Source organism: Falco punctatus (genome assembly GCF_963210335.1).
Source record: "Falco punctatus genome assembly, chromosome: Z".
In the NCBI taxonomy this organism is placed as follows: domain Eukaryota; kingdom Metazoa; phylum Chordata; class Aves; order Falconiformes; family Falconidae; genus Falco; species Falco punctatus.
The window spans coordinates 65253422-65307405 of NC_137586.1; the positions used below are offsets into that span (position 1 = coordinate 65253422).

The 53984-nt window shown below is 40.6% G+C and overlaps 1 protein-coding gene across 1 annotated transcript; it reads right to left on the reverse strand.

Moving 5' to 3' along the window:
- Positions 1-267: 267 nt before the first annotated feature.
- On the reverse strand, positions 268-33742 carry LOC308056151 (zinc finger protein 474-like; the record flags this gene model as incomplete). The annotated part of the gene is given in 10 exon segments (XM_080371069.1): positions 268-3813; positions 3815-3832; positions 3834-3892; positions 16078-16099; positions 16103-16164; positions 16167-16260; positions 23464-23592; positions 23596-23928; positions 23931-24191; positions 33623-33742. Coding segments are annotated over 10 exon segments (1152 nt in total). The 3' UTR covers positions 268-3759.
- Between the last annotated feature and the right edge of the window lie 20242 nt (positions 33743-53984).

A 53984-nucleotide genomic window follows, 5' to 3' on the forward strand; every position in this document is an offset into this window, starting at 1 on the left:
ATTGGACTGCATGAGTTTAATGATTTCCAATTACGAGAAGTGCTTATATTGCCACCTGCTGGGCTTTGTCGATTCACGAGCAAAAAAGGCAGATCAGCAAGGTCTTCAACAAATGTGCGTTGTTTTTCGAATGCCTCTTGCAGGCACAGAGTGGGCAATCATTTAAAGTTGAATGAACAGAGTCACAGAAACCCCAAACCATCAGTGTTAATGGCTCCAACAGACTACTTCTCTTTTATACTATTTATACTCTTTTACTCTTTTTATACTTGGGCTAATCCCCAAGCATCAAATCCTCTTCACAAAATATATTAAATTTTCAATTTGTTTTATGTTAAAATGTAAGTAAATACATTTTTAAGGTCCATGTTTAGCAACTCTTGCCCCATGTGAAAGTATCTGTTTACAAGAAGGGACACAATATATTTAACATACTGAATAGTAAGGTGTTCTTGCTACAGTGCAGTATCTAATACTGCAAAGATAAGGTAACAACAAGTACTAGAATATTTTCTCTAGGATAATTGACACCTCCTCTATGCTGAATATTTCAGTCACTTCTGTGATTGTACAAATATTGCAGAGTGCTGTGTGTGCTACACTAAAATTCTATCGGTTTCAACATAGGTGACACTATTGTGGGGGTTTACTACAGATCATCTGATCAGGAAGAAGTCAAACAAAGAAGGAGTAGTTGCAGATATGAAGGCTGGGGGCAGCCTTGGCTGTGGTGACCATGAGATGGTGGAGTTCAGGATCCTGCATGGAGGAGGCAGGGCAATAAGCAGCATTGTAACCCTGGGCTTCAGGGGAGATAATTTTATCTCTTCAAGGACCTGCTTGGAGGAATCCCATGGGTTAGGGCTCTGGAAGGCAGGGGGTCCAAGAGAGCTGGCTAAAATTCCAGCGTCACTTCCTCCAAGCTCAAGATCAGTGCATGCCTATAAGAAATCAAGCAAAAGTGGCAGGAGGAGACCTGCATGGATGAGCAAGGAGCTGCTGGCAAAGCTCAAACAGAAGAATGAACTTTGCCAGATGTGGAAAGAGGGACAGGCGACTTGGGAGGAACACAGGAACGTTGTCAGAGTATGCAGGGATGTGACAAGGAAGGCTAAGGTCCACATGGAATTAAATGTGGCATGGGATGTCAAGGAAAACAGGAAGAGCTTCTTCAAGTACATCAGCAGGAAAAGGATGACAAGGGAAAATGTGGGCCTGGTGCTAAATGAGGTGGGTGCCCCAGTGATGAAGGACACAGAGAAGGTAGAGTTACTGAATGGCCTCTTTGCTTCAGTGTTTACAGCCAAGGCCAGCCCTGAGGTTTCCCAGACCCTAGAGGCAAGAAAGGAAGTCTAGAGAAAGGTGGACTTTCTCTTGGTCAAGAAGGATCATGTTGGAGATCACTTAAGCAAACTTGACACCCACATGGACCCTGCTGGGATGCACCCCTGAATGCTGAGGCAGCTGGCAGGTATTGCTGAGCCACCATCCATCACCTTTGAAAGGTCATGGAGGACAGGAGTGGTGCCTGAGGACTGGAGGAAAGCCAGTGCAACTCCAGCCTTCAAAAAGGGCAGGAAGGAGTTCCCAGGAAACTGCAGGCTGGTCTGCCTCACCTCCATCCCTGGAAAGGTGATGGAACAGCTCATCCTGGGGGTCATATCAAAGCATGGGGAGGAAAAGAAGGTTATCAGGAGTAGTCAACATGGACTCACCAAGGGGAAATCATGCCTGACCAACCTGACAGCCTTCTGTGATAGAATGGCTGGCTGGGTAGATGAGGGGAGAGCAGTGGATGTTGTCTGCCTTGACCTCAGCAAGGCTTTGACACTGTCTCCCATAACATCCCCATAGGTGAGCTCCGGCAGTGTGGGTTGGGTGAGTGGACAGGGCGGCGGATTGAGAACTGGCTGAATGGCAGAGCTCAGGGGGCTGTGACCAGCAGCACAGAGCCTGGCTGGGGGCCTGTAGCTCGTGGTGTTCCCCAGGGGTCAGTGCTGGGTCCAGCCCTGTTCAACTCATTCACCAGTGACCTGGATGAGGGGACAGAGCACACCCTCAGCAAGCTGCTGATGATACAGAACCCGGAGGAGCGGCTGATGCACCAGAGGCTGCGCTGCCATTCAGCGAGACCTGGACAGGCTGGAGAGCTGGGGCAGAGGGACCTCATGGAGTTCAGCAAAGGCAAGTGCAGGGTCCTGCCCCTGGGGAGGGACAGCCCCAGGCACCAGCACAGGCTGGGGGTGACCTGCTGGAAGGCAGCTCTGTGGAGAAGGACCTGGGAGTGCTGGTGGGCAACAAGGTGTCCATGGGCCAGCAGTGTGCCCTGGTGGCCAAGAAGGCCAATGCCCTAGTGAGGCCCCATCTGGAGTGCTGTGCCCAGTTCTGGGCTCCCCACTTCAAGGGAGACAGGGAACTGCTGGAGAGGGCCCAGCAGAGGGTTACAAAGATGATGAGGGGACTGGAGCATCTCCCTTGTGAGGAAAGGCTGAGAGAGCCGGGCCTGTTTCGCCTGCAGAAGAGAAGACTGAGAGAGGACCTTATCAATATCTACAAATATTTTAAGGGTGAATGTCAAGAGGATATGGGTCCAGTCTCTTTTCAGTGGTGCCCAGTGACAGAACAAGGGGGAACAGGCACAAATTGCAGCACAGGAAGTTCCACCTGAACATGAGGAAGAATATTTTTACTTTGAGGGTGACAGACCACTGGAACAAGCTGCCCAGAGAGGCTGTGGAGTCTCCTTCTCTGGAGATATTCAAAAGCTGCCTGGTCGTGGTCCTGTGCAACCTGCTCCAGGTGCACTTGCTTTAGCAGGGGGTTGGGCTAGTTGACCTCCAGAGGTCCCTTCCCACCCTGACCATTCTGTGTCAATGCAGTTATTGTGTAGTATTGTTTTATGCAGTGCAGCTCATGTACAAGATGATGCAGCAAACTTGGTGTAGATATAAGTGATGGCCAAAATTGCTTACAAATTTGCAGCAAACAAAGTGCTTGCAGAACATATTTACTTTCTTTAAATTTAGAAAAATCATGAGAGTGAGGACTAGTAGAAAACCACTGCATATGGGACTTTGCCATTAAAGTGTCATATGTTTTGTAATAATAGTATTATTTCTTACACAAAAAATAGCATTTAGGAAACAAATTAAATCTAAGGAGGCAATATATTTGGGGGATTTTTGAATCTGAGAATTCTTTGGATGAAACTAAAAATAATGTGGGAAAAGATATCTTTGAAACTTAAAACCAAACTTGTAGAAATGGTCCAGTTCTCCTTTTTATCCTAAACTGATTTTGCTCCCTTCACCATTATGCCATTGAATAGGGACAAACAAACAACTGCCTAAAACTGGCAAAAAATCCAACCCTAAAGATAGATGTTCTACTTTCATTTGTGTAACTGCTTTGTTTTTCCTTGCTTCCCCTCAGGTCAGAGAATTTATAAATGTTTAACTATGTTTTTTCTGGTTAAACATATAGTTGAAAGAAATGTTTCACATATATGTTTGCCATTCTTCAGAGAGTTCTAGCTTGCTATTGCTCCTAGACTTAAGGTGATGTATACTGAGAAATGCAATATGAGTGGACATACCTGGGATATTTTTAAGGGAGCTCAGGCAGGCGCAGCTCAGAACTTGAACTTAACAGCAAGGAATATCACACATGCTGCAAAATCTGCCTACAAACAAAATATATGAGCCTATTTGGAACATCAAGATTAGACCATTTTCAAGGTCAGATCTTGCTAAGCTGAAATTAGCTAAGATGGACATTTGAATGCAATGCCGCAGACTGTAGCATAGCCATGTTGGTCAGCTTCAGTTACAGCTCTTCCTCTCAGAAATTCCCAAATGTCCCCACTGGCCCAAGTGGAACTGATCAGAAACATCTGCATAACCACAATGTGGAAAAGCAGTAGGTATGTACTGGAACTCTGTTCTCACCAAGTGCCATCCTTTTCCTCCTCCACTCTATTCATGACAAACATCTTGCCTGCATTGAAAAGCACCACTCCCAATACCAGCTAAGATGGGTTTTCATGATAGTTTTCATTAATGAGGGGAGTGAAGCTTTGACATACCTTCATGCTGATTTTGTTGATAAAAAAGATCTCTAAATGGTTCTGCAAGGGCTGGTTAATCTTACTGGTATAGTGCTGCAGCTTTTGGATGCCAAGTTATAGCTATTTCAAGTAGTTGTTTTAAACTCTTTAGTGGTATTGGTGTAATTTTACTGTGCATAATTTTGCATGGAATTTTATTTAAATGAATGAAAATGCATGATTAAAAGTAAATTTGAAAATAAGAAGATGTACCCCATAAGTGAGTCAACCAAGTCACCAGCAAAACAACCATCTGTGAAGAGGTGTTGTAATCAGGTTTTGGGAATGAAAACAATGGCCAGACTCAAATGTGTATGATACAGACAGACGGAGGCTGTAATCTGAACTAAGGAAACTCCCAAGAAGCAGAGAAAACAGAATAAGGGCTGTGTTGTGTTAAACTTTGGCTTCAGGTAACTATGAGTTGATCTTTCCCTGTACCTCAGGCTGGATTACTGGAACTGTGTTACAAAGAAGTGCTAGCTATAAGGATGAAAGTCCCTGTCCTTCAGCTTTTTGGAGTGCTGTGGAAGCCTTAGGCTTGCCTGGAATGTGCTGATGTTTAGTGTGCACCCCAGCCATGGAAGTTAGCACTAGCATTCCTGATCTGGAGTCACTGACCTCAGGACATACGCTACTACCTCCCCTTCTTTGCACACAGAGAATAGCAGAGTGTCAAGATTTGAGAGGGTCACAGTCAGGAAGAAATCAGACTATAACTCATAAGACTCCAGAAACCTTGTCTTAGTTCCAGTAAAAAAATCTCAAGACATCCATAACCTATATATCCTTGCTGTAAACTCTACTGGATAGGAGCTCCCTTCATTCTTCACTCTTAAAAATACTGACATTATACTTGTCACTTACTTATCATCAAGCCCACAGACCATCTTCAGCTCCTTCCTAAAATGTGACAAGTCTTTCCAGAAACCAACAGCTCACTCCATCAGACAGCTTACACTTCTCTACTTAAACACAGCTGGATCTCTTGAGGTATATAAGCACCTGTCTCCTTTGACCACAGACTCACAGGTAAAGGACAAAGGCCTCTTACCTCCCCTGAAAATGAATTGCCTGCCCAGACCACCTCATACCACAGTCGCATTTTTACCAGCTGGGCTGGGGCTAGTCTCTCTGGCATTCAGGTTAGCTTCACAGACCATAACGTATGGAAAACACTAGAGGACCTGCAGATACTTTCCACTGACTGTCTCAGAAGAGTCAAGCAGGTCTGGCTGTCCACCCTTGTCTTTTCAGAAGTGTAACTTTGCTAAATCAGATGTTCCAGAAATTGTACCTAACTAGTATCTAGTCAGCTATGTTACTGAAACAAGTTTCTAAAACATGCCCAGGATCCTGTGCATGTCAAGGTTAACTGTGTAGAACTGGAATTCTGTGGCTGTAAGTGTTCATTTCTACCCTTGAACTTGGTTTGTTTTTCAAAAATTCAGAGCTGAAATATGGGCATGCATGACAGATCAATCAGCCTTCAATAAGCTGAACAGACTGAACTTTTATTCTCACAGCCATGACTGTGTTTTTCAAGCTCTTTGTTCTTTTTAAATCTTATCTTCCCAGTGATATAATGTAAATATTACATACTAATGTAGTAAAACCCCTCCATGCGATTCTACTGTATTATTTGAGTTCATCCAGTTTACCACTTTGTAACATGGAGTGTGCAGTTTGATCCATGTTTCTGACTTCTGGTTCTTCCACGCTGCACATATTTTGCAACCTCATGGCAATATACTGACAAACAACTTCTCCAAGAGGAACTGGGAGAAAATACCTCTGTCCAAATGCATGAAATAAGGCTAAATGGGGGAGGAGGGGATGCAGGGAGGAAGCCAACTACAGGAAAGACTATAGTGGCTTTTTTACCCACTTTTTTGTACCCACTTGAGTTTGGGCTGCATGGGGCCAGTGGCATTCTCTTTCATAACTACCCATTGCCCAATGGACTGCATCACCACTAAGGCCTTGGCACCACAATCTGTGCTCCAATCCTGCTCCTGAAATATCCTGCCTGACTCCTAGATGCTAACAAACCTACCCTTGTGCAAAGAGGGAGTAGCCTGGAAAAGGACATCCTGGGAATCTGCTTTTATCACAAGCTGCATCTGGCAGTGCCCTTTTTTTACATCTTTCCAGCCTTTAAACCTGATATAAATAGACAGTAGTAAGTATAACTTTTTTTGAATTGGATGGGTTACAAAAAAAATGTGTGAAAGTAACCTGAAAGAGCCAGTTTCCTAACCATTTAAATTTACAAGTCCCACGAGCCAACCTAGGTAAATCTCTCTCCCCTTGAGATGCCAGAGAAAGTAAGTAATAGAAAGCACTTACTTGTTTTGAAATTAGCCTCCTCTTTCTGACCAGACTGGTAGTTTATGTTTCATTTGAGACTGTATCTCAAGATTTTGTGTCCAGAGATCTCTCTCATGGCTGCTTTGAAGACCTTCTTATCCCAACCTGATTTTGCAGTCTGATTCAGCTTCCACATCCAGGTACAAATCCTACCCAGGTTAACTGCTTTTGCCTTCAGAAGCAGTTTTCTCTTGTTATTTCCATGTTTGATGGGGTGTACGTTCTTGGAGAGATGGAGCTAGTAAAGATGCAAAGACTTTTTAAAGAAATGCAACTTTCAGATTCTACTTTTTAATTGCTGCCCTTGAAGTCTTAACTACCTAATTCAGAGATACCATTGGCTACTTGTAGTATATTTCTTAGACTTTTGCAAACTGGGTTTTGTCCTGAAAATTATATGTCAGTTATTATATTTCATTATAACCTGGAATAGTCTTCTAGTCCAGTGTTCCACAGGCTATACTGTAACACAAGGCTGGCCTGAATTTATTCATATTAGACCTATGCATAATTTTTTTCTAAAAAAATAATGAGCAATTCATAAAAATCCTGCCATAGACAATCCACTGCAAATCTCAGTAAACTGCCACTGTGCGAAAGTTCCAGGTTTCTATTTCTGCATTTGTTTGGCATTGAATTCTTACCCTGGAGACTGTTAAATCTTTTCTTCTGGAAATAAGGCTCTGTAATCTGGATATGTACAGGCCATTAGTGAGGCATTTCTTAATCTTTTTTTTTTTTTTTTTTTTTTTTAAACTGAAATAGTCTATGTTCCTGAAGTCTCACTTGTCAGGTAGATTTTTCCAGTTCTATAATAATGGCTTTCTTCTCAAGCATATGTATATTGTAACAATTTTTTTTGACCTGAAAATATCAGAAGTTTTCTAAGAAATATAGATTCAGGATGAGTCCCTAACCTTTGTGTGCCCTAGAGTCAATAATATTTTGAGTATGTCCATTATTATGTTGATTAAGGACCAAGCAAGTAACAGCATGCAAGAATGTAGAGTCCCCCAGGCAACTTCTTTGAGGGTTTTCCAGCCTTGTAGGTTTTGTTTCCTAGTGGACCTCATGCCCATGTTGAATTCTGCTTTTGCATGATCCTACTGTCCTGCTGAGTATGGCATCTCTACAGATAGAACAGACTCATTTAAACCCACTTTGGCTTACATGGTTCAGAAATACAGAATTCAGGAAATCTGTCCCACTGATGGTGAAGCTAAACAAACTACCTGGGCAGACAGGAGCCCTGAAGAAAATACTGATTCAGATAAAAGTCTCTCTAGAAATCCTTCTGCATGGACAGGCTCCCAGAAATGGGTAATAAAACCAAACTTAATTCTCAGTTATGAAATTCAGTTGTTAAATATACATAGCCCAAGCAAGCTTGTGTGCCATCATAAAAACTCCCAGGAACTTATTTGATCAAGGCATATACATGTCAACATCTGATTGATTCCTTAGCTTTTCTGGCTCCATCCTGTACCCATATGCTACCGTGGGACCTGGCTTCAGTGGGAACAGAATCAAATTTTGTGTTTACAGATCCTGAGCTAAAGCTTAAGCATAAAAATTGTCAGTGGTCAAAAAGCAGTGCTGAAAACACAATGCCTATATAGTGCTACATATTTTCCAAGTCTATGCCATGCAGAGAGAATTCACAGATCTGTGTAGGTTCTAACCATCTAACTAGGTAGAAACTGACATTGCATTTACATATTTTTTGTTCCTCAAGCTGTGGTCTCTTAGTGCTGGTAGTCTTTAAGAAAAAGTGTCCATTAAACTGTTTTGTTACGGCCTGCTAGGCATTTTTTGCTACTGCTCTTGAAGTTGTGGGACCTTTTGAAGCTTGTATGGTAACTGAAGGACTGTGGCATTCTCAACTCACTAAACTAAACCACTTTACGTATAATATTTATCTACAGTTATGGATTCTTCTATTAATGTCCAGTTTTTGAAGTCTACAGTTAAACTCATCTAGCTTGACCGTGGTCTCCAGGATAGCTTTCTTAAAATGTCTGATTTTTTAAAGTAGAACTGGTAGGCTTAACTGGCTGAACTAAGACATCACTCAGACAGTTTATTTATGGTCTGAAAGTGGATGCTCATTTGTTTAATGTAACTGAACTCTGCTTGTTAATCCATGTTCTGACTTTCTGTGTATTTTGTCCAGGAATATTTTAGGTGCTATCAGCCTATTTGTGGCAAACTAGATAGAATATCATTGTTTTTGAAGTACAGGAAAACATTTTTCAGCTCTTTAAATGTGTTGTGCCAGTAGGAAATATGGGACTGAGCTGGAAATCACCGTGAGCCAGCAGTGGATGAGATAAGGTTAAATGACAAATCACTAAAGCACAGAAACAAAGGAATCAAATTAGCTCAATTTCTCATTTCCTTTTCCTCTTCTGCAAAAGAGTCAGAATGATAAATGCCAAGCAAAGACAAAAAATGCTCATAAGATTTCATTTAAACTCTGCTGAGAGCAAATCATGAAGCCACTATCAGTGTTTCTCCCAGTGAACAAATCTGCCCACAGAACTCACCATCATCACTGGCACAAGCTAACACCAGGGCTGGTGAGCTCAGCAGAAAAGCTTGTGACAGAGTAACCTGGAGATGTGAGTGACTGATATCCAGTCAGTGTTTGAAATGGGACAATATGCACTCTTATGTTGGTGCTTTTTATATTTCTGCATATTTTGAAAATCATTTTACCCACAATGTTATGGAGAGGAGGGGATGTTACAGCTGCTGAGATCCTTCTGAGGGCTGTTGCCTCCTGCTGAGCTCCTGCATGCTCTGGCCATACTATCAGCCTTCACAGCCCAGTGCTGACTGGCCTTTGTGAGGGACAAGGCTCACCATTGCACAGACCCCATGGTAAGTTCAGACTCAGCAGCAATCACTTATAAGCAGAGGCAGCTCTTCATTTGCCAGATCCTCATTTGACTCCCCCAAAGGCTGATGTGGAAACTGTACTTCAGGATTATGGTTTCAGGAGCTCCTGTATAGTGGTATTTCTGGGCAAGACACAACAGCACACTCAAAGTACGGTTAATAGCAGCACTTCTGTGGTTGTTTATAAACACTTCACTCAGCCCATCAGGCAGATTTTATTTTTGGGATAATAATCCAGAAAATAAAAAATAGACAAAAGTAGAGCTGACAATGAAACACAGAAAACCTGTTCTGGCTGAAATTTCTGACAGATCCAAAATCACTGGGACTCCGAGTCCTACTTGCAGAATGACACAGGGACTCTAACATCTGAATCCCACCAAAAGACAGGGCAAAATAATGTCAAGGACTGCATTGACTCTGCAAAAGCTTAGTTTCTTTAAAACATGTTTCTGCTCTTGAAGTGACTTTGTAATGAATCTTGATGACCCAGTGAGGCAGATGTAGTCAAAAAGTGCTTACCATGTCTGGCAAAAGGAAGAGGGGTCCAAGAAGAGGAAGAGGGGACACAAAGGTGGGATTGAATGACATCCGTAATCCTCCAACTGACAAGTCACTTGTCAGTGGCCCAGCACTTGATGTGAATTACAACAGCTTCCAAGGTCTTGCAGTGTATGTTGCCTGCCAACAGCTCCTAGGAGCCAGCCTAGCAATCACAAACCAGTGCCCCTGTTCTTTCCTCAAGCCACATGCCTTCTCCTAGCCAAAAGGAAGAGGGATGGCACCAGCCCAGCCCCAGCAGCCACTCTCCTTACATTGTAGACTCTCAACAAGGAGAGATCTGAGGGGTTTACACGGCTTTGCACTGTAGAACGGAAACTGAACCTTTGACTTCTGGAGATACCTATCTTCAGACAATACAATTCTCATTCTGAAGATGAAAGGGCTCCTGAGGTGCCATTGATTGTTTTGGAAATTATTTTCACCAAAGAATGCTGGTATCCCTCCCAGCCTGAATTAACAGCCGCCAGGGCTGGAGCCAGGAGCATTCATGTAATAACAGAACAATGATACTACTTCTCATTTCACTTATGCTACAAATCACACAGCTTGATAGCCTGGAAAAGTTGCTGGTACCCCTATTTTATTTTAGTGTGTATGAAGACATCCACTTAATCTGATTTGCAAGTACAATAGTAAGTGTGAATGCTCTGAGAAAAGTCACATAGGTCACACAATACCTAACAGGCAGCTCTAGGCCTTAAGCCTGAAGGTGAAAACGTATATGAGGTACAGTTTCTTTCATGACATCAGGAAGCCTGTATTGCTGGTTAACCACTTGTGTTGGATTTTGTCAGACCTTTTGAATAAATCTCACTGACTACTTAATAAAACACTACAGAGGAAGTAAAGTAATAATAAAAAGTGTTCTCTTCTGTACCTTGTTAAAGTATTACTTCCTTCACGTGTTTAACCTATTCACTGATGTGTTTTGGCACTGATTCCGCTACGTAATATAATGGCATTTTTCAAAACAGCATGTTCAAACACCCTCCCCACTGCTTTTGTGTATAATACTCTTCTTGCCCATACTGGCACTTTGTTACGGTAACATTTGGCACAGAGGGCAGGGCAGTACTTTATTCCAGCCATCTGACACACTATGGTTGTTTTGGCTTGACATAAAAATATAGTTTCTTTTACCAAGGTCATGACAAAAATGTACTCCTCTGACTTATAAAACTTCTGGCATGATTGGTCTATTGAACTGGGATAAATCAGTCCACATAAATCAGTGACAGGTCAGTATCATTCTTAAGCAAGAAATGCTCCAAGAAGAGGATTCTTTTGGAGTGTTTACTTACTAAAACCAGACAGTCTCCACTTCCACCCCATGGCTGGATCCCTTTGTACAGGAATGTTTCACTTGTAGCAGTCAAGGGCTTCATGAGCTGTACTGTCCCACAAGGATGTGAACATTAGAGTGCTCCATGGTTTTAAGCTCTGAGTGAGAGTCAAAGAGTAGTCTTGTGCCAAAGATGGACAAAGGCACACAAAACCCCCCTCAAAACAGCAAATTAAAGGAGCTGCTTGGCTTCTCTGATTAGTCAAGTTCAGCTGGAGGTCCTTGTACTAACTAGTCAAGTCTTCAGTAGAGGGGAAACAAAATTTTCAAAGGATTAATTCTCCTGATCAACACCACTCTGGCTCTGCTTCCCCTGAGATTCAATGAGTTACTCCTCATTGAAATCCTCATTTCCTAAGACTTGTCTGAAGCTTCAGTTTCTGAAACAGTAGGTGAATATATTCACTGAGCAAGGGACATGTAGCCAAATGTCCCTGCAGATGAGGGAGCACCTGACACTATACCATCTCTCCCAGTCTCACAGATCTGTTGAAAAGCAAGACACAAGATGGATCCCTGTAGGATATTCTTTTGGGTATCTCTGTAGTGAAAGACTCCTGGCAGCTATGGCTCATTTCTTTCTGTCCTTTGCTGAACATAAAAACCCAAATGTTCTATGTAAAATAGGAAATGCATGCAGAAGGCCCAACATCTTTCAAAGGTCCAGACAGCTTTACCCGAAAGGCTGTGAAAAAAACATCCCACATTTGACCAATAGAGATGAAGAGATCACAGCAATTCAGAAAGCAGCCTAGGAGGATTCTTCACTTGGGTTCTCCTGCACCCAACAGAACACAGCATCAGCAGAAGGAAGATGACAGTTAACATTACTTTCAAGTATTCTTGTGCCATCCCTCTCAAACTGTGGTTTCAATGTGACTGCTACCTGAACAACAGAAATGAGGAGGCACTTTTGCTATTGCTGGGCTAAAAAATCACTATATTTAACCTTACACTACAGTGGCAACTGCTGATTTTATTCTGGAGGCTTTTGAATCACGTGGTCTAACAACACACTAACAATTTTGATGCCTATGGCCGTCCAGCTGGATTTTATTTCTGTCATGGTTTGTCTGAAAGGTATGGCTGTATGTGTGTGTATTCATGCACACACACACTCATAGTGTGTGTGTTTGTGTGTGAGTGTGAGTGTGCGTGTGTGAGCATGCACACATATGAGCTTTACAGCCACTTCACGTTGCAGGTTTCAGTTTACAGGACTGCTGGTGGATGATCAGTCTGTCTGGAAGAAAAGTACGCCCACAAATATCACATGGAACTAGCTGGTTCTGGGCGCTGGTCCAGGCAGCCTCATTTAAAGAATCAAGATCATAGAAGCCTTTGGCTGGAAAATTAAAAAAAGAAAGTATCAGGTTTCATTCTGGAGACCCACATTCAACTCTTTATGGAAAATATTTTCAGGAAATACCTGTTGACTGAGCCTTTCAGTTTAACCAAACCATATTGCTTTTGCAAATAAAAAAGAAGGAAAAGAAAGAAGCAAAAGAGTAAAAAATATATAAAAAAGACTCTGCTTTTTGTCCCAGGGGTTGAATTAAATTAACTTCAAACTGAATCATTCTGTATTGTGTAAGAGTACAGAGAAAACATGAGTATAGAAAAATTAAGACTACAGAAAAATCATGCTGTGTATTATGATATGCATTCTCAGCTAATTATTAACATCTTTGCATACATACTATTATCAGCAAATTTCACTTTTTGGCTTTACTTCAAGTTCTGCTTAATGAGCATGTGTTATCTGGCTATGGCAATGAGTGGAAGCATATCACACTTGAGAATATGCTCTTTGTACTGCTCTGGAGAGGGGGCCAATTTTCCTTTTGTTGAAGTCTAAGCAAGTTTTGCCACTAAGTGGAATAAAGCTTAGGTAAGTCTAAAACCTTACAGACAAAACCTACAGTTCTTTTAAGTCACAGTTTCCAGTGAGGTCATTGCACTGATGCATCTATTGTCCTCTGAACACTGAGTCTTACCCTCAGTTATTTTCCACTGCAGGAAGAGTGACTGCTCTGCAGGCCCAGGAGCATTCTTCAAATGCTCACATTAGATGTATTTTCAAGATTTTCAGTATATAAAAAAAAATGTTGTTTACTTTATTCTTGAAATGGACTTTCACACAGTGTTGTTTCAAACTGATTTCCAAAAAGGCCAGGTAGATTGCTTAATACCTGGATTTAGATCTTAAGAGTTTTCATTTGAAGTGCATGCAAATCTACATGGCTCGATTTGAAGTTGTATTTGCTTTGCCCTTCTCAAAAGGTGTGACAATACAGGAAAAGACAAAAAAACCTGGTTTTTCCTTTGAACTGTTAACAGCAGATGATTTTTAAAAGGATTTGTGCATTTAAAAATATTCCATGGTTTCTGTCATTGCCACATGATAGAGCTCTTCATTAAAAGCCCATACAGTTTTAATATGATTCATATCCAATGGTTCACATAACCACAATAAGCCTTAGATCTCTTAATATGCCTGTTCCTAATGTTCTTTTTGTTAGAAGAGCAACCAAGTAGTGGTTTTTTTTTTTTTTGGCTGAGACAAATATCCCTTTTGCTTGCAGGAAATGAATGTGTATTTTCTGTACTTTTCAAAGTTTATGGAATATAAAAAAAAGAGAAAGAGAGATGACTTTCTCCTTGCAGGCATGTCTTAGGCATTCCACAAACAAAACACTGTGTAATCAGGGCAGTGGTTGTCTTCCTGTGACACTTGAGTTTTCAGAAAAAGATTTATGTAAGTTATAAAAAGTTTTATGTAAGCAGCTAATATTTCTAAGCCTTTTTTTTAACATTGCCTGTTCCATTCAACAACAGGAGTAGTCCCTCCTCCCTAAGCTGAGAAACTGTGAGACATGCAGTACGTGTATGCAGTCTCTAGGTCAGTTATAGCATTTACCAGATGATAGAGAGTAAGTCTTTCGGAAAAAGAACAACACTGAGATTTTCTCAAGGCCAAGAGCATGAGGCAACTGCAGGGGGAACAACAATTTTAGCTCAGGCTACAGAGCTGATCACGCTTGCATCAGCGGGCATTTAGGAACAGATGCTGGAAGCAGGTCAGTGTTCCCTGGGGAACTGTGAGCACACACACGCACCTCACAGGAGGTGCATGGTGCCTGATATGACTCATTGCATAAATGGGAAAATTTTCTGATTCATATCTGGGAGCATTCTGCTGGATTGTTCTCTCAAAGAGTGGTTGTGTTTCTGCTTCCACTCCTTCAAATTAAGAATAGTGCATTTCAAAATAACCTAATTTGTCCCTTTGTATGCTCCTCTTTCAGATGGAATTCTCATTTTCTCCATCTTTTTTGCCACACAACATGTAATAATTAAAGAGAGCTTAACAACAAAAAGAGCAAATACAATGAAAATGTCTTTTGAACCTATCTTTTACTGCAGATTCAATTGTGCTGCTTGGCATCTGTTAACCAAGTCCTGATCTGATTTTATTTGAGCTGCGATAATTATTATTTTGAACAGCTGGTTAGTGTTCTTAGTGATCCTGCTTTCTTCTGTGTGTGTCTTCTGGGGACATATTTCTTTGTACTACTGTAAACTGATCTATGTATGACTCGTTTCACAGTGAATTGTAGGAGAATTTGTCTACTTTTCCAGACATAAGTGGAAGCTGTGGGAAATGATGGGGAATATATAAAAAAAAGTGGGTGAATTAACTGCTTGTGAGCAAGTGGTCCAAACTTGGCACAAAGTAGCTCAGGCCAGTTGGCAGGGCTGGGGCAAGGATCCAGCTGAAATTGTGAAATAACTTTATGTGGGAATGGGGAGGTCCTAGGAGCAGCTTTCAGGCAAAGCACAGATGAGATTTTCTTTTGGTCCTACAGTAAGCACACACCCCTGGGATACGTCTGCGAGCCCAGCTCTGTTGTGTGCTGGGCATCAGCAGTTTCCACTGATGTGAAAAAGTGCGATCAAGGCATCTTACAAAACAGAACCCACAGCACAATCACACATAATTAGCAGAAATAAATGTTTATGTTGTACTACATATATTTTTTTCCCATTGTGTTTGTATTATAATCTTTCACAAAGAAAGCTTCTAAGGCTTGTAAATAAAAAAGGAACAATAACATCCGCAGGATGTTCATTGCAGAAAAGACTGCATTTTTATCTATAAATATATTTTAATAAACCCTTGAAACTGCAGTATATGTTATAGGTAGATTTTAAAAACTCCTCATTTTCTACCATGCATGTAGTATTATATTCCTTATTTTACCACAGAACTCCTACTTTTGAGGTCACTCACTGTTTATTACTGCTAAGTGCTGGTGTCAGGCTTTTTTTATAACCATTGCTTTAGGTGTAAAATCCAGCTGAAGTACCTACCCCCATTTTGCCTGAAGGGTATTTTTTTTATGACTGTATGTGTCAAGTCTGCATATTGTTCTTCAATGCTTTTTCTCATTTTAAAACACACCTGTTTACAGCATTGAAAGTAATCAAAAGTGATGCTGTGAAGCAAGTTGCTAATCTTTTTGCGTTTTGATTCGGAACATACTGATACATGAAGAAGACTGTCCCAGGAGGCCTGTCCCACAAGGTAATGACTACTCTTACTTCTCATGGATGCAGCACAAAAGGAGAACAGGATACTTAACAGAAGCTTAAAACAAGCCATGATGGCTACCTTCTCTTCAGAATAAAATGGAGGGAAAATTCTTGCAAAACATTAAGCTACTGCTTAAATATTTTTTTTTCCTTCCTCCCACTTTCTTCCTCCTATTTCCTCATTTTATCTGTAGTTTACCTTGTATGGGACTGACTTCAGACTATTTGGGCTCTGGCATTCTCAAGTGCTTGGGTAGCAGCATGTCATTCTCCTGGTGCCATTTTTCAGGCATTGCGGCTCATGGATACTAATAGATTTTGTTCCATACTCATGGCCACATATGTAAAAAATCACTGCTGGTGGCCATCTTGTCACTTGTGCCTGCAAATAACAATTGTGAAGAAGAACAAATATTGTTTTCAACATTAATTTTGAATCAGAACACCTTTGGATAGAAACAATCATGTAGATTAAGAAACCAATTCATATCTGTGAAATCAATGGAACTGTTTCTATCAGTTTCATTTTGTCTGTATTCAGTCTTGAAGTCTGTAAGAACTATTGCCTCATTAACTGGCCACCTAGAACAGGCAGGCTCCTTCTGCAGATACTACGCTGAAAATCCATGTGTGTCACTTAATTAATACTATGTGCACTTTAGCTCTTTTCACACCATCAAGTCCATGGAAATGCTGAGTCCTCACGTGCAGAAACAAGTCCTCTCTTTGATCAGGTTGCTGCAGTATGGTGTCCATCTTAAATGTTGAAGCCCCTTTTTTATCTACCAAACAGAAGTAACACGGAAAGCAGCAACAAAAGCTTCCTCCACTGAACTGCTGATATCTACTACACTAGCAGAAAGACACTATCTCCAGGCAGAACACAGTTAAAAGTGCTGTGTCCAGCCTTAGCATCCCTTTTAAGCTGGACAGTGAGGGAAGCTGTCTCAAGCTTGTGATTGTGGTCCCTAACCCCACATTACTTCTGCCACTGATCAGTTAGCTGGCAGAATTCTTGGCCTTGAAGGATTAAAAGTGATCCAGGATATATCCAGATAGAGGGGCAAAATAGGAACTGTTGCTTGTTGTCCTGAAGGCCTCAGTGTGAACTTTGCCAGTGACTGCAGCGAGGGCAGAACTGGACTCTAAGCAAGCCATTGTTTCTGCATTGCAGATATGCTTTTGTTCTTGGAGGAAAACAGCTAACAGAAGAAAAATATTCCTCGACCTCAAACCCCACAAATACATATTCTAAGCTTGAAAAATATATAATTACTGTGGTATTGCAGATTATGGATTTGGCTGTGTCCTTAGGCATGTCCTGGGCTAGGCGTGGTGTCAGTACCAGCCCTGCTCCAGGAGTAGTGTAAAAATGAACTGCAGAGACAGAATTTTGAGGCACACTGATGGTCCCACAACTACCAGCACTTCCTGCACTCCTGACTGTGGAATACCAGTAAAGGATGAGCTATTCCCTGCCCTCATAAAGGTAGAGGGACAACCATGCCAGACCAAACATGGGAAGCCATCCTCACTCAAACAAGGGAGGTGGGGATTTAATTTTTTCCTCTGTTGCTCTGTAAGACAAGGCGTAACCTGTTCCAGTATTTATGACTCTCTCTGTCAGCCCATCAGTGTATTCAAGAAGTTCTGGGCAGCTCTTCTGTACGCTACAGTCTGAAAATGTCATTACTGAGCAATCTGCATAAGCTTTCTTTCCTGTATCACACATGTAAACTCAATTACATGAAGAAATACTACCCTACAAAGCGTATTTTTGCTGGGAAAAGTTGGACTTCATCTGGAAAGTTCTCACAGTGAATTGAAATATAACTTATCCAAAGACAGTCTTTCAAAAGACATTTTAATCCTTTTAACTTTTGAATGGAATTTCCTTAGCTATCTTTACTAACAAGGTATTTTATATACTTCAAAAAATAAAATATATATATAACCTTCTCTTCCTATTCATAGCTGAATATAGCAACAGCTGTTTTAAGAAGGTCCTCTAATTTCTTATTATGAATTTTCTCTTACTTTCTTACTTCAGCTCTTGAGCTAGACCTTGTCTGATTTGGAGATAAGACTCTGTGTACAGATACGGAGTCTTCTGAAGGCAGTGTGTGTTTCTTTGTAGGCTCTGGAGTGCTTTACATAAGGACACTAAAGTCTAAACTTTTGAGGTCAGGGAACTCATTTCAGTGTACGTCCTTGTTATGGGTATGCTTATAGCATTTTACAATTCTCTAAAAAAATGCTGTGTAGAAAACCACCAGGAACACATTTTTCTCTTTAGTTTTCATTAACTAGGTTCCTGCCATTCAGTAAAATAGATTATTTATTGGCTGAAATCTAGGAAAGAGCAATTTGATTTGCATTCAGTTTGTAAAGACTCTTTCTATACTACCAAAATAGGAAAAAGGAATGCTAGTACAAATGAAAATCATGCTTACTTAGCCTTCACTGCCACAATCCTTTCCACCATATGAGGCAGTATAATAGTTTAGCTTCAAGGAGACTTGAAGTCCTGTTATGAGGTAAAAAATCACTTAAAAAATTAAATATACAAAATAAATTTAACAGATGCACAGAAATATTGTTGTCAAAATCAAATAGATTTTCATCTTAGAAGTATTTCCCTGGTGAATGGAGATAGCCTTTTATCTCTGACTGTTTCATTCAAATCCATTACACTTGTTCTAAAGTCATTGTGATGTCCTACAATTGAACAACTGCCAGAAACGTGCAAGATAAAATTTCGTGATCTCTATCCAGTGCAATCTGGATACATTTCCACAGTTCTGTGATGGTCTTTTTGGTAGCCTCACCTGAAAACCTCAAGACTGAACGGGCAGTACTGTGTTTCCTCCAGATCCTGCCCGAGTGGTGACTGAGCAAAACAGGCCTGCAGCTAAATAGATAATTCTGTTTTCCAAAGTTATCAATCAGAATTGATTCATAACTGAATCCTACTTGGTGAAAAATAAAATGTTTAAGAAATCTATTAAGTACAAATGTCTCTGTTTTGTAACATCTACAATTAAAAACTGTATTTTTAAAATTAAAATTTAAAATTAAAATTAAAGGGATCAGATCACTCTAAGGATGGAATTATTTTTTCCAGAAATGTAGTGAGTTTGAACCATCACCACACATCAGACTATATACACAAATACTTGTCTAAAAATGCACACATGTTAAAAAGCTGAAGGAGAATATCCTTGCTATTGGTAGTAACAGCCCTCTTGTTGCTTAACTGTGGAATCTGAGGTATGATGGGCTTTATTTGGAATTTCTATTGCTGATGATATTTATCCTTTTTCTTTATTTTTTTTTTTCTTCTCTCTTCAGAGTGTGCCTATCCCAAATGTCACATCTGGAGGCCTGCAGTTTGAAACTAAACTATTTTTGGAATCACCACAATTTTCCAACCCAAACTACTCACAAGGCCAGTGGCTAGGCTGTCTGCTCACTGCTTTGTTTTTCACTTTTAAAGAGGGTTGTAGGGCAGGTCTGTTCCTGAGGATATGTGTTATTATAAAAATACCTACAAATACCTAACAGTGCAGTTAAGTTAGGCTTTCCTCTGGTGTCTCACTATTTCCTTTTTTCTCCAAGACTGCTAAATATGTCTGTGTGACCATGAATGAAGTTATTTAGCTCAGAGGGCTATGCAACTATGTATTTTCAATAGACCTGACATTACTTGAGGTTAGCCCCAGGCTGCTGTTATGGTGTTACATGAGGTCAAATGCTCCCATGCTACGCAAAGTTTTTAATTTCTTCTTAAGTACACCCAGTAAGACAGACTCTCAAACTCCCCTCCATAAATATTTATCGTCCAGGGCTGCACACACCCTCACCTTTCTTATTTGTTTAATTATCCATGTATTTTAATGAGAGGACAGGACAAGAGGCCTCCTGCTCTAGACCAAGCTCTTGCCATAGGCTTGATTTGCCCAAGGAAAAGAGGTTCAGGGAAAGACTGGTAGAAAGACTTCACAGCAGCATTGTGTTGTATGAAAGCAGCCCTTTCCACACATTTCTTTCTGAAAAGTAGGAGGCATTTTGCATAATGGACAGGGATAAGCTGTGGTGTGGCTTTCATGACCATCCAAAGGTACATTTCACAGCCTTCTGGAGTGCTTTCAGCCACTGCCCTGACAAAGCAGCAGACTAACGTTAGGACTGGCCATATGCCTGTGTACGAAATTTCCCTGCACAGCAAGGTAATTCTGCCAGATGATGCAGGTAATTAAAGATTTTACTCCACTGGAAGCACTGGAATATCACATTTTACTCCTGATGTGCTATCTTTTACAAGAAATATGTTGTTATAATGAACATGGCATTTGTGTAAAAGCGGAAAGGCAGGAAGCTCAGTCATTCCCCATGATAATATTCAATAAGATTCATTCAAACCATCCATTCACTGTCCAGACTCATCTAACTTTCTATATTTGCAAATACATTTGTTAGTATTCTCCTAAGATGACGCTCAAAACTGCTGCAACTGAAGCAAACAAAGTTTATCATTGACTTCCCACCTTCATCAGAATTACGCAGCATCTGGAGGAGTTTTCATTTTAACAAGTGGTTCAATGATTTTATGCTTGAGCGAGACACAGCATCAACATGTTGTTACACAAGTTTTCAAGACTTACGCTGTGTTAAAATGCACTACAATACAACAAAGGAAGATCACGGAAATCTCATTTTTAGGCAGTTAACTCGATAACAAGAAAACAGCAGATGGCAGCACCAGACGCTAGTGACATATCTGATGGGACTTTAGGATCAGTGTTATCTGTTGTCAAAAAAACTGCGACACATACAGCCACAGCAAGTCATTAATACTCACTTACATGTAGCAAACATTTTGATCTATTAAACAATAAACCCCACACTCTTCTCTAGTGCAAGTCTGAGTTTCAGTAATTCCAAACATCAATTTCATTGTCTGGGGTATCACAGCAGAATCCAAAACAGAATTTCTGAGCTGATGTGATCCTTGAGAGCCTCTTAGAGCACAGGCTGTTGTCTGTTTTACACAGGCAGATATAGCTGAATCAGATGTGTTCATCGATTTTGACAGTGAGGACAGTTAGTGGAAAAGATAGCTTGCAGAGGCTGTTGAGTCTCCAGCTCTAAAGACATCTAATGCCAAACTGAGTGTTTTCGGTAATATTACTGGTCTAGTTGACTGTACACTTGCTAAGGGAGAAAGAGCTCCAGGACAGAGGTGCGCAGGCAAAAGTGCTTGCAGTTGTAAAGTTAAAATGCCCTTCACATGGCATACTGCCAAATCAGTCAGTTCTTTATTTTTAAAAAGAGAATAATCCAGGCTTTTAATTTAGGACATCTTTCATTGCATAAATTTGACAGTAGCATTACAGTTTTTAAATATACTTATATAAGGGTTGGGTTTTTTTCAGTTATTCCTTCCCTCAGAAGTTTTGCTGAATCAGGTCCTTAAACAGGTACTTAAATAATTCAGTCACAGTGGGTAGATCTGTTAAGTGAAACATGGACTGCCCCAAACGGTTTCCTCCCGGCATCAAAGCAGATTGCCATTTCATTTCACTATTGGTATTTTTTAGCAGATTTAATAAGTAGCTGAGTAGCTGGTAGGGTGAGCAAAATTACAACCATATGCTGGAAAAAGATGAAGACTGTGGAGTAGACCCAGACTTTGTCCCTGTCCATAGTGAATCTGCACTCCTGTAAGCTTAGTGCTTTTCAACATCCTTCAATGTACGGACCTTTCAAAACTTTTAACTGGAGGTGGAGACCCTCATGCAGAGAATTTAAACCTGTGGAAAAGAGACTTCCTTTGACTACTTCATAGAAGCAGTCTGCCCGTCCTGAACAGCCCCTGGGATCACATAATATTTCTTTCACTCTTTCCATTCCTATCTCTGCCCTTAAAGTGTACCTCAGTACAAAAGGACAGCTCTAAAAATAATAAAATCAAGGACCTCTGAGAGGTAAAATCCATCATCCCTTCCTGAAAGTCATCATTAATAATAAAGTCCTTCAGAGTCAATTACAAACGGAAAGCTGTACAGCTTCATTATTTCTGCTGCAACTTATGAATTGTAACTGCTTGGAAGTAAATAAGGAAACCTGTTGTTCACACAGGAGGAAGAACAGATTTGAACACATTTCGTTCTGGCTCTGCAGAGCTCACAGGAGTAAAAAGTTGTAATAAGATTACTGTTCAACAAGTCAGCAGATGTGACTGAATCCACACAGGGAACAGATGTGTTGTGCAAGAGGGCAACATTTTTACAGAGTCACTTTCAATGCCAAACCACACTCTAAGCTTGTTTTTTTAATGAGGTTTTAAGTATGGACATTCCCCCTGCCCCTCTCTTTTTTTTTTTTTTTTTTTTTAAACATAGAGGGTAGGGTTATGTGTGATGGACCAAACTCTCTGCTTCACACCCATGTCTTTCATAAAAACAGTCACCTTTAGAACAATGCCAGTTCTTTGGTAAATGGTGCAATGCAGTATTACACAAGTACACCTCCTCTCCCATAGTTATAGATGCACCTGTGCAGCACTTTGAACTGTTTGTGGGCAATTTGAAATTTGCTGATAAAAGGTCTGAGGAGTGGACCTAATTTGCTAGTAGATATCAGTTAGTGGCCTCAAATAGCATAATATAAAAATGCTTCACATTGTCTTTATTCTCATGTTTTTCAGGGTAATGTTATTATCTCCATTTTATTCAGCAGCTGCAAAACTGAAATACAGCACACTGACTTTTAAAACATTTTTAGAAATGCTTTGCATAGCATCACATTCCTTTGGTGACTGAGAAAGCTAAATCCCAATTTCAAAAGTAATGTAGGCCATCAGGAGTCCCAACACCCATTGGAAAAAAAAGAAAAGCCTTTTATTTTAGACACTGGACCTAAATTTAGACATCTATCTTACAGAACTCCTGGCCATAGGACAGCTTGTGCAGATAATAATGGAGAAAAAATATGCCATTTTCCAAAACTTTGTGTAGCTTTTGGATAATGTGAATCAGCTTCTTAATTCTTGGATCCTGAATCAAATTCAGTGGAAAAAAAAATGTGCAGTCTTATTTATTTTGTTGTTGTTATATTCCGAGTTGCTGCCTTTGAACATGCAGTCCTCAGTAAATTCATGTTCCACACCAAGGTTAAGAATAACAGTAAAAACTGAAAATCACTGCTGTGCTTACAGGATAATGAAACATCATACTTCATGTCAACTAAATACAAATATCTAATACCTGCTAAAACATAAAACATTCAAAGCTTGCTTAAGCCGCACAACAGAATCTCCTGGGGAACTATAGCACACAATGGTCCTTTATGGGGACATAACTCTGACAGAACCACAGTGAACTCAAATATTTCCTTTCAACAGGAAAATCAAAAGAAGTAGGAATAAGTAATGTCCCTTATGTAGGCAGTATTCTCCTTTCCTTTACCTACTCTGTTCTGAAGGAAAGTGATTTTAAATTTGATAGGAACCTGGTCTCTGTTGGAGTGCCTAGCTTCAAAATGCATCCACACCCTTTCATACAGCACATGCTTAGCAATTTACCTTGTCTAATATGGTGTCCTTTCCTTGGCAGGTCTTAGATGGATCTTCACTTGCTGAGCCGGACTGAGACCTTGGGCCTTTGCCAGATCTGTGGGGGCTAGAACTTAACAGCCCCACACCACTGCTACCTCATCTGCAATGCTTTTTGTGCACAGTGAGACTGTCAGGAAGGAAGGCTTGGCCACAGCTTCCACAGGGCAGGAGCTGGATTTGAGCACTATGATAAGCTGCCTCATTTTCAGCTGTAAGCATACAGGAACCAGCAGTAGGGACTTTGGGTTTCCTGGGCTCTGGTCTTCTGAGATGCCTTGGTAGCTGACTGTTATCAATAGACCACTTCTCCAGGCACTGGGGTTCATGTATGGAAATAGACTGTGACCCAAATTCTCTGCCACAGATATAGCATACCCTGAAGCATGGTCTTCTTGGTGGGATGACGGGCCTATTCAGTGGCATCCAATTTGTTTGTTTGAAGAACCTGACTGTTTTGATATTATTGCAGTGTCTGGTCGCCTTTTCTTTGGTCCAGCTTCTAGATGTACTACTATGGGCAAAATTCTGGGAAGATCTGACACGTTAGATGGTGAAACCTGCTCTGAAGGCAAGATGCTAGACACACTAGCAAGGGCTTCTCCAGCACTTGGCAGAGCATTACAGGCTTTGTTCACATTCTTTTTCTTGACATTTGTTTCCGTGAAGGGTACAACATTCAAAGAAATGTCTCTCTCCTACACATAAAGGGCTTGGGAAAGTCTGTTAGTCAGCGTGATGCTTCATCTTAATTCAGCTTCATGGGCCAGAATACACTGGGAACTTCAAAGCTCAGTAACTGCACCTAATGGGCATTTCAGCAGGGAAACATGGTTTCTGTGTATTTTTGTTTTGCCTTTTGGTTTTACAAGTTCCTGAAACAAATTAAATCAGATCAGATTAATAAACACTGTATCTCTTGTTAAGGTTACCAACCAGTGGTTTATCACAAGGATCAGTTTACCTTAACTATGTCGTGTTTTCAAACAGTAGACAAATAGCATCAAATATATCCAAACCCTAATGATCAGGTGAACAATGTAAATCCAAAATTCTAGTCTCAGAGGGTGTAAAGTCATGAAGGTCATGAAAGAAAGTGGGATTGCACAAAGTGAAGCTGCTGAAATACATGTGGTTTTGAGTATAATTGATATGTTTTATTTTCAGTTACTGACAGAACTGGTATTTCTGACAGTCTTTAATTTCTAAGTGATTTATGTTGATAGTTAAAAATAATTTCAAGAGAAATGAAAGTAAGTCCCTTACTAGAGGGATTTTAATGTCCAGTCTCCAAAGGGAGAGTCACCAAGGCAAGTGTTCCCAGTCTATAGGCTGAGGAAATTATTAGATCCCTTTACTCAGCACTTGTGAGGTGTTATCTCAAATTCTCTGACCAGAGCTGAAGCACATGTCATATGAGAAGCTAAGGGCACTGTGTTTGTTTAGTCTCAAGAAGACAGTGCTAAACATATTTCAGTTTTTCAATTTGCAGTCTATTTCTGTATACAGGTAACTTTGTGTTCTATCACTTAAATGTTCATTTCTCACAGAGACAATCTCTTGTGTTGGTCCTCCAAGGATCAGAAAATAAAATTTAGACTGAAGCATGTTACCATAGAGGCCATTGTTTTATTGCAAGAACACAAAATAACTAGCAGGCTAGTTTTATTCATAAGCAAGCAAGAGCTTGCACAAATAGGTGACTGCCAAGGGCAGCAAGGTCACCATTGTCTACTTTATCTATAATAGAAGAAACAGCTTGCCCTTACCAAATATTCCAGACTATCTTGATGCTTCCAAACTTTTAGGGGGCTCCTAACTCCCAAACTTACCTGCCCTGAGACCTCAACGATCTCTCTCAGATCACTTTCTCTGCTGCAACCAAGCAACCCAGATCTGCGCTGAACTGCTTTTTTGTCAGGTCACCATAGGAGGCTTTTCTCTGACTCAACAGCCTTCTCACCCTTATCACTCCCACCTTTGAACCCTGCAGCTGAATTTTACTGCACCCAAGGGTAAGGACACAGTTTTGTCACTACCTTTGAGATGACAAACTTAAATTTTGCCTGTGCAACTGAGAAGCACTGAGCTGATCTAGTCTCTCATAAATATTCTAGGGGATATCTTAAGGAGACGGACAAGCATGAAAAAACAAATTATCATGAGGTTCACATGGTGAGTCCTCCTGCCAGGCATGCAAAGATATTTAGATTGCTGTGTTTACACTGCTTGCTTAGCTATTCACAAAGTTGCATATCCAGTGACTTGTGACACTTTCTCATTCTACAAAATCTCCTGTGAAGCTCAGATTTGTTTGTATTCAAACTAGAAGACGTGAAGACCAGCATCTAATCTGTGATTTGTACTGGAACAAACCTCTTGGCAAACAGGTATGTTGCAGTTAACCATTAAAAACAAAATTCTTGAGGGATATTATATTAGCACTCAAAGTTATCACCTGCTCTGAAACTCTATTAGACAACTGCAGTCTGTGGAAAAATATGGTAAAGTACAAGGCTGTAGCACTCTCTCATCTCTGAAGCTATAAGGTAGGTGTATAATGCATGTTACAAGGATATACAAAACTATAGCACTGGAACTTCTGTTTCAGATAGCAAAAACCCTATTTTGTCTGACTCCTACACAATGTATAATTGTGAAATATCCAGTGGAAAAGCATAAGAAAAACTAACAAACAAATGTTACAAGCAGTTTGGACAGTAGCAATTAATAATACTCAGGAAGCTGTCTGGCTTTGCACTGGTGCTATCCCATTTTTGCCCTCACCAGCAATGTTCCCTTCATGCAAAAAACTTGCTAACTGTGTACAAAGTATTATAAAAGCTATTTGTACAACAAATCCCAAAGCCTTTCCCTTGTTTTCTTTTTAGAAGCTCTAAATTTTCTATCTTAACTTCATAGAAGTTTGATCACTTTGTACCACAGCTTGCCACTGCAGGAGTTTGCCAGTTTCAACATTATGCATGTGATTCAGTTAGGTGAATGGTTCAACAATGTATGACATTTAAATTTGCAAGCTAACATTGAGGCTACTCTATTGCAAAGCCCTTTCAAAGACTGGGAGAATTTCCAAGGAGTGTGGCCTGCTAGATGAATCCAAGTTGGGAAGTAGCCAAGCTCTTTAGGAGGATGAAGGGAATGGAAAGCCAGGGAAACATTAAAGGGTCATGAAGGCAGGGGAGATAAGGGTTATTGGAGGGTCACAGGAAAGGAGCATCAGAAAGATCAGCCACATTTCAGGGAACTTCTGAACTTTGCAAGGTCCTATTTATGTCCTATTTATTTATTTATGTCAGAACTATACTTTCTGCTACCTGAGAGGATTCTTAAAGCAACAGTGGACATCAAGCTGCCTGCAACATAAGAATGTTAGGTGACTAAATCTGTTACCATTAAGAATGAATCAGTCAATAAAAGATGCTATAAACAACCTATTAACAATATACCCTATTGTTGGGTTTCCAGGCTTGCTATTGTAAATACTTCATAAGAGAATTATGCTTCCTTGTGGGGATTACACCATTTGGTCTACTTTTATTCCTGCCAAGTTGACCGTTATTATTTGGAAACTTCCTATAAATTTAGTGTGAAATGAAAAGGCATATGAGCAGTTCTTTTCTCAAGTTCAGTGGTAAAGATGTGGAAGTAAATCAGGATTGGGATTTAACATTTGTTTTCAAAGAATAAAACTTTCTTACTTTTTTCTTATAAAAATATTGCAACATGTTATTTAATGAAGTGGGAAGGCACAGCTGAGCATTGCATATAGCTGTGGGAAAAAGTTCGTCTCCTCTGTAGTTCCACTGATTACGATACTTAAAGACAATCTCATGAACTGCAGTGACAGGGCACTTGCAACTAATGGATGAGTTCGATTTAATTGCAAGCAAGTGAAATACTACAGCTAGTTCAGCATCAGGCTGAGAGCTTCACTTTATCCAAAACAGAACAGAGTAAGAGTGCAGATAGCTCAGTACATCTCTTACCTTCTTGTCCTGAAGAGGGAACACTATTTTTAAGCTTATCCTAACCAGAAATTGCAACAATAGCATTCTTATCCTTCAGTATGTTTTTTATTTACTTCAGATAAGTAATCATATATTACTTATGCTTCAGTAATGCTGCCTTCTCTTAGCTGCCATGTGTGATTCAACCTATACAGCAAGTTGAAACTTATTGCCTGAAATGGCCTTCTTTATGTCTTCTTTCATGTCAGTGTTGGACCTTGGAAGCAAAGTTGACACATACGTTTCCTATTTCCTGTATGAAGCCCGTTTCTGAAGAGTCACCCTCTCTGTTTTTCATCTCTCTTCATTCTGTCATGTAAACAATTCCTCAAAACCCATTATAAGGTCATTTTATAAGCCTGGATTCCTTGATTGAATTGAACAAAACATACTTGTTCTAGCTGGGGGATTAAATCGGCTGTTTCCAATGAATCCTGAACACTACTGCATTTGACTTAGCTAGAATTCCACATGGAGTCCTCCCAGCTGAAAAAAACAGAGTTTACTTTGTGGAAGAACACATTGCATCAAGCCTGCTTCTCCCAGGACACAACCATGCTTATTCAATGGACTAAATACACGAACAGTTGTGACAATTTGGGGAATCTGTTTATGTGCAGTTTATTAATGCTGACTGATATCACAGCCTCTCCATGTGCAGCTGTACTAGGCTGTAAACTCCATTTAAACTATATGGCTGGCTTAACAGTCACTGTTCCCACCTGCCAGCAGAGAAAAGGACAAGAAAAATCCTTGTACCAGATAAACACAGAGCTAAAACAAAGGTCACAGAGCTTTCAAGCTTATACATCTCAGAGAAAATACCCCTTGGGCATGCTTCACTTCCTCTAAAGGCAGAGATAATTTTTCATGTCTGAATTTAGAAGGGAGGACCATAAACAAGCAAAACAAATAGTGGAAACAACCGATTCCTTTACTATTTTTTAATTAGTGCTTGATAAAGCTATGAAAAAGAATTGTGTGAAGTAATTGGTTGAGGTGGGAGTGGCTTACATCCAGGAGGCTCTTTGGAGAGGTCATCTATAATTGGAGTGCTTATAAGATCAGGACTCACACGACAGTTATGAGAATGTCTGTGTGGGTTGCTCTGCCTGAGGAAGTGTTTGACAGGCCACAAAAATACATTAAATCTAGGTGAAAACATGGCTCCAAAATGCTGGCATCCAAACATAACAGCCTGGTGGAAGCCCAGATACAGATCAGGCTGTCAGTGTCAAAAAAGGATAAATTAAATTTAGCTTGCAAAAAGATACTGGTTAGTGTAGTGTCTTGACTTCAAAAGTTCCTGGATGTATAAGCCTTTATTTATGCAACCCCCCACTTCACTCTCAGTTTTCCCTTTGTTTGCCTTCAATACTACACTAGATGTTGTATACCCATTCTGCCTGCTCAGCACTCACTGTTCGGTCATGAGCTTTCTGTTTGTGACATCACAGTTGTTATATTGGTCATTTAATAAAGATGGATCATGTAAATTGGACTAAATTCACAAGTATTCTAGAAGTTATTTCATTTGTAATACCTGACTTTATTGTTTCATAAATTACAAATGTCTCAAATACTTTAAAGGAGAACAAACAAGCAACAATTTCTTGTACTACAGTAGTAACGAGAGATTCTGGTTTCTCAGTCTGGGCTGGACAGTGTAAAAAGACAAAGGAGAACAACTCAGTCTAAGAGGTCAAAAGATCTAGAGATATAAAGTGATCCACTGAGCATAACACAGCAAGTCAGAAAGAGAAGGAAATAACCTAGATTGTCTAGTGCCCCAAAATTAAACCAGTCCAGTAACAAGAACTTCTAAGGCTGACCCCTAACTTTACAGTCAAGAAAATGGGAAGCCCTTTTTCTCCCTTTTACTGCATTTTCATTATATTTACATATAAAAGAGGTGTCTGAAAGGACCAAACTGACATCCTATGTTGAGGACCAAAAAGCCTTGCTTCAGGGTCTTTCCAAATAAAATGTTTTCTATGAAGCTTCCCATTATTCTTTAAGGGAAAGCAAATTACATTAAATCAACATCTTAAGCTTTATTTTCCCTTGTGCTAAACATTGTTTTGTATTGCTCAATTATAAATAATTTTAGAAATCTGTGAAGACAAAGTACTCAAACATAAGTTGGACAAAAATTTGTAGTATCTCACTGTTGGATCTGTTTTTCACTGAGAGATAAAAGGAAAAAACATTCTTATGTTTCCAACAATATTCTTAGCAAATTAACCACACATTAAAACTCTCAATTTTTTCCAGCTCAGCACTGCATTTTCTCTATAGTTCCTGGCTAGAGGAGTCTCCTTTGATTAGACCTTTTCCTCCAGTCATGTGAAAAGAATAATGTATTATTTCATTAAACTAAAATAAAGACCACTGAGATGTAGGAAATCCATAGTTTTCTACATCAGGATGCTTTATCTTATCACAGCTAAGCAAGACCCATGTTTTTATGCATCATCCTCTCTCAAGAAATGATTTGCAAGCTCTGAACACACAAATATTGGCATGATTCACTCCCACTTCTGGAAGCTTCAAGACTTTGTAAGTCTGTAAAAGCTAACATCACAGCAGCCTGGCTTAAATGTCTTATGAGTAATGCACGCTCAGAAACATCTAAGCATGAAGCTTGTTCCATCGGAGGATCAGTGCGGGGGAGGAGGTACTGCTATACGTGCATCTATCTGCAGCCCAGAGGCTGGTAGTTACACCTTCATTAAATATAGATGCATCCAGCTAAAAGAACAAGGCAAGAATACTCAAAAACAAATTAAACATGCAAAAAAGCTACTGCTTTGTGATGTATGCAAACAGGCTAGAACTGTCTGGGAATTTTCTAGCAAACATTTTTCCCCACTGTTTAAAGTGTCAGTTGGAGAAAACTAAAATCCCCTTCAAAGCTGCACCCGTATCAGTTACACAAGAATAAGAGAGAAACCACTTTGTGTGTGTGTGTGCACAAAGGTTCATTAGAATGTAAGGAAAGGAAAATATATAACCCTGAGGTTTCTATGATTCTGACAGACAGCTATTTAAGGTGTTTGCTGTGATGAGACAATCAACCTAGTCAAAGGCTTTTGTAGTTTTAATCTGACCTATTAAAATGCCCAGGTCTGTCTTGGGATCCGATTCTTTTCCTACCTAAAACTTTATATGTCAATCCAAAATTCACTAATGACAATAGCAGTCATTGTATACTTGGCATCTGAGGAGACCCTACATATAATTATGCAGTAATTAAGTTTATTATATTTAATTAACTTTGTTTAAGTTTATGACAGTGTTGCCATAGAAAGCTGGAGAATGGTTCTAGTGACCCAGCAGTTCTTATGCACTACTATGTCCTCCTCTGTCCAAACATAAGAAAGAATTCTTCTGTTTTGACTGGAATCACAACTGTATATGAAGGAATTATGACTGCTAGTAGTTACAATATATGAAAAAAGTGAAACATTTTTGTTGAAAAAATGTAACTTGAAATTCTGACAAAATTAAAAATTCTGGACCTGATCTAATAACACCATTCTCTGTCAGATATCCTTTACAATAATATTCTTGCTTTTCATATTTTACTTAATGATGCATTACAACTTACCAGTGTGAAGATTACCTTAGTTTTACTCATACACAATTATTTAACACAACTATGTTCTATTTTAAATTAATAACATTACCCTGCCTCCACATTTACTCTTGTGCAAAATTCAGCATAGACATGTTCCCAGAATGGGTGACACGGAGGATACTACGCATCACATTCTTAATCACTGTCCATTACTGTAGTAGATCCGTGATATGTAGTGCTATGCAAATTATAGAGGGCATATCTGGTATCCATCAAATAATGAATAGAGTGAGTGTTCACCTTGCCCACAGCACAGATGTATGACAGCAAGCAGACATTGAAGCAAGTAAGTTTACACAGCTCAAAGTGAGCTACGTGTACTTCCTAGCTCAGGTGTCTTTGTTCAACATTTCCATTTCTGGGACTGATGTGTGCAGAATCTGGCTGATCCCCACTGATCCTGATGGTGAGTATGCAATTTGTGCAATAATTTCAAGAAAGTAGGCTGATCTTTTAGGAGGGAAAAGTAGGTGGATGGATAAATGCATCATTGCCTATGAGTCTGTCGGATACAAAAAATAGAAGCCAGGCATGTCAGCTTGTATAAACTGACACAAGTCAATGGAAATCAGAAGACGCATGACAATGTAAGTGTGCTGACAGCCTGTAACTAGAAGTCTAGAGTGATTCAGTGCACGAAAGACACTTTTCTCAATAATCTGCATTAACACCATGACATTATGCAAGATAACATAACCAGAAAGGGTAAGTATTCTCATCTTTTACAGAGTAGGATCATGTAATCATAGAATGGTTTGGGTTGGAAGAGGCCCTAAAGATCATCTAATCAACCTTAATAATTTTTCAATAGTAAGAAAGTGCTCCTGCTGACGAGGTTTTTGGGACTTTTGTTGTGAACAGGATATTCAACTAGGTAATCTGGCAATTCCTATGCTCACCAAGATGCACCAGCTATTAGAAGTAATATGAAAATTAAATGATGAGCAGAAAACCACAATAACAGAGAACAACAGAGGGAATCTAGACAAGCAGATGAAATGGCTAGAACAACAAAACCCTGGACATGCCATTTCTTTTGTGAAATGTTGGTAAAACTAACAAGAAGTTGTTAAATACTCATTGTTGTATCTTGCATGAATACGACAAATCCACATACTTTGCAGAACATCCATGATGTAGTGACACAAAAAGAAAACAGCCACCTACAATATCTGTTACAGAAAACAGCATGCTAGGAAGACTATCAAAACTCATCATATGCAGCATGATACCCAAGGGCATTCTAGCACAAGACTGATGGCTACTGGTAGTAGAATACTCAATTTTAAGGGTCTTCTTGGTAACATATCTTAAATACATCATTCTTTTACATTATTTTCTCCTCAAGATTAGATCAACAGTATTTTATAATTGGTGTCAGAGGCCATGGCTGATAAACTTCTTCAAGTTTTACCTGGTACCACTGGGCCTTGGCGATTCTGCAATTTGTTATGTTTAATGGTGGTCTTTTCCTCACTTTTCATTTGAGGCTGTTATCTGTCTATATTGACCCATCTCCCCTTTTACAATTCTTTAGTTAACTATTATTATGTGCCATGAGCCAACAGAAATACATGTGGAATAGAAGCCTGAAATATCCCCAAATAATGTGGGTTAAATTAAGAGACATGTAAAATTTTGTAATCAGTTTTAAGATAATCCATTTGGAAATGACAGCAAAGTTTACTGTTTCACCTGTGCTTAAAAAAAAAAATAAATATCTTGCTTTTATAGCAAACCTCCTCATTACTGTTGGGCACTACAGGAATAGAACTGAAAGAGAAAATTTCTGTTATCTGGGACAAATAGTAATCCTGTGCTAGGTAGGGTTATCTTCTATACAGAATAGCATTTCTAGCTTTCAGTATCCAAACAGTTGCCAACGATGATTGCAATTGTATTCTCCTGCCTCTTGAAACACACATATATGAACTCAGTTCACTTCCCACGAAAAGTGAAGGGGAAAATTAGGAAACCAGAACATCTGACCTGCTAAATGGTCTTTACTCACACACTGGTTTTGCCAGGCAAATCTCTGCAGAAATGAATTCCAGAAAATAAATGCATAACCCTTTCAGTAAGCGCTATTACACATCCATTTGTTACCAGCTAGCTGGTCTGAGGGGAGAAAGTTGCTCAAATCTTTACTCATCGACCTTTTCACTTATTTATAACTGTGCCCCTGAGCTCTGTAGGAACCCGGCCATCTGGTACTTCGGTGTCAACCACAGATACAATGAAATGAGGCCAGGACACAGGACTGCATTACTGAATCCCTGGTTTACTGAGGCTCAGGACAGGTTTGTTATCAGTACTGCCACCTGAGATTCACTGGGAAATTAGGTGAAAAACAGAAAAGCTGGGATCTGAGCTCAGATGACCCCAGCTGCCTGTGCCGGCTGGCAGGGCAGGAGGGCTGCTTGGACTTCAGGACTGAGGGGAAACCACAGTGCCTCCTCACCCAACCGTTCCTCCACCTTCCCGCCCTGAACAGGCCCACAGGCTTACTCAGGTTCAAACGCTCAGGACAGCGCGCCGAGCACCGGACATCACCTTCGCTCCCAAGAGGCAGCTCAAACATCCCTAATTCTCACAAGGCCAGCGCCTCTCTGGTGCTGCCTTTACGTTCAGTTTACCCTTTAAGAAGAAACGGGTTGAACAGCAAAGCCAGGCGGGCGCACCTGCAGCGCGTTTCCCGCCCGCTCCCTCACTGCGGGTCCCCGGCCGCGCAGTGCCGGTGACGCCGGGCCCCTGCCCACCGCGACCGGCGGCGCCCCGCCGTTGCCACGGCAACGCGTCAACACATGCAAATCTTTTGCCGGCTTCCCGGGCGCCGATTGGCCGGCGCCGCTACTGTGTCACAGAGGGCAGGGAGGAGACGCGCCCGGCGGGGCGGGGCCGACCGGGCAGCTCGGCCGCGGGACCCCGCCCCCGCGTGGCCGGGCTGTTGGGGCGGGGCGGGGCGGGGGGCTGGACCAGGGACGGGGCAGCAGGTGCCGCCTCCTGCCAGGCAAGCAGCGGGAGTGTGATCGGCTCAACGCCCGCATGCCGTCCCGTGGGAAGGGTCCCCGGTCAGGCTCTGCACCCCTAAGGACGGGTCTCCTCTCCCTAACCCTTCCCCTTCTTGGCTGGGTGGGAAGGGACAAGCGGCCTCCTAGAAAAGTCGGGGCGACAGGGCACGAGGAGCCCTAATTCCACCTCCTGCACGCACACTGTGCTCATTCAAAAATTCACAGGTTTGGGCCAAACTGTTTCAACATTCTTCCAAATTTAGCTTTTGCAGGCTTCATATTTTCCATGGAAACCAATTCTGCAGAGAGAATGATAAATAATTGCTACAAGAAAACACCACTGGTTCAAACATTCCCGTAGCAAGTATTCAGTGCTGACAGTGTCAAGTGCAAGCCTGCAATGCTGCTTTCATTCTGCCCCTTCCTGCACAACAAACTCCAGTTGTCAGTTACTGAAAACCTTAAAATGCACAACAGACATCATTTGCTTGGAGTGTTGGCAGGGGCAATGCCTTGTGTTCTGCTGAGCAACAGTGACCTACCGCAAACCAGTTCTAGTACCCACTTCACACTGAAATTTTTGGTGTGGCAGGTATGCTGCTAAAGCAGGCAAGCAAACCTGTCAAATAGGTTTTTACAACATCACATCCTTTGACTAACTCCCCTGGCAGTTTTATTGAGTTCTCTAAATCACATTAATTCCCACGATTGGGGTACAGGAAGAAAAAATGGCAAAAGGCTTTCAGAAGACTGAAAGCAGGTTGTCTGAACAGGCTGCATTGCAAAACGTCAGTGTGTAAAGGAGAAACGTGATAGTAGGCTAGGCTTTCAGACACTGCAGTACCAGTACGCCAAACAATTAATTTAACTTTATGCTATACATGGCAAAGGGTGTTTATCAAATTAATAATGCTTGGATTACAAGAAAACAGCATTTAACCTTCACCTGGCCTCAGGGTTTAAACACAATTTGTACTACACAAAATTTATTGTCAGCATCACACAGAGCTCCCACCCTTTAACACACGTTAGATGCAGACTGGGTTTTTACCAGTATTTGCAGGATGGTTTGATGCCAGGAAAAATACACACAAGAAATATTTCACCTTCAGCACCAATTCTGTCACCCAGGACTGTTAGCTTCATGTTATTTGAGGAATATAAAACTGCGATGACTACCTGTAACAGACAAGTAGATAAATACTGCAGTTACAGTGTGGAAAACCAGGAAGTACTGAGATTAGAGTTACCCTTTACTTCATAGATCTAACAGAAGTTACAAAAAGAAGTTAAAGTGTGCTTGCATTTTGTAAGCACTTACAGTCACCTATGTGTCTTCAGAAGATACAAAAATATTTTTCTCCATTGTATGATTCTAGGTGTTAGAATCCACGTTAGTGGTAGACATATAAGACCTTTTTCCACATGAGCTGTCCCAGATATCAGGGCAAATGTCTGGAAATGCCAAGGGATGTATTCATAGTACAAAATTATTAGGAAGGAAAAACCATAATCCTTACCATCTTTTTACTTTGAAAAAAACCAAAAGTGCTTTCAGATCACTAGACATAAGGAACAAACTAAACTCCAATTTAAAAGTCCCCCCTGTCAAATCCTTTAAAAAGTTCTCATCAAGGTGATGGAACATATTTTATGTTCAAAAACAGTCAATAAAATAGACTTATCTTTAAATAAGTTATTATGGATATAAAACTTGGTAGATTTTTACATAAATCCTTTCATACCATAATATATATAAAACATTGGTGATGATGTTCCAGATAAACTCCTGGTTAGTGTTTTATGTATGTATGTATGTATGCTTCTATGTGTGTAGAAGTTTAGATATTTGAAAAACAAAACTGGACAACCCTGAAAATTGTTTGCTATATTACATATGCCATACATGTGGTTTACTGCAGCTAACTGGTACAGATCTCTGTACTACTTTAAATTGCATGGTACCAAATTGCCTTTAAACTTTTTTGGTTTGTATCTTTTCAGTACTCCACCATCAACCCTTGCTGACTAGATACTAACAAAACACACAGGAATTACTTTTACCAGAGGAAGAAAAACAGCAGAAGATAATTTTTTCCCTTGTGTACCTTCTTTAAACTGGACTAAATCACATAATGGACAAGGTACTCCCTGGAACAGGCTTTCTTTTATTTATATTTATATATATATATATATATATATATATAAAATTATTCCATTTCTTATTCATATCTATAATTCATATATTCATATAATATATATATAATATAATTACTTCATATAATAGATTAGTTTACATTTCATGTATATATGCAATCAGGGAGAATTTATATGGAAAGAATGCAATCTACTAATTTGATTTATTTTTCCTTCTTACCTAATAAATAAAAAAGATTATCGTCTTAATATTTTTCAAACAGGGTGTCTTGGAACAACAGGAAGGGTCATAGGGAAGCCATGAAAAAATGTTAAAAATAATACAGAAATTTATCACAGGGTACCAATGTGTCTGAAAACTTCCCAAAGGATCTGAGACAAACATCAATAAAAATATTTGTATCCGCACAAGACAGAAACAGCCCTGATATAATTACTTTGCACATATTTTTGTAACCATCATTACAGCTAATAACTATTTTGCTTTTGTTGCCCTGCTTTGCTTCTTGCAAAACTCTGGGTGGGATCCTATCTGAAGGTCAACTTGGAAGCAGCAAAGGAACAACAAACAAACCAAGAGTATGAAAAATGCCTTAAAAAGCATCTTGGATGGGGTGAAGGTGAGAGGTGGTCAATTGCTTGGACTTCTTTATTTTTACTGTTTACTAGAATTCATTTGGTCACGGAGAGAAAATAAATGAGGGAAGTCCATTTTATTATACAGCATTTTTACTTTCTGTCTTGCTTTTCTGAAAGTTCAGAAATGTTTGTATGGCTTTCCAATTACCAGTGTTTCTTTTCTCATGTGTGTTAAGCAGCAATGTTAGGTTCATTGAAGACTTTCTCCTGACAACATGTTTTGGTAACTGAAGATTTAAGAATTAGACTATTCAGCCCATGAAATCAGTCTATGTTTAATATGAATCAGTTGTTGTGAGGGCATTAGTTAAGAGACCAATGTATTTATTTATTGACATTGCCTTGGTAGGTGCCATCCTTTTGCTTTACTCTACAGATTAGCATGCAGGTGCTCCAACAAAGCATACCTTCAAAGCATCTGGCAGGATGTCAGCAACTCTAGGTTGGGGAATTTTTCTTTCCTGAGAAAGAGAAAGGTTACACTGAGGCTGAAAGGACCATCCGCCATGTTTTCACTACCATTTCTAATGGACAGCCAGAAGACAGAAAAGATTATGTTGCAGCTAAAACCACAGTTCAAACATGTACAACCATATTTCCCTTTGAAGCTGGAACTCTTCCCAGGGAGATGGATATGGCTGCAGCTGAAGCAACAACGATTTTTCATGCAGTGAAATACTGGCATACATTCCAAGGCTGGACTACTCCAAGCAAATTACACAGTGTTAATGACATTTCACTGTCTGACCACCTGAAAATACCTACTGCCTTTGTTTTTTCCCCAAAACTCTATTACCCCACAGTTATGGTCCTACAATATCTCTGATAACACTTTTTAGTAACAGAGATTAATAGGAGAAATATCAAATCCTCTGAGTTAGTACCATTACCAAACAAAAGAGAAATTCTGAGACTGAATTTTGAAACTCCAAAACATAATAAGGTGATGGAAAGGATCCTCATGTTTGGACAGGAAAAGGAAAAATGCAGTATTTAGAAGAAGCAATAGATGAGTAAACTGCAGCATGAAGATTGTGAGATGATGAATTTCCAAGAAAAAATCATGCATGAAGAAGAATTTTAATTAACACATTTAATTTCTCTTAGCAAAAAGGGGTAAAATCATTAATTATGAGAGACATCTATACGCAAGTTTTTCCTGTGAATGGTTGTGCGGTACTTTAACCTTTAATCATACACTACTCAGTCCATCACAAAGAAGGGCATTTGTATTGACCTCAATACTACTATTAGTTTACATTCCCTCTTCAGGACTGTTGTTGCAGTACATGCTATGTTCATTGGCCTGCCCTCCTAGGAGGCAGCCTGAGAGTCATCACTCCTCACACACAAGAACTCTCTGCTGCAAGTTTCTTCCCCTGACTGCCAAGAACATCAGATGATCAGATTGGATTGCTCTGCAGAGGGACCTGGGCAGGCTGGAGCGATGGGCCCAGGCCAGTGGTGTGAGGTTCAGCAGGGCTCAGTGCCGGGTCCTGCCCTTGGGTCACACCAGCCCCACGCAGCGCTACAGGCTGGGGCAGAGCGGCTGGAAAGGGCCTGGTGGGAAAGGGCCTGGGGGTGCTGGGTGACGGCCGGCTGGGCAGGAGCCAGCAGTGTGCCCAGGGGGCCCAGGCGGCCAGCAGCACCCTGGCCTGTGTCCCCAGCAGTGTGGCCAGCAGGACCAGGGCAGTGACCGTCCCCCTGCACTGGGCACTGCTGAGGCCGCCCCTCGAACCCTGTGTTCAGGTCTGGGCCCCTCTCTGCAAGGGGGACATTGAGGGGCTGCAGCGTGTCCAGAGACGGGCAGCGGGGCTGGGGAAGGGGCTGGGGCACAGGTCTGATGAGGAGCGGCTGAGGGGGCTGGGGGTAGTTTGGTATGGAGAGGAGGAGGCCGAGGGGAGACCTTGCTCTCTACCACTGGCTGTCAGGAGGCTGTAGGCAGGTGAGGGTCGGTCTCTTCTCCCAGGTAACAAGCAATTAGAAAAAGAGGGAATGGCCTCAAGTTGCACCAGGGGAGGTTCAAATAGGATATTAGGAAAAAAAATTTCACTGAAAGGGTTGTGAAGCTTTGGAACAGGCTGCCCAGGAAAGCAGCTGAGTCACCATCCCTGGAGGTATTTGAAAGACGTGTAGATGTGATGCGCAGGGACATGGTTTAGTGGTGAACTTGGCAGTACTAGCTTAATGGTGGGACTTGATCTTAAAGGTATTTTCCAACCTAAACAATTCTATGATTCTGTGAATTGTATTTGCAGAAATCCAAACTCCTTGCCTCCAGCTCAGGGCAGCCCAAAGCTCCTCTATACAGACTATACATTTCTTCCAGGCCCCTTGGAGTGGCTGACTCATTGCAACCTCATGCAGTGTGCCATTTCACTGTCTCTTGCTTCTCATTACATCCCACATAGGCAGCTATCATTGCCAAAAGCTGTCCCAAGAGCTTGAATCACCTTGTCTCCAGAGTAGGCTGCTCTACCCTCCTATTGTACTGCAGAGCCACCAAAGAGCCTGTGCCCCTAGCCTGCTAGCATCAATACCTAGATGCAAACTGGAACAGCAACACGAGCTGCAGGGGAGCCCAGCTACACACAGTATACTTCAAAATGAGGCAATTTTATTGAGAACAGATGATCACCCTTCCAGTCACGTATATTACTGCTGTCTGGACAGAGGATGTCCTTTTTTTTTAATCACATATCTTTTGTACCTAGCATACATCCTTCACATCATTTCACATCAAGAAAATAATAGGTAATGAAGGCCTCCAATAAAGCAGAAAAATCTTAACAAAACAACAACAACAAGAAAAGAGACTGAAGCTGTATAAATTGGAGTTAAATATAAACCCCACAGATTTAAGACAACGAGGACTAAACTAGCAGAGAACAAACTGTTAGCTGATGCATTGATTTCTTCATCCTCTCAAATCTACAAATCAAGTCCACCTGACTTTAGGAGACACAAGCTTTAGGCTAGCTGCAAAATTAGCTGGATGAAATACTATGTCCCCATGTTACACAGTAGGTCAAACTAACAATCTGGTAATCCCTTCTGGCTCTAAAATCTGTGAGTCAAGTAATTCTTCCTAAGTGGTCCCCACAAGGATTTAAGCCTCAGTGACTTAAACTACTACCATTTCTATTTGCAGTTACATGTTAAAGGTTTTCATTTTTCTTACCTACCAGCCTCTCACTTAAAATTTCCTCACAATATCCCCTGCAAAACAGGTCTTCAAGTAGAATAGCTACAAGTGATTCCCTATCCTTCGCCTTTTTCCATCCATTAACTTAATTGGAAATTAAATAAGCCAGGAATAATGCTAGCAGAAAGGACTGATTTCCAGTTCTTCCTTAAAAATCCCTCTTAAGCAAGTTCCAGAATATAATTACAGCCAAAAAAGAGAAGAACTGCACTTAGACCAGTTTTTATCCCATACTTCTAAGCCAAGATGTCACTGGAACAACAGCTGCACATTATAAATGTGACATGGGATCTAAAATCTCTCTGCACTCAAGCAAGCAGCGAAGAAAGTCAGAGATTATGCAGTCTTCAGATGGGTCTGAAAACACTCAAAGGCCTCCAATGTGCAGTCTGTCAAGACATCAGAGTAAACATACACCAAACGTAAAACATCCACTGAGGCCTTTCCTGAGAACATGGATTTATATTCTGAAAGAGACCAAGCAAAGTCTTGGTCTGAGAAGCAGAGTGGGCACTTTGCAAGATCAGAAGTCCCTTTGTATTAATAATAAGTGTAAGCATCTGATAGTCACATTGGTCACTATTTGCTTTTTGTCTGCCTCCTCTTTCCTTTCCCATTTTGAAATTTTTCCTTGTCTCTTACTTTTTTCTATATCACTTTCCATTTATACCTATATCCTCTTAACACTTGACTTTTATAATGCTGTGTTCTTCTTCTGTGGCAAACCTGCCAGTGCCAGCTTCCTTATTCATCCTCTTTCCTCTTTTCCCCCAGTTTGCTTTCCCTCTCATTTCACTTTTCAGCATGCTTTTCCCTTTGTCTTCATTGCCCAGCTGTATTGTTTGAGCATTTTCTCTCTCCCTTTCTTTGCCACCTATTTCAGTCATACATTCATCTACCTTACCACCCGTCTTTGTTAGGGGTACTCTTCTAGGCACCCATTTTCTTTAGGCACGTATCCCTTTACTATTCAATATATGTAGGTAACCTGTAACTGGAAGCACCATGTTGAACTCCTGATTCACCCATGTGAAAACCACTTGCAGTTCTCCTTCAGTATTTCTGCTACTGCTTATCAGTCATCTTTGAGATTTTGTCTCAGAGCCTCTAGATACCACCTTGGCCCACAAGTTCTCTAGGATTTCCCATACTTCTCATGATTTTGTACTCACCTTTTGCTACTGGAGAGGAGAGGATTTGGAGACATAACAGGGGAGCCATTTCCAAATAGCATCACCTGCTGCAGTCAGCCATCCTTCCCTGCTGCTGAGAAGCAGGAGCAGTAGCAGCACCCCTCTCTTTCTTACAGCCTGATCAGGAGAAGTGGGGAACACAACAGATCTGGGCACGAGGAAGAAAGCAGCAAAGAGGTGAGGGCTGTACAATGAGGTTTCTGAGAAGGTAGGGGCCAAGACACTACAGGAGAAAACAGAGGGTCTGCAGGTGAATAAAAGTGGCCACAAAGGACTTCTGAAAATCAGAGAGCTGGATGAAATGAAGGGGCCCATCCTTTTCCTGTAGGAGGGGAAGTCTCACGGTACAAAGAGCCCCATTAATCTTCTTGCTGTAAGTGGACTTAAACCCATAATAATGAAAGACAAGGAAGTTAATCTTTTACCCATTTTCTCCTCTGAAGTTGATCCCCACATGCTGACCCCTCTCAGTACCTGCATGAGTATTTTCCCTTCCTGTATCCTCCTCAGCCCTCTGTCTGCATATTAAACTAAGCAGCTCACTTCACATTCCCTAAGCTCAGAGGATTTCCTCGGCTCTTCCAAGTCCTGTATGATGCAAGCATGCCAGACAAACATTTAGCCTTCAAATGTACTTATGTGGCCTCTTGTTTTCCCCTTGTGTGGCTCTGAAGGGTTATGAAAATAAGAAGCCAAACAAATTCATGCCAACAGTAATTCCAGCCCCACCCTGCAGAATGGGCAGACAACACATGGCCCAAGGAACAGCCAAATTTCATGATTACATTTAAATAAATGTTGACGGTTGAAAAGTCTGCTCTGTTTCCCCCAGTTTTTCTCTATTCTCATGTTCCTTCACTGCAGGGGGCTATCAGCACCTTGGCTAACTTGGCTGCAGCATGACACGAGGAGACTTCAGTCCGTAGGAACAAAAAGTTCCTTCAAAAACTTGAAAATACCCACGTAACAAAGCAGCGTTAGTAAACAGGATTTCAGCGAGCACCACAATGCTTGATGATTTTGGGGGTTAAGAAAAGGCATGGATGAGGTGGGAAGAACCAACTGTTTTTGCAAATATTTTAAGTTCAGTGTTTGCCAAGAGCTCCAGGAGGGAGACACAAACAGTAATATTAATAACAAAGAGTAAAGGATTTAGAACAGTATTTCACTTCATTTTGCAGGCAGTTTGAGTATTTTGTTTGTTTGCTCTTCTTTTTTTCTGGACTTGGCTGCAGGTACCTCTAGTATTATCTAGACACTCCAGGCAGGAATTTATCATTGCCTATTGTTGAATTGTTCACAAGCTGTATGGACTCCACGTTTCTGTGTCTATCTCCTTGTAGCTTTTCTCATCCTTAATTTTATGACAGATTTTTATGCTCTGCTTCTGACTGTATATGAGCAGTACTTTTGGGTATTGCCAGAATTACACAAGAACTTCCATGAGCCATTAGAAGAGTAGAGTCTTTGTTACCTGCTTTGGAAAGGAGTTGAGGGATACTGCCTATAAATGAAACATATTTTTTAAATGACATATACTCAAGAAAAATGCAAGACTATGCTCAATCATATTGTTTTCTCAGAACTGAGAATATGAGTTCTTTGCTCAGCCAGTTCACTTTAGCTTCGTTGTCTACTGTGATTTGAATGATGTCGATACAGATTAAACAAGGCGTGTGAGGTTATTTTTAAAGAACATTGCGTGGTCAAATAATTCAGAAATGTTTACATTGTGTGGAAATCCAGCTGAAGATTTTGCAAATCATATTTCTGTGGGTTTTTTATAATTTTTAAATGGCAAATACTGCATTTGGGGTTTGTGTTTTTTTTTTTAATTTTTATTGTGTTACTAAAGAAGCTTGCAGTATAGTTCACACTTCATTGTAATTCATTACTATTACTTCATCTTGAGGTTGCCTGTATTACAAAGAACAAAGATATTAACAACCATTTTGTAATAGGTAGTGGCCAACTGCAAAAATACTATGACTCATTTGCATTTTCAACTGCAGTATTTTTTTCAGAGGTGAAAATGGGACTTAAGTTCTTATTGGCTTGGCATCAGTTATACAATAATACCATGATGAAAGGTTTTGAGCCTATGAACAAAACATGGCAGTTCTTTGACTATTAAAGATAGTGTATAAGTTTGGCACTTTTGGATATACACTCAGATTACTTTTATCTTTCACATCTTTTTTTTTTCCTGCTCAGCTCTCATCATTCTCTCTGTTACTTCTTTTTGAGCATGGATTGCCAGTTGCCAGCTCTTGCAGCTTTGCTTTCAAGATGCTCAAGGATGTTGTCAAAGGTAAGAAGAGAGCAACAGCGTTGTACCAAGGTTTCATGAACAGAACAGTGCTGTTTGACTCCTGTATCCTCCTTGTGGGTGGCGAGACAGCAAGTATCAAGAAAAAGTGGCATGAGCACAACACATTTCTCCATCCAGACTGTTTCTGAGTAGGGGGTCTATACTGCTGATTAACTGTGCCACCAAAGATGAGACAGTGCAGCTGGCTCTGCAAGAACCTATCCAGGCTCCTTGAGTTATTATCTTAGGGCAGAATACAGGAGTAGTGGGGCAGTTTTTACACAGAATATAGTGTAAACTTGGTCTGGGATTATGTCAGTGGAAAGCCAGACCTGTTCTTTCTGCACCATGCATGCCAAACCAGTACTGTGGAACCCTCTGGAGGTGCATCCAAGGGGTTCTTCTTTGCCAGCACAACACCAGCAGATTTTATGCACTTGTATTCATGCCATATCAAGCATCATCTGGATCCAACTGTGCTGCAGAGCATTCTGGATTCCTAGAAGGCTTGTTAGCTCTGTTGCAATGTGGTGCACTCAGAGTCAGTTCAGGTCAGGTGCTGTGTCTGAATAAGTTCTCTTCCAGTTTGGAGTGTGAGGGGGGTGCAGTGCGGACATTCTCCTAGGTCTGCCCAATCCGATGAGAACTGGTTCCGTGACTGTTCCCAGTACTTGCATCATCCATGTTTTTCTACTGATGGGAAAATGCTTGTTTCTTTCTGTCAGATAATGGAGAATTCACCGTAATTATTTTTGGCTGGTGTACTGCTGCTAAGAGCTATTTCAAAGTGGTGTAACACAGAACAGGCTCATGCCAGCATATGGTTTCTTTGTTCTGGAGAAAATGGTGTTACTGAAGGTCAGACTACAAGATCAGAAACTCCAGTAAAAATCCTTTCAGCCTGACACAGGGCAAAGGCTTGACCCTATGTTACCTACTTGTCACATCAGTGTCCTACCACTGGGGCAGGCAAGTACAAAGGAAGGACCTCTGTCTATTTGCACTTACCTTACCCTGCTCAAAATGCATTGACAGCTACTGGGACAGAGGGATTTTCCGACATGATGGTGAGCATGACCAGACTCTGTAACAAAGCAGTGTCAGGCTAAGGTGTCGAGAACTGTCGAGAACTGTTCCATCTCAACACTTCCTAGCCTCATGAGCACGGAGCTCTTTGCTTCAAAGTGTTCAAACTAGAGCTGCTGTGACCTGATGGAGGCATCAGATCTGCACCATCCATATTATTGACTTCTCTGGATACTTCACTAATAATTAAAAGCACTGCGATCAGCATTCACTGTCTCAAAGGTATGTGAAATGCCTTCATGATTTCATACGCCTGTAGAAACACAGACAGAAAGAAACAAACAATAGCTAAATGTGGTTTGATCTGAGCAATACATGTTTACTTCTTTTGTTCAACAGAAGGTAAACCCATCTATTATTCACAATATAATAAACGTTTAAATGGCATAGTAGCTGTCGTCCTTTTTCTCACACATATATTCCTACCACTGCATTCTTAAGCCTACTGCAATCATTGCTTACAGGTCTGTCTTTATAAGCCACAATGCATAGAATTTACTTTCATCCTTTTTGTGAAGGAAGGTGAAACACCATACTTCTCAAAGTCTAGCCAGTAGACTCTAGTAAGGTGTTCTGGAGTAGTTCTGTTTTGAAAGAATGTTACAAAAAATGTGAAACCTTCTACACTGGCATAAAATGAGAAGATCCTACAGAAATCGAAATGCCTGACTAGTGAGCCAGAATTTGCCAGCGTTGCTGACTGGGAAGGGAGAAGGGGGAAGAACAGCACACATTCCTACTCCAGAAGGAAAAACCTGGTTGTGACTCAGACAGGGAGAATTTTTTCCAAGAACAGTTCATCCTAGTGAAACTAAGACACTCAGGTCATGTTGCCAAAGTCATTGACATTTTTGCTTATCTGATCCTTAAAGGGATATTATCAAGTTAAAACTTGTGGGCTATATTCTACATCAGGCAAATGGCTGCAGCTCCAGTGTAACTACTGGAGGCACTTACCACCACCATAGGTTTCACGCTGTTTCGTAGGAGTTCTTTTCTGTGTTATTTGAGTTTTGCATCACTTCCAGTTTTCATAATCTTTCCAGAGCTGATTTCTGAAAGTGAAGCTGTTTCACAGTCTGGCTTTCCTGTATGTAATCCTATAGCTGCACGGCTGCAAACAGAACGGTGTAATGCACACAAGAAAACTTGCCTGAAGTAAAAAAATATGTAATGAACATGTTGTAATAGTTTATACAGCAACACCAGGCCATAATGTCCTGCCACTTGCTATCTCCTACCTTCTCCCATTTCCAATCAGCTCTTCTTAAATGACTGCCTTTCCCCCTCCTTTTGTGTACCCCCGACATACAGCAACTGTCCAAAGCCTAAAGATAAAACATCACACTTACTAAATGTTGAGTCCATGTAATTATAACCTCCCCATTGAACAAGCTGCACAGAAACTTCTTCACTGTTTTTACAAAGGGTGACTCCCTGCTGGAGGCAAGTATTTGAAAATAACTTCTTACTCTAGTTAACATCATTTTTTTATCTCAATGTGATGACTTCCCTCCAGTTTAAAAATCATGGGATTTAACTCTAGCAGAGTGTCGGTGTTGAGCTCTCCTTATTTGCCTTCTGAATGGAAAAGCACTCCTTGTTGGCCAACACAGGGAGGTACAAATGTAGTCCCAGATTCACTGGGTGTAAACTGGACCAAATGGCCATTGCTTCATGCCCTCTATTGCTTCAGCGTTTTACAGGCCTACAGTGAACCAACAGGCTAGATTCAGCAGAGTCCTAGGATTAGAAGTTATTTGCTTTTTCAATAAAAGCAGAGATCCTTGCACACTCAGATATCTGGGTTTTTAAGAAAAACGATATCTCTGATGAGATTTTGCCACTTGTACCTTTTATCTTTTATCACACATCTGAACTGTAATCTTGACTGGGCAAGTTTTCTCTCTGCTATGACCAGGGCGTACAGGGACCTACTTCTCAAGTGAAACTTGCTGATGGTAGTGATATGCTGCCCTCAGTAAAATATTAAGTGTCTATCAGTAAGGAGTACCTTCTGTGCAATTGTCTGCCTGACTATGTCCATGAAATCTGGAGTCAGTTTGATGTGTCACAGGTCCTCTGGAAGCATAAACCTCCCATGCATCATGAGGGAACCTGACACATACAGCGTAACTAAGGAGAGTTTTATTTACAAACATATTTCGTATTATTTACACATCAAAATCCACAGTGTAAGATTGATTGTACTCAGGATCTTTGAGTCATTTGTGCTACCGAGTGCAGCATGATGGCTCCTGCCAGTACTCCACAGGAAATTTTTTGTGTAGCTTATCACTTCCACATCTTCTCATCAAGAATAGGGCTCAGTTTCCCTCAATCACATAAAGCTGGTCAGTCAGAAGCCACTGTCATTTTATGCCTGACCTCACTGTTGTTTTGTTAAACATTTTCCTGTTTTGGAAAACACTTGGGTATTCAAAACACAAGCAGAGACCCTAGTAGTTCCTTCAAGCAGCCTCATTCTGAAATACAGCTCAACGGAAAAGTATACTGAAGGTTTAATAATAAACATATTTAGAAAACAGTAACTAATCACATGGGAAACCATATATTTCAGCACACTACTCTATGCAAGACTTTTTGGTACTGAACAATTACTAAATCAAAGTGTTGATTATTAAGAGAGAGACTTGCATGACTAAACATTCTCCTTAAAAAAAGACACATAAGACCTAGACAAAACAGAAACCTTATCAGACAGCTCTGTCTACAAATGGCCTCAGAATATCCCTAAAAAGTCCAGTAAATTCTTCTCCAAACTTATTAGAAGGCCACATCCATTAAACAGTCAATTTTTGTTGTTCCCCTGATAAACTGCTTAAGGCAAGTTTTACTGTATTTCCTTCTCTTCCAGTATTGGCTTGTAATAAAAGAAAAACATTTTTCCCTGTTTAATACTTTTTCCAAAATTACATCAGTGTCCATCCACCTCAAACAATTTCTAACAAAGGCCTTGTTCGGCTGGGTAAACAAAAAGATTTCATGTATATTTCATTAGGAATTTTTAACTTTTTTACTGTGAAATATTAATGCAACACTTTTTGCCAAAACCCATCACTACTCAGATGAATAACTGTTTACATATTTAAACTGAAGTATAGGTACTCTTACTGTCGCAGCAGAAGTTAAGAAAAACATCCCAGTGTAATGAACAACCTCATGTGAAAATAGGGCATTGGTATGCAACACAGTGTGATGGGCTCACACAGCAGCCCTAAGACAACATGACTCTGAAACAATGAATACTGATTGAACAGAAAGATAAACTGCTCACACGGCTACACCTGTCATAAAGAAAAAGCTGAGCAGTATAACATATCTTAGCTTGTTCTCTTTTTCAGCAGATTAAATGCAAATGATTACCAAAGTCAATGAACAGGTTTCCTGAGTGCACAACTATTCCCAAACAAGCAGCAACATGGGCAGCCAGCCCACTGCCCCCTAAGAGAAAACTGTTTTTGTCCCCAGCCGTTGAGGGCATGCACTTTGAATACGCTTAGAATGAAGCTTTAAGCATAGACTTTGGGGGTTTGTTTTTTTAATTAAAAACATAAAATCCAAGGAAACAAACACAATATGAACTGTTCTTTTTTCTTTGGTGCCTTAAGTAGATTTTTTTTAAAAACTGCATTGGACTACATTTGATGTTAAGGAAAGGAAATCATGTTCCTGAGGACAAGATGAGTGACAGGGCAGGCATGGGAATAGTGCCACTGTTTATGGATTGGTCTCAGCAGCTCGGGTTCCCTTTTTTTGTTTTTCTTTTTTAAGGAAATAAAGACAGTGGAAGATAAGTTGATAATACAGAGAGGAAAGACCTCATTTGACTTGTCGCATAGCCCTGAAAACCTCTTCTAACCAAATCCAGCTTTCACTTACATTGTCGTGCTCTCAGTGGAGTCATATTTTTATTGTGATACGCTGCTGTTCACTAGAGAAAATTGAAGAGAAAGGAACCCATCCTGGATGTTTTTTTAAACACACTGATGAGTGCTCGTTGCTGTCAGAGTTATCCTCGCTGCAGTGTCTCACCACAGAAACTCCATGGAGTTCAGTTTTTTGAAAGCTGCAATGTAAATCAGTAATTACTCATTACATGAAGTACCAATTAAGCTTTTGTGTTTCTTTATGTCCGGGTTTCACTTTTCCACAATGGCATGTGTTAGACTGTCAGAAAGATTGGTGATTGTATAGCTGATTCACAAGTGTGTGTGGCACAGGAGTTCTGAGTCTTGCTCCCGGGTGGTCTTCCTGTATAATCTTTACAGTCAAGGGTCATTCCTGGTCTAATTCTGAAACCTCTGCATGCCACCATAATACAGTAATATTTTGTGGTGGGTTAGCCTTGGCAAACAGCCACAGCCAGACTCCCATCCAGCTGTTCACCACCCCACCTTCAGCAGAACTGAAAGAGAAAATAGGTTGAGAAAGTTCATGGGTTGAGATAAAGACAGGGAGATTGCTTACTGGTTGCTGCTGTGGACAAAAGAGACTTGACTTGGGGAGAATACATTTATTTTATTGCCAATTAAAATAGATTCAGATGGTGAGAAACAAAACCAATCAATAAAACCACCTTTCTACCCTTGTTTCCCAGGCCTATGTGCAGTCCTTCACTCCTGACTTCTCGATCCCGCCATACGTGGTGCAGCGGGATTGCAGCCAGTACACACCACAGCTGCTTCTCTGCCCCTCTTACTTCCTCACACTGTTTCCCTGCTCCGCCATGGGTCTTCTTCATGCATGGAGCATGGGCTCCAGTTCTCCAGGATACACCTGCTTCAGCATGGGTTCTCCATGGGCTGCAGGGAATATTTACTTTGCCATGGAGCACCTTCTCACTTGTTTTGTTGTCTCCATCTCTGGCATTTTCTGCCACTTCTTTAATACACTTTCCCAGAGGCATCACCAGTGTGGCTGAGGGGCTCAGCTGTGTCCTGTGGTGGGTCTGCTGGAGCCAGCTGGAATGGCTGTTTCTCACGGAGGCCACCCCCGCAGCCCCACCCTTGCAAAACCTTGCCATGGATACCCAGTACAAATGTACACTACCGTATTTCCTAGCTGTATAAGGAGATACTTGCCATAGCGCCTATCTTGCTATTTACTGTGTGCTGTGGCATTATGTAATGCAAAGTGACAAGAACTGGTGATTGGAATGTGGTGTAACACTTGTAGTTTACTAGTGTTGAAAATTTGTAAAGATTCTCTTTGTGGGTTTTTTTTTTTTTTTTCCCAGCAGATTTCTCCACATCCCTCTCTCACCTTCCAGAAAACATTACACAAGCTTAATAGATTGAACCAGCTGTGACGATTAAACAGAAAGGAAATGTAAATAAAAGAAAACAAATGCTGTGTCTAAAGCTATTTAATCATCTAAACAAAGACAGCAGCCAGATAGGTATGGATGTGCATGTGTGTGTGCCTGAGTATATGAGGAAGAGAGGGATGAAGAAAGAAAAAGGAGGAGAGGGTGAGAGCACGAGAAGGAGGGAGGGTAGCCTGGGAACTTGCACACTCCTGACAATGTGAGGCAATGCAGTCACAGGTGCAGTTATTTATGGCAAAAGAAAATATATGCACATATTTTGCATGAGCTAGGCTCACACAGTGGTCACCTGCCCATAACTTACCCAGTCAGGCTACACCATAAAAGATCCCTCCACTGGAGTGCCAAAGCTGGAAGAAACATAAAGGTAAAAAAAAAAAAAAAAAAAAAAAAAAGGATTAAGCAAGTTGTGCTGCATTTCAGGTGTGAAAGGCAATTTACAGTGTCAGACCTTGGTTGAAAAAAGCAATCTGTTGTGGACAGTGGTGGGTAAAGCATACTAGATTCAATCTGTTACAGCTACAATACATCACTGAAAAACCAGCATCTGTTTGAGATTACACCTATAACAAGTATTTTTAAAAAAGGAATTCTGAAGGCAACTATGGAAACTACAGGCTTTAAAACAAGTTCTGAACTCTTGGGACTAGTAACCCTTCCTGTAACAGCCCCTTAATACTTAATGGCCTGAGCTTTACACAGACTATGAGCAATAAAAGGCACTGTATCATGTGGGCAAGGAAGCAGAAAAATCTGCTATTGGGAAACTTCTGAAAGTTAAAAATTATATAAGCAATGCAAGCACATTGTGGCTGCACTGGACCTTGAATTATGGTGAGGTAAACAGGGAAATGCTTTCACATTTAATTGCTTTTTTTGAAAATATTAATGTTTTCACAAGAAGCGGGTTCCAGTCCTCATCTATTTGATTCTAAAGATATTTATTTTTACTAGTCTCCTTTTTTTCTTGCCTTTTCAGAACTTCGTTATTTCTCAAAACAGGACTGGAGTAAAAATTACTGATAGGAGGAAATGAGAAAAATATATTTTTGTAAGAGAGAAAGAGGATATTTTTAGCCAGTATGTTTAAAGAGTGGTGCTGCCCTAGAGAAACTTGTCTGACAGTTTCCTATTGACCCATGATTTGTGCAGGGTCACTCAATGTATATATGAAATAAAACCTCTCCTGTCTTTCGTTCTTATTGGCACACAAAGAGAGATGTAGTAGATCAAGTACAAACTATTTTAATTCAGTTTTAGAGATTGCCTGTAGGTCAGGACAGGAGCAAATTGACTAAGACCCGAGAGGATGCCACTATGAATTCAGCTGGAGGACAAGGAAATTTATATGGCTGTCAACCTTTTACATTTCATAGCAGTACAGCTGCTATTTGTCTGTTTTGCCTGAACGTTTACAATCAGAAGAATTAATTTTTAAAAATACAGTGATGATTCCTTAGGTCAGGGATTTTTGTGCCTTTAACTCATAACTGAAACTTTAACAGAAACACTTTCTAAATGCATATGAATAATTAAATTGCTAAGTAGTACTTTTACCTAGCAACTGAATTACTGTCTATCGTATAGATTGATCATAGAGTCACAGAATCATAGAATACCAGCTTGGATGGGACCTCAAGTATCATTTGGTCCAACCTGTCTTGGCAAAAGCAGGGTCTAGATAAGATGGCCCCAGCACCCTGTCCAGCTGAATCCTAAAGGTGTCCAGTGTTGGGGAATTCACCACTTCCCTGGGGAAATTATTCTAATGGCTGATTGCAAACATTGCAAAATTTTTTTCCTCTTGTGTCCAATCAGAATCTCTTCAGGAGTAACTTGTACCCATCACCCTTTGTCTTTTCTATGTGAATCCTCGTAAAAAGGGAGAGTCCGTCTTCTTTGTAGCCACCTTTTCAACACTGGAACATGGTGATAAGGTCTTCTCTGTGTCTTCTTTTCTTAAACCTGAACAAACCCAGTCCTCTCAGCCTTTCCTCATATGGCAGGCTTCCCAGTCCTTTGATCGTCTTTGATTGTAGCCCTTCTCTGGACAATTACCAGCCTGTCCACATCTTTTTTGCATAGCAGGGACTAAAATTGAACACAGTATTCCAGGTGTGGCCTGAAAAGCACTGAACAGAGCGGGATAATGACTTCTTTATCTCTGCTGGTGATGTCCTTGTTGATGCAACCCAACATCCTCATGGCTTCCTTTGCTGCAGCAGCACACTGTTGACTCATACTGAGCTTGTTGTCCACCAGGAATTCCAGATTCCTTTCCACAGAGCTCCTCCCCATCTGGATAGATGCCAGCCTGTGCTGCACTCCTGGATTATGTTTTCCCACATGCAAGACCTTACATTTGTCTGTGTTGAACTTCATAAGGTTCTTGTTAGCCCACTCTTCCAGACTATCCAGGTCTTCCTGCAAGGTGGCTCTTTCTTCCAAAGTATCCAGTTCCCCACTCAGTTTGGCATCATTGGCAAACTTCACCAAGATACACCTGATCCCATCATCCAAACCACTTATGAATACATTAAACAGTGTTGGGCCCGATATAGGTCCCTGGGGGATGCCACTTGTGACAGTTGGCCGTCTGAAAAGGAGCCGTTTACCACCATCCTCTGGGTGTGTCCTGTCAGCCAGCTCCCCACCCAACACAAGGACCATTTCTCTAGACTGTAACACATCACTTTCTCTAAGAGGAGGTTGTGGGAAACTGTATTGGCTGTAGAAAATGGTATGATTTACTCACTTGCCTTAGACACAATGTGGCCCCTGCTTATAATGAAAATTGACCATTTTGTTTTTGCGGTTTTCCTGTCTCTATACCTCTTTTGCCTGTATGCAAGGAAAGAAACAAAATTTATCCATACCCATATGACATCATGTCCAGTCCTGGAATGAGTCTAAAGCATGACAGCTATGCTAGTACAGGACTACGTGCGCCAACATTTCTTGCTTCATGTTGCTTTTTGGAGAGCTTCCCCATCTCATCCTTGTAGATCTAGCCAAAACAAGTGTGTTTTGCTTCATGAATAATATCTTGTCTTTACTTTGACTATAAACTGCAATAATATTAGGGAATAATGTTCTCTTCCTGTAAAACTGGGCAGTCAACTAAAGCAACTTGTGCTTTAGTTCATATGTTGAAAGTGGTTCACACTGACTAAAAGTGAAATGGCAGGGCCACCAGCTGCACACCCTTCATTGTCAAATTGTGGGAAGGGAATTGTCAGTAGGGTAGTATAAAACAATGCAAGAATAATGTCCCTTTAGTTGAGACAAAGTGGGATTGATAGGATAGCTGAACAGTGATGCACACTTGGAGTGAGTTGTTCAAAACAGTAGCCAAAGAAAAAAGAGCTGAAAGAAAAAAAACAGAATACACAATACCTTATGTCCCAAAAGCTTCTGTGTAGGGTAACCACAACTGAGCAAGGAGCACAGAATCATCTTGATGAGAAATCGCAGACCATCAGATTGCCGGGAGCTCCAAGAAAAATCTAAGTACCATTTACAGGTATAATGAATACTTTATGTAGAGCTGTGTCTGGTTTTAACTCTAAAAAAATCTTGAATTTAATTTGGCCTGGGGACATTCTAGGATGTAGTTGTTTGACAATTAAAAACACTGTTCTGCAAAGTTATTCATTTGAATTTATGTATATAGCTGAGGAATACGTGAATTATAAATACTACTGGCACATTAGCCTTGCAAAATTTAATTTGTTCATCTATACATTATAAATATGTTGTTTTGAAAGGAAAATAAATTAGAAGTAGGTTTTGCATCAATCAGTATGATGCAAGTATAATGGAGAATTTATACGGGTGTAGTTGTTACTCATTCATATTACCACTCAGCTTT